The sequence below is a fragment of the Siniperca chuatsi genome, linkage group LG13 (assembly GCF_020085105.1).
Source record: "Siniperca chuatsi isolate FFG_IHB_CAS linkage group LG13, ASM2008510v1, whole genome shotgun sequence".
Taxonomy (NCBI): domain Eukaryota; kingdom Metazoa; phylum Chordata; class Actinopteri; order Centrarchiformes; family Sinipercidae; genus Siniperca; species Siniperca chuatsi.
In genome coordinates, this window is record NC_058054.1 from 4,921,100 (window position 1) to 4,977,941 (window position 56,842).

Consider the following 56,842-nt stretch of genomic DNA (forward strand, 5'->3'; position numbering starts at 1 on the left):
TCAAACCTCCCCGATGTTGCAGATTGACATGCAGTGAGACGCGGGGACCAACATCGGCATGGCAATAGGGACACTACAGGTGGTCTTCTCAGTTTAATGCCCCCTGCGCTTTAGTCTTGTTATTAACTTTTGTCCTCTGTTAAACCCCTGATCCGGGCTTAATATTTCACGTTTTACTTGATCCTATTTTTCACGTTTAGAAGTCTGTTAACTCCACCTACTCTTTAAGTCTTCTTTTTTTCCTACAGGTGGGTCAGTGCTAGTCTAGGGAGATAATCTATCGTTTTTTCGGTGTTTATAAGCTTGTTACAAGAATTTTTAAAGAAACTTGTTAGTGAAGCAAAGAGGAAAGGGCCACCGGAAGCTACATTTTGTTCAAGAAAACCACTGAAACAAGTGGAAAAATTCATCTTACCACAGTGGTGGATTTTCCGCAACATTTTAGAGCAAATATCTGCTTCGTCATACATGGCAATAAGTGGACCGTACAGGTCACTCTTAATAAGGTGGATTCTTTCAAATGTAGAGATGCCTCAGGCTTATAATTAAGACGTCAGCGAACTGCAGGATGACACCCTCTGCGTAAATGTAATTACTGCCGCGCAGTGTGTGGTCCATTTAACGTGTGACACTCAATCTGTCAGTATCATCACTAAATTGGGGTTGAGGAAATGTTAAAAGTTTGTGCGTAATGGCTGCAAGTGGGGTCTATTCATGCCACTAACGTGAGAAAATACTGTATGTCTTCAAATGTTTTAAGACTGCATAGTATTTCTAAGTCATTCATAAACTCAAATGACATGACCGACGTGGGCACGCGCCAACGTGCATGCTGCCTGTTGCCGCTGCGTCTTACTTTGTCCAACTTTTAGCTTTCCTTTTTCTTCAAAACTTGAGTAAACTTTAGTGTAAGTGTAATTTAAACCACGCTCTTTAAAGAGTTTCCCCTCGTGGATCAATCAAGTATTTCTGATTTCTGATTCTGTTAACAAAACCTGATGTGCTCCAAACTCTGGGTGAAGAGAGACGGATGAAGTTGTATTATGCTGCCACCTTGTGGTCAAACGATTAAATACCGACAGCCACCAGTACGGCACTTTAAAACGTGAATTCAACACCTAAATATACATCTTTAAAGTATATTTAATGTAGCACTGAGTCTAAAAACTAAACTACTAAAACTAAAAATATTCAGTTTTACATTCAGAGTTACACATGATTGCATTTAAAAAATCCCCAAATTAAGTCTGAACCATTTGGAGCCAACTGGTGGGTAACTGGTGAGTTTAAGAGGTTAAAGACTTGATGCCAGTGAAGTTATCTACGTTTATCTTCCTGGCTTCAGCATTCAGACAATGAAACAACTGGACATTTCTGGACATTTCCAACACTAAGTGACTTGTTAAAATGGCCAATTTTTGGGTGTGCATACCCAATTTAATTGTGATGGAATACTATACAGAAGTAAACAAATCAGTTACTTCCTACAGAGGTCTAATTGTGCGAACTTTGACATATGTCAAATTTGTCTCCCTCAATAATTAGATTCATCAAATTAAGAGACAGCAGGTCCTGTTTGCTCTGTCTAATGAGAACAAATGGTTCTGCTACTGCTTGTTAACCATGTGACAAGTTAGCTTCCTCTTCCAGTGGTGCGTGTGCGTTTGTGTTGCGGCAGGGAGGTGGGCATGTTCCCTCAAGCCCAAAAGAAAAATATCAACAGAGGAAACTGAGAGGCCGTGACAGATCCATCTCCTTTTAACATAAACAAGGCGCTGACTTGCCGGTTCAGGAAGAGCTCATCACGAAGAGATCCTATTGGTGAAATTCAGATAACCCAACTCTTCTTCATCTGTTCCAATTAGGATGTTTATGAATGCCAGCTTTGTCTAATGATCTAATTAGTTGTCTGACTCTGACTGGTTCGGAATAAATCACGTTAAGATGTCTGAATGGCTTACATGGGCTGTTAAAGGTCACATAGCAGTGGGAGCTTATCATTTCAGAATGTATACAAAGCTGGCTGGACAACATTTTGCTTTCAATAACAGCTATTGTCATGTCATGGCTGATTTACAATGCAGTCTAAAACAAACATTTCTTCTAGGCCTAACAGTTAGGCCTAGAAGAAATGTTTGTTGTCAGTTAGGCCCTAACTGACATGCCTTGTGATGGACAGATGACCTCACTGCTTTCTGCCCCAAAGCATGCTGGGATCACCCACTATATGACTCTAAAAAGAAGCCAACGAAAATAATAATCACAGTAAGAGAAAATAGCGATTTGCTGTTTTCTTCAAGGCAGTGCTATAAGTGATTTTTTTGGCCATTTCAGGGCAGCGGAAATAAGCTGTACACACACAACACAGATATACTATCACTATCATATATCACTGATATGGCTAACATGTTAGCAAACAGTTATCTATTTACACTCCAGGCAAATATAAGTCCAAAATTCACTCTCATTTAGCTCTGGTTTTGGTCTCCACCAACTCCTGAGGAAAATATCTGGCTCTTTAGCTGCTAAATGCTCCACTATGTTTGCCAGCTAGTTGCTAACTTTGTCTGTCTGCTGTTTGCTGCTGGGCAGGAAGTGTACAGCGGGTTTATCAGAGCCTTTTTGCTGAAAGCAGCTGCCCGCTGTGGCTGAAAACAACGCAGATAAGCGCGGTGAGAGCGAACCTAAACAGTAATGTTGCAGGCCATAAAACTGAAACAAACAGTTAAAAGATTCATTGTCATCAAAAGAGGCTCCGTAGAGGGGAACTGCAGAGTCGGGGGTTCTCTGTGGGTTCATCGCTACAAGCGAAACACTTCACACACAAGTAGTCATGGGATCCATTGTTAATATAGAAATATTGATTGTAGCTGCTTTAATACAGGCTAAACATGAGCATAATAACATATGCATTTTTAAGAATGTTAGCTTACCAACATCCAACACAATCTTAACATGCATACAGTTAGCATGCTGATGGGCCGGCTATTAGTCTAGTTAAAGTTTTAGGTATCTTCTTGGGAACTGTTGGACATGTAGAAGTTTTGAGCTGATGAAAAGTCAGGAGATTGTCAAAGTCATTGAGATGTATGAGGTTTGTTCTGTATATATATTTCATATATTTTAAAAATTACAGACTCATTCACCACACATGCTTGTGTGAAAAGTCGTGCAGGGTGAAGGGTGTAGAGGTGAGAGGGAAAAGGTCATGTAAATATCTTCCCAGTTTTAACTTCTATTACATAACAGAAATCTTGCTCAAAATCTTGCTTTACATTTTTAACAGAAAGCCTGTGTTATGGACTGGGTGCATGGAGTTTGAAAAACTTGGGCATTTTCCAGGCAGGTAAGGTTTAAGGAAAAAATGCTATTGAGTTGCATTATGGGAAATGTAGCATCCAGTGTTTTTAGAGCTTCACTTATACTAGAGACTAAAAAGTGAGGATATCTCCACCTCTTCTGCTCCAATTTTGACCATTATATTTTAATCTGTCCTCCATCTTTATGAAAATGTCATACGAAGTCACTGAAGTACCCCTTTGATCGAATAGCTGAAACAGAGCTTTAATCTGCTCTGTGAGGTTTGATAATTGTACCAAGGTTATAAAATGTATTTAATTAGTGTTTAAAAATGGCACACACAAGACCTTTAGCTTTCTCCAAGGTACAGGCAAGGCAGATTTCAACCCAAGCAGCCTTTCAGTTTCAAATCATTTTTACGGCGGTTGGTATTTGCAGAAGTACATTCAAGAGCAGCATATTTTTTGTCAGCCACACTCCTTAAAGAACTAATCTGTGGACAAGAAGTCAAAGCAAAGACAAGACCTCGAAGCCTTTCAGCCTTCCTTTACACAAAACCAACACTCTTGGATCACTCTTTCTCTTTTCCCACCCCACAATCCCTCTATCATCAACATCAAAGGAAGACAGAATGGATTTTGTTTTCCAAGCCGTAGCCATCAGGGACAAACCCCACCCACCCATCCCCCCATTAATCTAAACTACAACCGCAGAGGTGAAGAGGATGCCGGGTAATCAATATTTTTGATGCCTCTGACATCTTCTCTGATGTGCTGTTGTGGTCAATGTTGAGTTTTCCCTCCTACTTCTCAATCTCCTCCATCTGTCACCCATGAGATCGGAGTGTGCTATTGCACCTGAGGCAGACGCAGGTTGACGCATTAACTTCAGTTGAGGAGGAGATCGATGGGGAGCAAGGGCGCCAACTCCTAATATTCTGCTCTGTATTGATGTCTGAACACAGCTGTACAACACAGAGCGCACATATGAGGCATTTTGTCTCTGAATGAGATATCTACCGGTTAAAGACATATTTTGAAGAAAACTCAAACACATGGCAGAACTTTTTAAATGTAAGCAATTTAAATTGTAAAATTCTAAACGTTTCTACAGACTGGATCCTTTCAGTTTTAAAAAACAGTAAATGATGAATTTCAGGTACTGCTCTGTCTTTTGGCAATACCTTAATAAAATTAACTTTCCATTTGTAAAATGATATACACTATTTCAAAAAACTGAATCATATAAACGACAGTTTATTCTCAAACATGTATATGAAATATTATATATTATCTTTTTAAAGCAGCACTGAAACTTGTTTCCAGAAATGTTTTTTCAACCAAGGATTTAAGGTGCTGTAGTTTTCCATTAGTATTATCAATTCTTATTTTTCAATTATTTTAAAAGCTATCAAAATGATTAACCTATTCCACCAGAATATTTGATGTGGTATGGAAAAAAAATGTTGATATTCTCACACTGCAAAGATTACTGTGACTTGGGTTATTTCTGTCCATATGTTGTTTGTCTACTGCAATAGTTACCTCTGCCCACTAATGGCAGTATATGCAACACTATCGTCAGGTTATATGATAAATGCAGGCAGATCTATCTATCTATCTATCTATCTATCTATATATATATATATATATATATATATATATATATATATATATATATATATATATATATATATATATATATATATATATATACAGCAACTGCCAAATACCTCCAACGAGTAAGGCAAGTCCTAAGAAGTCAGCTCAATGGCAAGAACAAGGCCCAGGCAATAAACAGCTCCGTCCTGCCAGTGATCAGATACCCTGCGGGAATAATAAGGTGGCCAAAGGAAGAGATACAGACCACAGACGTTAAGACAGGAAAGCTCCTCACCATGCATGGAGGGTTCCATCCCAAATCCAGCACCCTGAGACTGTACGCTAGCCGTAAGGAAGGCGGCCGTGGACTAGTGAGTGTGAGAGCCACTGTCCAGGATGAAACATCCAAGATCCACAAGTACATCAAAGATAAGGCCCCAACAGATGACGTGCTCAGTGAATGTCTCAGGCAATGGGGAACAGAGGAAGAGGTGCTGGAGGAGGGACCATCATGGGAGGACAAATCCCTACATGGGATGTGCCACCGGAACATAACTGAAGTGGCTGATATCAAGAAGTCCTACCAACGGCTAGAGCGGGCCGGACTGAAGGACAGCACAGAGGCATTCATCATGGCTGCACAGGAGCAGGCCCTGAGCACCAGAGCGATAGAGGCCCAGATCTACCACACCAGACAAGACCCAAGGTGTAGGCTGTGCAAAGAGGCCCCTGAGACAATCCAGCACATAACTGCAGGGTGTAAGATGCTGGCAGGGAAAGCATACATGGAGCGCCATAACCAAGTGGCTGGCATGTGCTGTACACTGTACACTGGCAAGTGGCAAGTGTACAGGAACATCTGCACGGAGTATGGACTGAAAACCCCAAGGTCAAAGTGGGAAACACCTCCAAAGGTGGTAGAGAATGACCGAGCCAAGATCCTGTGGGACTTCCAGATTCAGACTGACAGAATGGTAATGGCGAACCAGCCTGACATCGTGGTGGTGGACAAACAGCAGAGGAAAGCCGTTGTGGTGGACATGGCAATGCCAAGTGATGGCAACATCAGGAAAAAGGAACATGAGAAACTAAAGAAATACCAAGGGCTCAGAGAAGTGACCCCCAAACTGGAGGAGTGGCCACAGCAGATCCCTGGAAGAACACCAGACATCTCAGTCCAGAAAAGTGCAGTACTAGGAACAGCAAAGATACTGCGCAGAACCCTCAAGCTCCCAGGCCTCTGGTAGAGGACCCGAGACCACCCGCAGGGGGTGAAGGATGAAGTTCTTTTTTTTGTTTTTTTTTTATCTATATATACAGTATATATATATATACCTACTGTCCACATAATTTTGGCCATTTAGTGTCTCTTGATTCAGTTTTGGAAACTTTATTTTTTCAAACCTGTGAAAAAGTTCTATATAGAAACCTGTGTTTGGTGCAAGCAAAATGTTCCATATGATCTTATTATAGATCACACAGCAAAGTAGTGCCTTTAAAATGGTTGATATCATGGCTAGGATTTTGCCAAGGACACATAGCTAACAAAATTGTTTCTGTGTGTGTTTTGTGTGTGTGAGTGTTAGGTTGACAAGTTCAGCAACAACAGACACATACTGTCACTTTAGGGCCGCTGTTTTGTGTGGATATGGGTTGACGCATGTTTAGGGTCACCAGGTTTGCTTGTCCGACCTCTTGACCTCCACCAGCGACAGTACAATCCTTTCTCTGAGCACCCGACCGACCACCGGCCACCCTGCTAATGTTTCTGCATGTCTTAGCTGCCCCAAATACCACAGCAAAAGAAGAATGAGAAGGTTATGAGGCATGTGTTAGGGTCATGGCTACACTGGAATTAATGTGTCTCAAGGGTTGTGTTGTTGCATTCATTGTTATTATTTTGATCAGACAGGAGTGTCAGTTACTAACTGAAGTTAAAATTTGTATTCCAGTAACTATAACAATTACTTCAGCAGAGAGGTTTTTTGTACCTGGATGATGTTTTAGATGCTTAAAGAAGTAAAGAATAAAATAATAAACGCACATAGCTCACATTGATTGCAAAGTGGCCCTCATCAGTTCTGTTATGTTCTCTTGACTGAAACAAGTTCTTTCCTTTATAGTATGGCTCCTTTTCCTGTTCTGACTTTTTTAATCTTTGCACCCGAGACTCTTTTTGGAAAATATCCTGAATACAGGATTTTTTCAACTGTAAAGTCAAATGTGACTGTGGTCATAAATCACTTTCTGTATCATACCAAATGGTCAAATGGTAGGGACTTTGCTTGCATTCTGAGTTAAAGTTGTCATCCGAGCAGGCTTGGCTTAAGTCAGGTCATGGCTGGGTCGTCGAGCGGTCATGTGAGAGGTCAGAGGTCAGGTCAGTGTGTCTGTTATGGCTGCCAGCACTCAGTCATCCAGACAACAGCTGAGCGCTGCAACTACTGCTTCATCAAGGTCAGCCTGTGTGCTTCATTTCCTCATACAGAAACAGCGCAAGGTGTTAGACAAACATGCCTTGGATGGTACAAAATTAAAACAATGTGAATCAGTTGCATTTTACTGAACAATATATATCTGACCAATTCAGTCAATTTATTATTACAAAAAAATTGCATTCAGTAAGCACAGTCAGTTTTGTCACTTGAAAACAAGCATCCCCAAAAAAAAGTGAAGATTGAGACAAGTTAAATGATTTTTGATCCGTTGTTGAACGCGTGTAAAGTTTAGGACTGTCTTTTACTGTATGGGTGAACATTTTGCATTGTCACTTTCATGTTCAGTTACTTTCATGTCCTGTGAGCCCTTGAGCTGTTTGCATCATTTCAAAATTACAACATTGTGATAAACTAAACTACATTTTTTCAAAGCTACACTAATTTACTTTTTGGCCACTTTGGGACAGTGGAACACGCTGAAAATACTTAATTTGACTTACAATCCTCTCATAAGTTGCTATGGCGAATAGCAAACCATTGTCTATCTAGCAGACATGGTGCAACTTTATCATTCATTTGTCGTTTTTCTAGCCACCGGATGAATGTAGTCCAATATTCACTCTCCTCTTAGGTCTGTTTTGGTCTCCACTAACTCCTGAGAAAAAAATCTGTCTCTTTAGCTTGCTAATGCCAGATATTTGGCTTGCTAGCATACTATGTTGCTTAGCTTGCTAAAGCTATTAGCTTGCTAGCTTAGATGTTGCTGATTTTGTCTGTCTGCCATTTGGTGCTGGGCTGGTAGCAGCCAGCGGGTACAGTGGGTTTATGAGAGCTTAGTTTCTGAAAACAGCTGGATTGATGAGAGCAGAATTTTGTAAAACTAAAACAATGAGCTAAAAGTTTCTAAAAGGCTATATACATGTGGGTTTGTCACTATTAGCAACACTTTTCACATCATACATAGTCATTTTATTCATTGTTAATAAAAAAATTCATTAGTGCAGCATTTTCTAGCAAATCTTCCTTTATAATACAACAACTCTTTTTATGAATTCATGCTTAAAATAATAGTTAAAGCTAAATATCTGGGCCCTTTTTGTCCAATGACAGTAATAAATGGCCACCCAGTCAATTACACCCATGCCCTCTTGTCTTGAGATTCACTGCTATCAGACTGTTGGCCTGAGTTTGCCCCAGCTGGAGTGTACTGGCCTAGCTTTTTGACAGCCATGGGTGTTGGCAGCCTAGGGTTTGGTGGCGGTCCCCTGTCAGGGCAAGGGCACAGTGGAGGTTTCAAAGTGACAAAGTGAGTTGTTACTGGCGTGCTCATGGCAGTGGGTGACCGAGACATCTCCGCCTTAGCATCTTTGCTTTCTGGCCTCTTATCATTAGTGGATTTGACAGTTTTAATTATGGTTCCACCATTCATCTTTGTATGAAGAGGTTCACCATTTGGCACAACAGCAGCAGCATGTTTTTCATCTTTGAGACCATTCTTTGAGCTTCCACTCAGGCTGATTTTTCTGGTTAAAAGAACATCGCCGTCTTCAGTCATAGTTGTCGTTGTAAACATACTGCTTTGCTCTCCTTTACTCATCTCCTCCATAAAAATCTCCCTTTTCCTCCTCCATCTCACCATCGCCTTCATGGAGCTCACCAGGTCTACCAAACTCAGCAGAATGGACAAGGAGACAACACCCAGCATGAAGTTGAGCATTAAGGTCTTCTCAGTTGGTCTGGAGATGTAGCATTCCACCCCAGATGTGCAGGGAGCTTCGTAACAGAGGAAGCTCTTAGAGATGGACAAACCAAAGAGAAAAAACTGGCCTGCACCAAAAACCACTTCTATAAGGATCCGTAGAACTACCACCAGGAAGTAAGCGCAGTAGAAGCGTGGCACTTGCCATTCACGTGGGAGTTCATGAAGTGGAGCTTTATGCAAGGACAGTTCTCTTGAGGAGCTCGAGTTCTCAAGGGTGAAAGGTGACCCTCCTCGACTCCTGTAGCTGTAGAAACCTCCAGAAGAGGGATGTGACAAGACTTTATGCATGACGTAGGTTGCAAACAGCACATGGGGAAGACAGAGAAGAATAAGGTGGAAGAGCCAGAGACGGAAGACAGATACAGGAGCAAATACGTCAAAACACACATTAGAGCAGCCTGGCTGGATGGTGTTGCAGATAAATCTTTCCTGCTCGTCACTAAATAGGGTGAAGCCAGCCAGCAGGAGGACTAGCAGACGTAAAACCAGCATCAACATCCACCAGGTTTTGCCTGTAATGGAAAAGAGATCATCAAGTAATAATGACTGCTAGATTAAATTAAGATTAAACTTAAATGATCCCAGTTGGGTAATTATAGGTTATATCAAGGAAAAAAATAGGATTTAAATAAAATAATCAAATGTATCAAACATGACATAATGTTAATGATGAAACAGCATAAAAGCAAACAAGATGTACATAAAGAATGATTATTTACAAACACATCAAAATAAAATCTATTACAGACATAAAACATCAAGATCATTCTAAAATTACAAAGGCAAAAACACAAAATTCGAGACAGAGAGGGAGGAGAGAGACGAAATTCACTATACTACGATGTAGGAAGTATATAACTAAAGAAGAAAATCAGATCAAGGACAGAAATCCTACCTGCAGTCAAAATACATTGTTCTTAATGCGCTCTTTAATGCATCGACCTTAATCACTACTTGGATTAAGAATAGAACTTTTTTTTACTGATTTGTTTAATAAGTTCACAGCACTTCACATTTACTGTTTATTTGGCTTAACAGATGTGTAATTGCCATCATATACAAAATAAATACTGACATACTAACACAGCTTAATTGCTAATAGGCAATATTGTTACTGCAAAAGAAAAACGTACCCATAAAGGAGACATTGTGACTGATAGTGATGAAGAGTAGATCTGTTGCGCTCATCATCCTCGTTGTTCAGCACTAACCCTGATCCCGTAGAAAACAAACCTCTGAAGAAAAGCTTCTTTAAAACTGACAGATCCAAATCAGGGGGAAGTTCCTGAGCTGCTGTCCCCTTCAACACTGTTCCACGACCACAGTGCTGACCCTCACAGCTTGCCACTAAATACAGTCACCTCTATTGTTTTCTTACTGCTTCACACTCTCGTCTGCGGAGGCCAGGACCTGTGGGGAGAGCTATTCTTACCAGGCTGCCATCAAAGCATTGTTGGGATGTCGACGTACCAGTTAACGTTACCGGCAGCTGACAATCATATGTAGGAGAGCTTGTAATAGACAATCATAAACTTGGAATTGAGTCAATCTCTAAGTCACATTAAGGCAATAATCATATCACAAGACAATTGATGATTAATATTTTAGTAGACACTGGCATCAATGGCATCTGAATTTGAATGCCAGTGCTGTGAAACAAAATCCTCTTGTCACTGTGAAAAATGTAGAAAATCTGCAAATCACTTAAAAACACAGCATTATTATAGACAAGAGCATTTTCTTTTATTAAAAACATAAATCAACACATCCTTAAATAATTCACAATTAACCTGTCTGTTTTTTTTTTACTTTATACATTGTACAAAGTTAATTTGGAAAATAATTATATTTTAGTGATTTAGTTTTCAGACAAATGAGAAAAACACGTGAAAACCTGATCAGTTATTTGCCAGTAGCAATTAGACTGAAATCAAATGTATAATGGAAATACAAAAGAATGTATTTGTCAGCAGTTTCAACACTTCTAAAGACTTGGCTCAACAGTCAGCGTTTATCTTCATAAAATTAGCGTCATATTGAAAAGTTACAAGTGTGCTGAAATTATTTGAAAAAACATAATGAATGTGGGTTTCAAAGGCAATGAAAGTATACCTTTGTGGTGAATGAACACACCCTTAGTGGCTTATTACTATTCTTTTAATAATCTGGACCATTCTGAATTTTGGGACACACACCATGGCTTTTTTCCATGGACACCTTTTCTTAAGGACAGATCAACAGGACACATTGGTGTTGTTGGTGACACAAAAGAGATAGCAGATCACTGGAAAATCATACTTGTGACAATTGGGGTTACAGCTTTTTTATTTATGATTTTCCAAATGTACTGTAGATGTAATGTATTGTTATGTAGCTCTATAATACTGAATAAATAAAAACAAAGCAGTGCTGTGTGGCCTCCTTGTCAGACCAGTACACCCAACTGTTGGCTGTGATTATTGTTTTGGTTTGAGGCTGAAGTTTGTGTTTTACAGTAACAGTATATTTTGGTGCTAAATATACTGACCCATTGAATCACCACAACCTGAAATGAGTTTTCTGCTATGCTCAAATGTCCAGTAGATGTCAGCAGAGAGGTCTGCTTACTCTACTCAAAGCTTCAATGGGGCTTCTAAAAATTAAACTGCAAACACATCTTGACCAAGTCACGTTGAGATGTAACCAAAATCTGATGAATACTGAATCAGAACCTCGAGAAAACATGCTCTGGTCTATATTGCATGTTATACAGTCTAAAGAAATGTGGTAGTAATTGTTTGATTATGCCCATTATTATGTCCCCAAAACAGGAATGTATCCGTGATATCTGTGGGAATGTTGTCACAATTGTTTATAAATTCTAGCTCCTTCCATCTGCAATTTGTTTGTCACTTGTCATAATTAATGGGATAAGCAAATGAGGAGGATCACAATAAATCAAAAGATGAAATGGACTACCTGAGTATTGAGAGGTACGCTAGAAATACTGTAAACCTTGAATATAAAGATTTCCAAAGGAGAAAATTTGCTGACACTTTTATTATTCTAAGACCTGTCAAAGGAAATAAATAACCGGTAGAAATTCCAGTGCTACGCTACTGTTTTTGAAACTCTGCAGGTGCTATGGGTTCAGACAGCTGCAACTATTCACATAAGTTCACATAATCAAGTAAAATAAATAATATGCTTCATTGTGAAGTTGCAGGGCCATCTCAAAGGCAGGTTATGTCAAATCTTTCAATTTAGCCATACACAGAGTAGTCTGGACAAAACCGGAAAACTGAACAGAGTGCCGACATTAAGACAACTTCACAATGCCGTGTCCTAAGAAGTCTTCACGGTTGTCTTGTCCAGGACTTTTTGGGTTCGTCCAAAGCTAGATTTTTCTCCACAGATGATATAACAACCTGGAACTCCCTTCTCTCTTTCATGAACAGAATAGTTGAGGCACTGTGAAGGCATTAGGTTAAGTTAGAAACCCCCCTGGCATTCACCTCACCTCCAGAAACTACGGACGTGGCTTCACTTTCTTCCCTCCAGTTTGAAGGTGTGAGGTCCAGATGTTGATTTCAGGTTTCACTCTCTGTTCCATGTGTTGGTATTATCTGGGTATCCAAACTGAAGTTTTTGGACCATGCTGGTCTGTTTCCACTAATGTGTGTTTTTAGAGTTTTCTCATCCAGCCAGTGTCTGCAGCCTGATGCCAGTGTTCAGTACATGGCAGATTAATAGTGGTTAGGAGAGGATTGCAGGAACCCATCTGATCCCACACAGATTGTCCATGCTGGCCGAGCGCTTCCTTGCAGCTCTCCGTACGTCCTTGTACTTGTCATCACATAGCCTGGAAATAGCCTGAAGAGAGGACATGGAAAGGGTTTTCATGAAGGAACTGAAATTCTATTTTCAGTATCCACAGTATTTTTCTATGATGCGTAATTATTGAAAGAAGTCACACTCTTTAAAGAAATGTTTTCCCCTGACACCACTGAGCCCTTTTAAAGATATATAAATATCTTTAAAATGATTTTGGCGGCACATATTTGTGTTGGTAGAAACATTTAGCCCCTTTTTGACTAATAGTTTCAGAAAGGAAAGCACCACAGAACGGAAATTCAAGAACTAAATCAGGCACTGAGTCATTTGCATTTGCATTTTTTTTTTTGCATTTACATCACATCTGAAGATCGGCAAAGATTGCTAAACCATTAAAAAACATTTCAGATGAAATTTTCGCACCTAACGAAACAGCAACACAGAGTTATCATGTTTTCTTTGCAGTTTACTCTTGCACATCTGTGATGGTGAGATTGATGTTGCAAAGGGAGACTGAAAACCGTACAAGCACAGCATGCCTGTCTCCAAAGTAGCAATGATCTGCTCAGTGTTCTGTGGTTATTTGTTCTGCTTTAGACTGTAACCATATTGTATCAATTAAAAAATAATGCTTAAAGTTCTGTAGTAAGAAAGAGCAGCATGCATTGCTTTCTACTAGTGTCTTATTTGATACTACCACTGGGGGTGCAGCATACACATACTGGTTTTAAATTTTATTGGCAATTAACTGAATAAGAGGAAAAGGAAAGGAAAAGCAACATAAAGACATAAAGAGAGAGAAAAGGCTGTGTGAATGGACAGCTGAATGGAAGCGTCTCACCTCTAGTTTTTGGGCCTTTTCTCTGCTGAGCGGTTCCAGGGGGAAGCTGAGATTGTTGGACTCTGAAAGCGATCGCAGGTCAAAGTAATACTTGGCGTAGACACTGGACGGCACGTTGATGTTGAACTGCAGCAGCTCCAGAAACTGCCGCTCCAACTCATTCCTGTTAGAGAAGAATGAGCTGGAGGTTCATACATGAAAGATTTAACTGCTGGCTTTCTGGAATAATCATTCCAGAAATTAATTAATCAGTCTTTTTACATGTACAATAGGTAAAATATATACAGAATATCAATACAAGTCCATGCCTTTTATCCAGCTTTTTTCCCCCTGACGATGTGTCTTCATGACCAGTCCTGGTAACTGGAAGGTTTTAATGCAAAGTCAAAGTAATTAACTCACTACCTACCAAAAAATGGCAAAAAACAAAGAAAAGAAGAATGCTCACTCACTATATCAGTGAGTCCCTTTTTGAATCACATTCATGCAGCTGCATACTGCAAGCAGTCTGCTGTTGGCCACTCGAAGGGTCAACAATAGCTGGGCAGGGTGATTTGCATTTCCTTCACACATATTTTAACGTATCCAGGGATTAATACCAGTGACTTGCTGTTTAAAATCCAGTGTTTTTAGTCTTCTGTCCCTATGATGATGAAATTTTGAATGTAAAGCCAAATCTACCAGAAACCTATTTTGAGGGATTCGTCTTCCTCGTCCTTTTTGTCCCAGTTCTGAGCTAATCCCAAACCTAATCCTAATATGATTCTTAATTCTCAACCAAAGTCCTAAACATAAAAGCAATCCCTTTTCCGAACGTGAAATAAACTCACATGTCCTCCACAGTGATATCCTTGAGGATCTGGCAGTAGTCAATGTTCCAGACGGCCTGGTCATCCCAAACCTTGGAGGCCAGCAGGATAGCACCCAGAACGATCCTCTTCCAGTTACCTGGACAGATATCAATCTCTGCATAGGTCAGGAGCCTCTCCAGGTAGACCTGCACAACAACAGGGATAAAGGAGACATCACTGAAAACTGGGCATGAAAGTAAGGCAATGATTTAAAGTGTTGAAAAAAGACAAAAGCTGTGAACACAATAGTTACAAGCCTGGATCCTTTACCATCATGACCCAATAAGTTCTCAAAATGGTGGATGATCTAATCTAACTTACTCATGCTCCACTCAGTGGTGTCAGGAGGTATACATTCTGACATCCTACACTCATCACTGGTCTCTGAGACTCACCGACACACACAGACGACATGGTATTTTGGATGCACCGTCTCATCACCAATTTACACACATCCCTGGCTTGTCTAAACACATCAGGGTGCAATTTCCCCTGTGGCCTAAACAGAAACTGTGTGTGTTTGTGTGGGCACAGTTTAAGGCAGGTCGCACCTTACCTTCGTGGGAAAGCTTTCTGAAGAAACTTGGCAATACTCTGTTTTTCCATAAGACAAACCACCCAGGATGTACATTTGGGTATGAGTGTTTTATGTTATGGTCCACAAAAATATTAGGACGATGGAGGAGGTTAAAAAATCTTACCAGTGTGACGATGGCACACTCAGAAGTGAGCTGAGCGGCACTGAACAACATCCTGACAAACCGGTAGATCTGCTTCTGCTCTGGGTCATGTTGGTCATAGTCCAGCGGCACGTCGGATTTCTGAAAGGAGGGAGGGGAGGGAAGAAGGGATGGAAGAAAGAGGTGAAGAGAGGAGGGGAAGAAATGGGTGTAAAGAAGGAAGGAAAGAGGTAGGGTCAAGGAAAGGACATAAATGAGGAGATTTAAAAGAACAATGAATACACTGACACATAACAAAAAAAAACTAAATGAAAAAAACTAACAAGTTAAATGGAGGCAAATTTAACAGATGTGCAAAATAAAGATAATTGTGCAAAATATGAAAAAGCCAATGAAGTCTTACTGAAAGAGGATGAAGCTTCTCATCAAATATATCTAGCAGCATTCCTCCATTGGTGTCCCTGGCATGAGAAAAAAACAGTTACATGGTTGAGTCCACATCTATTGTTCTGTGCAAGCAATCCAAATTCTAGATTGCAGTCAGTAAAGTGTACAAAAAACAGAAAAAAACCCCAAAGAAAATCTATGCAGAATATCCCTCAGTACATCAGTGTCTGCATTTACGTTTGGGGATTTCCAGAGAATACTGTTTGCACTGTAAGTATTGAAAATGACTGCGAATCCCCACCTGTTTTTTATATGGTAGTATATCGCCAGTGCTACGCTGTAAAGGGAAGAAATAATACATGTGTTAATATGTTTAAATATAACAGATCTGTAGATAATAAATAATATATATCTTCCTATGGGATAGATTTATCATATTCTTACCATTTGATGGTGTATTTGAGGTTGGGCTGGCTGACTGTGTTATCGTCTAGGAAGATGGTGGAGCAGGAGCTGTATTTCCGCCTTGACGTTCCATGCTACAAACACACACACACACACACACACACACACAGCGCACAAACACACACACAGTGACTGTTATTAAGGTGAACATGTTTTTGTCTGACCCACATGAAGCATGCCAGGGTGTCACGCACAGAGGGAATGAGAATCACCAACATGCAACCAAAGAATGTGCCAGTTTTCAGCTTCCTTTGTATACAGCATTTAGTTCATTCAAAATAACACAAAGGCCAGCTGAGTTTGACTGAAGGCAATGAATCACTGGTAAATTTGAGGTGTCGTAGGCTATTTAAATAAGTAGTAACAAGATTGTGAAGTAACATAATTTAGATTTTTGGAGAGAAATAGAAACAGTTGCACACTTACATTACTGATGAAGAGGCTTTTTTGTTTTTCCCGCACTACAGAAAGAAAGACAGGTTTGTCGATAAATTTCATTTCTTGTGCACTGACAGCAGCAAAAAGACAAATACAGAACCCAGCAGTTATCAACCAGCAACACACACTTGTTATCACAAGAAGCAAAACACACCAAAGAGTTAACACACTTTACTATGTTAATTTTAACACAGGACAATAGCTGTTTGCAAGTTAGAAAGCAGAAAGATAGAGCTTCAATAAACAGAAGAAAAGGTGCTGTTATACCACTAGAGGGAGACAAAGTCACACTCAGGATAACTCACCATTCCTGTAGGGCATCTCTGAAAAAAGAGGAACCAAAAACCTTATTCTATTTGCAGCAGAGTCACAGATTCTCATAGTGACAACAGCAGAATACTTTTCAAATGTGCTGTATTTCAGCAGTAGTCATACATACAAAATTCAGATGCCTAAAATTCTAATCGAGAAAACATACAGTAAGCATTAGCATTGTCACCACCACTCTGATAACTGTTACATATTCAAATATGGTTGTATTTCTGTGTCTGCCCCCCTTGCTTGTGAAATGAAGTAAAGCAGCTGTTCTCAACCTGGAGGTCAGAGCCCCCCAAGTGATCACAAGATAATCAAGAGATGATACCAAGAGAGGAAAGAAGATAAAAACATCTCTGCTACACAAGACCAAAACAAACCCCCCAAAAAACACTTGCAAACTCTATTTACTCATATTTAGCACCCTTTTGTCAAGAAATGCAGCTGGAAGTGCTTTAATATGATGAGAAAACGTGTGTGTGTTGTTTTTGATCCACAATGGAGCTCAGTGGCACAAAGACATGTCAGGCTGTGACTACACAGACAATATTTGCTAGTAGGATTAATTTACTGCAGGATTGGTCTCTTCAGGGGATTTGTTGATAAAAATAAAAAGGCTAGAATAACGTCAGCGTTACCCTTTAAAGCCACGAGGAAGAGGGAGGCTGGATCACCAAAATGCGCCTTTTTTCCCCAAGACAAGACTAAATATTGCAAATGACAAGCAATGATGATCATTGCTTTTCATCTGATAGAACATGTAATGCTCATTCATTTATCCCTCACATGTCAGACATAAGTTTATTCCCTCTTTGCTTGTTTGCAGCTGGCCGAATATTCATCACATGGCACATACAAATTATCTGCATGAAGAAGTCCATAAGCCCATGCAGAAAAAAATCAATATTAAATATGATGCAGTATAGCATCTAATATCTGTGTGATGCTAAGGATTAAATTTAACAGGAAAGAGCATTTATCAGACGCAGCTTTTATCTACTTCAACATCCCAAAGCCTGTATTGTCTTGCTGTTTGTTCCCCAGGCATCTAAGAGAAACAATGATCTCATGCTGTGGTGTTTATGGCTCTAAGAAACATGTTAATATTTCCTCTCTCACAGTATGACTGAACCCCACACAGGATGCTGAAGCTCTCAGTTAGATGCCTCTGGGCAACGGCATAAATTAGCAGACATCGGCTAGCCACAAAGAAACTGCTCTGAGATCAGAACTCCTACATTCAGTATTTCTCCATGGAAAATCCCAGACTTTTGTTTTTCCAGAGCCTCGTTATCTTGATTGTATTTCATGATCATGTTAAATGTGTTCAGTGTAATACATGTATGTCAAACTAAGGGAAATGTGTCTTACTCAGATAGACTAACATGGTGACACTGATGAATTTAAATCTAGTTTGCACTAAGAGACCATTTTAAAAGTGATAGATCAGTCAAATCCTATGAAACAGAGTTACTCACCATCGTTCTGGGATTTGCTGAGGAATATGGTGCTGGCCCGCGGATGGTCCGATGGATTGTACTCCATATTCAACTCTGTCAAAACAGAAAGCATGTGTGTTACTTTGTGAAATGGCAACAATGATCAGAGACACACTACTGCAGTCATCTTTAATGTTCCTTCAATGCAAGTATAGCAACATACATTGTTTTCTGTATTAGAGGGCAGTAATGTACTTTTTACTGCCTCATCATTGCACCGAATGACCATGTTAAGTCTGGAGATGTTTGATAGGATTGTCGATCAATACCACTGACTCAGCAATTCCCTTACCTTCAAGATTTCAAAACATACCTTCTGGCTCGTAAATGATTTGCAACAAAACTGCTGCATCAGATACTTGCATAAAAGATGACGTGCTCTCAAACATTTTTTGCCACACTAGCCGCAGGACTCTGGGGGTGGCAATGTTGGCCGGTCAGTCAGTAAGTCGGTCCAACACTTTGCTCCAGGCTGGAATATTTCCACACAAATTGGATGGATTGCCACAAAATTTGGTACAGACAACAAAAATCCCCAGAACGTGACTCATGATTTATGACCAAATACCTGCAAAACTAATGACATTCCCATCAGCCTCAGCTTTGTGTTTAGTGCAAATTAGCACATGTTAGCATGCTAACACACTAAACTCACCTGCTGACATACCTGCTAAACATCAGCAGGTTAGCATTATTATTGTGATCATTTCAGCATGATGACATTACCATTTAGCTCAAAGCACAGCTTTGCCTAGGTACAGCTTCATAAATGATGCTTACTCTGTGTTTAAACTTTAAACAAGCTCTTAAAATGTTTTAGAATCACATGCTTTCTCTGTAAAGATGTGTTTCCCTTTGTAGGGCTGTATGCGTCTTTATTATTCCTCTGCACTCACAAACACATCCAGGCATGATTCATATTCCCATCCGAAGCTAATCTGGACTGCATCATAGCCTGAGGGCATGAGCCACTGACGCGTCTGTGTGTGCACATCTTATAAAACAGGGAAGCACTCAAAATATGTGCCCTCATCATACCATCTCAAAATGCTTTGTTGCCTTATCTATGTAGATAACAGCAGCTACTTTGACAGACTATGGTGGTTAATATCAACTGAAAAACTACTTTCTCTCCTCAGTGAGTGGCCTTTTTCACAGCCAGCACTCCTATAAAACAAAACATGCTAGTGTTCAAAAATTTTATGTACTCTAACTGTGTGAAGATCTTGCTGAAAAGCAGCATAATTATCAACGACAGGAGAGCAGCCTTAGTATTTTGCACTCATAGCCTGAACTTTTCGAAAATTAAATCCAGTAGTGCTCTCCATCGAGTGAGACACTTTCAAAGCGGTTGCTTTTGGTGAAATCCGCATTTAAAAATTCCCGGCATGCAGTCCGCACTGCCAAACAGACTCCTACGATGTGACTGTAACCCAGATTAAGGAGAGAGCAGCGCGGCCGATCATCTGCCTCAGTGACAGCAGCTGCTGTGGGACAACTGACTGTTGGGGAATTAAAAGAAGAACATCACTGCTGTTAGCTAACAGAAGTGTGCTAACAATCCTGTTCACATAAATGTACTGTCTTTCAAACAGGCTTCTCTTTCTAACCACCGGACCACTCTGCAGGCTCTATTCAGCTGAATCTTCCCATGTTGCATAGCAACAACATGTTCCATGACTTTTAGACCTCACAAACACAACACTCATTTTAGTCATGATTAGTCTTTTAACTTCCTGAGTGTGTCTGACAGAAACATAAAACATAAAACATGTTTCTGCTGTCAGACAGGTTATTAATGGACATATTGATCCAATACTGTGCTTACATGGCACAGTGGATAGAGTGATGGATGAATTCCTGCACAGGGGGCTGCGGGAATGTTGGATGTAATGGGTGTGAGTGTGTACACTGGTACATATTTGAAAATTGTCAACACTTGTTAAGAACGACTAGAATAATAGCTCACATTAATATATTTCTACATGTGTAAATGTGTATGCTTGTATGTGGATTGGAATTATAGGAGCTATAGAGACTTATATAGAGAGAATGTGTGTGTGCACTTGTTTAATATTAGGAAGTTGGCCCTATGAGACCATGAGTGAGACAACTCTGAAGACACCTGTCTTATCAGAGGCAACCCCTTGACAAACCTGCTGGTGATGAATTGATTGACGGTCATTGTTGGCAAAGGATTATAAAAGACTCAGTCCTCAATCTGAGGGACTGGTGCACATTGAAGAAGGCATAGCTGAAACATCTGTGCATTTTACTCCACTGAAAAATACTTTGTGTACTTGCTAAACTCATTTGAACCCAAATGCCACTTAGTCCCCCAGCTGGACCTGAACACACTTACCCCACATCTGATTAGTTCTGGCTCAAGGCCTCAGCAGCCCACCAGGCTGAATGGACTGAGCTTGGATTAGACTTGTGTCGGTTTAGCACCTTATGCAACAGTAGTTAGGAGTATTGCTGCGTCCAGCCGATTTCAACACGTTCGCATATTTGAGCTTAAACAGTAAATGAGCTGGTGTTCAGTGTGTGAGATTACTGGCCCTGTGGGGTTGTTATAGACATAAAGGATTTCAAATTGACTGACCAATAAAGCATTCTGGTCTAATATTTTAAATCATATATACTATTCATTCATACATGTTATCATGGAACTCCTTCACAAAATCTTAATGCAACTTAGAGATATTGATTACAGAAATCAGCAATCTCGTGGATTTGTTTTATACACTGTGGTCACATATTTTACAATTTATCTTTGCACTATACAGCTACAGATGTTTCTATGGTTACAAACATGCTGAATATACGTTTTAGTGTCTATACAGATTAAGTTTGTAAAAATAATATTGAGCCATTTCTTGTTTTTGATAGATTGTATTTGGTAAGTAAGCATGTGATAATGCAAAAAGAGTTGGCAAAAAATAAACCACTTCTTGTCAGAGTTTTCAATCAACAACCATTTTTGATAAACCCGATTGATAAAAGCATTTTGAATAAATCTGATAGGACCTGACCTAGGCCTACCTACAGGAAATCCCAGAGTGCACAGCAGCTGGTGTCGAGTGCTGATATGTGATATTCACCACCTCAAGTAAACTTTAACGAAGGCTCGCGGTCAGCATCTGCACAGTGAAAAAGGAGAAGCTCAGCTAACCTATCAGCTGGCAAGCCAACCTGTCTGCCTTACTGCTCTTACATAATGAATTAACAACAGGCGCACCCTGCTCTTAACGGCCCAATTCATAATTGCACTATAGTGTTGCTAATATTGTATTTATTTGTTTCTTTTTTTAAATGTCCTGTAACCCTTTTTAATATTCTTTGTACATAAACTGAATGATGATCAAATGGATCCTGAGCATTTTTTCCCCGCTGTACATTTGTATCCATGTTTTGCTTAAGTACACTATGGCAGGCAATACACAGGGCTGCTGATGGACAAGTGATAGATTTTACAGTATTGTATGTGGTTTGGATTCTGTGTCTGCTTCTTTCAAGCATCTTGCTGCGACAGTGTCTCTATCCATAAATGTGTCCGTCTCAGCGGCACGGTGCTGCTATCGGTTACCACAATCTGTTTTGTGTTGCGGATACATCAGTCCTATTTTCCCCCAATTCTGACCATCAAAATGTCTTTCAGGGTTTTGTTAGATTATGACATTTCTCAAGTTCCCTACACGAGTAAATCTGTCATCATAAACTTTAAACAATGCTTTGGATTTTTCTACTGAATCTGCCTCTTTTAGCTCATTCTTTTGGTCCAAACGCATATAGTCTATATGTAGACTATATAACATAGACCGTATGGTTTAGTCTCACAGCTTGGGGCTACCTAACCAAAATCACCAAAATGGCAGAGAGGCTAAGTAAATGGCTAGTTGGTGAAGAAAATGTGAATTAAAATTTAGTTATGCTTCTTTTTTGTATTGTAATTATTAGGCAATCATTACCAATATGAATGTGAACCCAGTGTTATTGTTGGTGTCTGTGATAGCATGAATCCTGATTTGCTCCCATGCAGTCACTGAACATGTTCACCATTCAGTTATGCATCTTTGATCCTGATAATGATAAACAACAGTATATAACAAGTGCATGATATTTCTTTTCTCATGTTGGTTGACTTCTGATACGTTATCCTGATTACAACATCATTAAAAGTCTGGTTAGATGGCATTGGTTGTTGTAGCTATACAGGATTCAGACAATTTATGTATTGAATATTGCAATTTGAATACATTTAGGGCAGTGAGAGATTAATAAATTAAATAATAATTAATTGTTCAGCCCTACTGCTAGTGTTGCACATTTGTTCCATCTTCATTATCATGTCACCCATCAAACAACAGGAGGATGTTATCCTAACCCCCCTTATACTGTTTCAACACACACACAACTACACACATGCGCGTGCACACAATGACCATAGGCCTTGAGTGGTAATGGACCCAGCTCAATCCCATATTCCTGGGAGAGAGGGGAGAGTTCCCTGAGAAAGCATTGATTACTTTTTCTTCTACTACATTGACCATTTCTGCCAATAGTTCTACTAATAATGAAAGTAATGTACAGTAACGATTAGGGGTGTAATATAGCATATATAATGATATATTGTATATATTACAATGCAGAAATGTGACAATATGCATTGTGGAGCTGATTATCAAAAATCTGCTTTATTTTAAATTTTATTTAAAGATTCTATTATTTGCATTTAGCACTAGCAGTTTTACGGCAACATGTCATGCCAATGCGAAAAATTTGGATTTTTGTATGGTCACAGTTTTTCATTCCAACTTTGTAAAACATAGTGTGAGCATAGCCACCTGCGAACCATGACTGTATGGGAACTAGGCATTACACACCTAGTAATGATAATGGTTTGATCACATTGCATCCCACTAGACCCTGAAGACTCCTTTCTAATCCTGAAGCAAACATAATCAATGGATTGATCAGCTACATTGTACCAAGTATTCTATCTCCCTGCTGGGAAAGTCTTCATTATACCAAGTGTACCACTGATCGATTATGTCTAATAGCAAAAGCAGGGTTGCTGAGAGATTCATCAAGGAAGTAGTATGCTCAGTGACAGCCTAATGCATGAAAATCAAGGACCAAATTGTTGCAAAGTGAAACTTTCTTCCCTATGATTACGTGTACTGAACTATTAGGCGTTCAGCCAGCATTTGACCCTGGTTGGGAGGATGGTCATAAGGCCAGGTCAGATGATGCTTATTCGGCTTTGTCAGTCTGAAAGTGGATTTGGTTTTGATGGTTTTTTGTAATCAGAACTGACAGTCTCCTGTAAGATCTAGTCCTTATTAATGTAAATCAGATTGTCTTTTAAGTATTTTCTGCCTCGACAGCTCAAAGCCAACGTGCCTTTCTGAAGTGCTGATTAGTGAGATGAGGTGGTCTTGGTGTGGACCGGGGAGTAAATTACTTTCTGATTACTAGTCAATAAATCAAACAAGGACCCTCTCCTGTGAATACCCTGACCCTGAAAGGAATAATTCATCACCATTCTGGTTTCTGGCCATCGATTCTGGGTGTTTTACACTATATTTCCAACTCTAACCTTTAATAGAGCAGTTTCCTCTTCGTCACCATGGTAAGATGAGCAAGTCATCTGCCCCTGGTGAAACACATGGCTGCTGCTGTAAAAATAGTAATGGGGCCTGATGTGGCTTCTACAGTGGAAAGAATTGGCTGTATTGTGCTACTTCAGCAAAACTGTGTTATATTACTTTATTCCCCCTGGACCAAACGTTCAAATTGATATCATGGCCAAGAAACCACACTGCTGGAACAGCAATGGGATTAGTTTTTTGTTTTTGTTTTTTTAAGTTAATTTGAGGCCAATTATTTCGGTAACACATATGTTTGTTTTTCACCTGACCCAATCACTTCTTATGGTTTCATCATATTCATCTTCATCTTTCTATAATTCCCCTGCACGCTAATTGCAATGCAGTACTAACTTCTCCAGTCATTTCAAACCATGCCATTCCTCACCTGCTCCACCGCCTGTGTGTTTTCCGCACTAACCCATCACCTGATCAGTCACCTGTCTACACACCTGCTCCCTATTAGACATCAGTGCAAGTACATATTCTCCCCCAGCCAACATTCACGCCTTTGCCTGATTGTCAATGTTGCCTATAGTTGCTGTAGTTTGCCAGTCTTTGGCTTGTCCAGTAGTTTAAACATCTGCCTGTGTTTGACCACTGCCTGCCTTCGCCACTTTTAATTTATTTGCAGATTCTGCCTAAAAACCTGTTGACTGAGTAAAGACTGTTATATTCTCTACTGCCTTGCCTGTTAAGTCTGCCTGTTTTCTGAAACCACTGTCTTTCCTGGGCCTCTGGACTACAGCAATTTCAAGGTTTTTAACAGCAATCTGTACGAACCTTACTACAATTACTGCAACAGAATAGATCCCAGACATTACAAGTCACAGCCAACACAGTACACGACCCTATGTGAATTGATTGATAGAGTTTGACAGTGGGTGAAAGGTAAAGGCAAGATAAGGTGCAATTATCTGAGATTTCAGCTACAGGGTGACTTTAGATTAGTATAATTTCAAACAGAGGCATTGTAAAAAGTATGAGCAACCAACAAAGGTTGTGAGAAAACAAAGTGAGAACACAGGGGTGGACAACTACGAATTATCGGTTTTACATTTCCAGTGTTTGCTGCACAGCCCTACCACTCTTGATCCATTATGCAAAGATCAAAGATAAGCTCTGTGACTGTAGATATCACACTATTACTTCTCAAGTGCACTCAACCCAATGAAGAGAGGAATAAACAAAGGCTTAAGCTAAAAAATAAGATATCCATTATTTGGAAATCACAGTACATGGTAAAACAATGTTAGAACAAATGTTGCAGCATTTTAAAGGACTTTAAATAACAACAGCCTATAGCTGACAAAATTATACCCCACTGAAAGCCTAGAACCTCAGCATTACAGTTTATTACATGATATATTTACTGATAAACTAAATGAGCTATTTAGGTCCAGCCAGCTGTATCAGCTTTCAGCACACACAGGTATTAACTCTAAAATAACATTTACGTTTGACATTTACCAACTCTCAATGCAGTCTACATTACCAAGTAACTATCACAACACAAGGTTCACCATACACTGCACCTAAATATAAGAGCATCAGCTGACGCATGATGCCTCATAGAAACAACAGTCATCTTAAGAGAGAAACACAGTGGGCTTTGTCAACGAAAGGCAGATCATATGATCTCTCTCTCGCTCGCTCTCTCTCTCTCTCTCTCTCTCTCTCTCTCTCTCTCTCCATCCGTCCATCCATCTATCTATGTTCCACATCAAGGGTGGGTAGTCAGTTGCGCTGATGTCCACAGCGTGCTGTGTATGTCAGCTTGTCGACACTTAAATTTACATTTCAGAGTTTCCAACAGCTCTACCTCAGTTTTACCGTCTGTGTTCACCCACAGGAAAACATAGTGGAAATGTGCAATTATCCTGGACCAGTTCGTCATAGTATAATAATTATGACATACTGTATTTTTGAAACAACAACAAGGACTCATTTATGCAATTACAGCGCAATTAGTAATTCTTTGACCATATAAATGAAAGTCAAGACAACCAGTAAAACAATACTATATACAGTACATTGCTGTGTTTCTTATACTTCTAAAATAAGAAATAACATATTCTTCATGTTCCAAAATAAAAGAAAATTTCTAAACAATAAAACCCACCCTTGCTCAAACCTCAGGGGTTTTGCTGCTACAGCCGTACGGTCTGGTATGACTACTAGCTTTTGTTGGCTACTGTTTGCAAATGTGAATGAACTTTCCCACTCAATATTAGCAAACTTTAGATAGCTATTGCGGTGTAACTGACATGACTGAGTCAGTTCCCTGGCTTGAAAATTCTTCTATAGTTTTCTACTGTTACACACCATTTTCTGCACGTACCATTATTCTGTCAGCAGTGGCCACTGTTCAGCAGAAGTTACATTCACTCGCTTTAACTGAATATAATTAGTGACATTACTGATATAAACAAAATCTCTCAAGTTATTAATGTTTTGCTGATGTGATGCAGTAAAACATTAACAGCTTAAGTTTAGTTGCTGTCTGGTGTGAGTCCATGTACTAAAAGACTTATATCAGTTTCTAACCTTGAGTTTAGAATTGTGGTGGTGGTGTTTACATTTGGATCTCAGACTGTGTCTTTAAAATAAACTGATTGCAGAGGAAAACTGACTTTCTGAATTCATTTGAGTGCACTCCAATAGAGAGCACCTGCCCCTGCCCCAATATTTGTAAAACAGAATGCTATAAGATCTTCACCGAGGCACTTAACCCCCAATAGCGCCATATGATGATTATACATGCTGAAAATCTCTCTCCAAAATAACTGCACCTCTTAATGAAAATATGAGAGCCATGCAAATCAGCAAAAACCTTCATTCTCCCAAACTAAGCTCTTTTCTGAAACTCTATCCAGCGGTTTAGCTCTGGATAGGCTTCAAGGCCCCAGGTCGGTGAAATGATGGTGTTATGTAGGGAAGTGATTATCTGTTCTTAAAAACAGAGGGTGCTGGGAGGTCATTTTAGGACTCCAAGACTAAAATCCCCCAAGTGACATAATAGCCCACACTGAGAGAGACACAACTGTCTGCTGTCAAGGCACGACGGGAAAACATCTGTCAAGGTACAGTATGGTGATGTTTTAGTCAAACTGACTGAGGGCAATAACTAACTGACATAAAGGGTAATATTGCAGTTATAGTTTCCTTCCATAAATAACTAATTCCACTACCACACAACACTCAATTTACTCCCTGAGGTCATTGAAGGTTTATCTCAATTAATCAACTTCTTGGTTCAATCAGTTTTGGTTAATATGTCTGTTGGAATTATGAATTAGTTAAATCATCAATCATGTACCAAAACGTTTGGAATGCACCTTTCTGATGACATTTCCAGGCAAGAAAAACAACTATTTTGTGACAGCTTGTCCAAACAAGAAATAATAATTCCCTAATACTAATAATAATACTAATAATACTAAGCAGCTTGTAAGACTCTGATCAAACCCGAGGCAGTACTTTCAGTAGGCTACCGTACTTTACTAGCACTACAGCAAGGATACGCTATCTCGGTTCCAGACCACTTAAATCATCTCCCTCTCCATTGTTTTGTTTTTTGTTTGTTTGTTTTTTCAGCAACTCAAATAAATTTGGTTACGTGCTATTAATGTATTTTTGTTTTGTCCGGGAAAAACAGCCAATCAAAGCTTTTAAGAAGGGGGACATCATCTTCCTGGGCTAGAGCCAGAGAAATAGAACCAGAAAAATGTCCAAAGAAACTGCGAGGTTGGATGAGATCAACACAGTTGTACAGGTTGTTTGTAAGTCAACTTAGAGAAATAACAACTCAACAATTCACTTCAACTGCCCCAACTGCCCAACGTTCTCATCTCTCACCATCCTCTGGAGGTAGGTTTTAATCTTTAACTAAGGAAAATGCTAGGTTAGATCATAGCTGCATTGTTCTCTTGGCAAATGAGTTAATTAATGGTGGTTAGCAAGCAAACAATAGGCTAGTTTACTCAGTAAAAATAAAAACCTATGTAAGTAGACCAGAATTTTCAAGTTCTCTAGCAATTTCCTGGTAGGTAGCTAATGTTAGCTTAGCAATACTACTGGCGAATGTGAGACATTAATATGTCCAGAATTACTTGGGTTTTTTTGGGGGGGTTTAATAGCAAACATTTGAACCAGTGCCATTATCTTGCTGTCTTTACAGTTTGTTTAATGTTGTAAATGGTTAGCTAAGTTAGCTATTATAATGCGGTTGTATTTGCTACTAAAAAGTGCCAGCCAAACATATGTTTGCTAGGTTAGCTTGCTTTTTGAAATGTCGACTTCGGTTGTGCTCAAACTAGTAAAATGATATATGTCAATTTTTATACTTTATACTGATATTATATTTAAACATTATATACATTTAAATTGATCCTGCTATCATTTACTTTTTGGAAATGTTTATGAGTTAGCTAATTTCATTTTTTATAAAATAAAGCAAAGGTTTTCTTGAACTTCATTTACATGTAGTGAACAATATCATGTTGTACAAATGTTGTATAAATTAAGAAAATGTCATGAAAAGGTCTGGTTTCTGTTAGTTAATTAGTTTAACATTGTTTCAATACTGTACATCAAAATAAACTAACATTCCATCCTTGGCATCCTTTGAGATAATGGGTGAATCAGTGTTGATTCATTGTCATGATTGAAAATGTGACATTTATTCAACATTAAACATATCGAGTGCTTTCAGTTTGGTTTCAATGTCAGGCATCAATGTAGTTTTAATACTTTTGCCTGACAATACTTCACTGTTGATTCAAACATATTTTGTCATCTGGGTTGTCATGTAATCAATTTGATCAACAGAAAATTAATGAACAGCAGTTTTCATAATCAATTAATCGTTTCAGTCATTAATCAAGCAAACATGCCAAACATTTGCTGGTTCCAGCTTTGCAAATGTGAGTATTTGCTGCTTTGCTCTGTTTTATGTCATTGTAAACTCAATGTGTTTGTTTTTGGACTGTTGTTCAGAAAGAACACACAATCTGAAGAGGTCGCCTAGGGCTCTGGGAAAGTGTTTGCATTTGTCACGATTTAATGATATTTTAAAAACTTAACACAGTAAACAAATTGAAAAATAACCCCCTGTGTGTTCGCGTAGGGACCTACTCGTGCCATGCTTTGGCCATAGCAGTGGTCGAACTCTCTGTGGACAAAATTGGCACTAAATGGGTTGAATGCAGAGCACCCATTCCAGGTATGTGCAAAATTGGGGCTAAAGTGGGCTAAAAATCTAATTGTACTGCATCACAGTGCACTCCAGCATACGTTTTACTAACGTTTTAATGCACAATAGCCAGCCCATTAAATTAGGAACAGATGATGTCTTAGAAAGCAGCACGTCACGCTCTAAATTGAGGCGTTATTTCTTGGCAATCATCTGTCCCTGGTGGCTTCTCCTATCTGCTCTGACACAGGCTCACAGCTGCCTCTCTGGGCTTTTCTTTGGGGGGTGAAGAGTTTTACTGATGGTGCGGATCGTAATGAAGCCCACTAATCTCCATCGTACTGTCTGTGAACTCATAATAGAGCCAACACATTAGACACGCTCCGGTTTCAATCACCGCACCACTGAGACAGCCGGCGTCTCAGCACGAGTCGTCTTTATCCCCTTCAAAAAGTGCTGGTCGACTGTCAGTCATCTGTCTTTGAATCTTCTTCACGTCACCTTTTCTACTCTGTTAGGAGAGCATCTGGCTCCACACTCCAACGATCCAAAACACTTATTAGAAAAACATTTCCACTTTGCTATGCTATGTTGCCAATGATGACACCAGCCCCGCCAGGGATACTGGAGCCTTAAGAACAATATAACCGCCCACTGTAATACAAAGCACTCCAGTTAATAGCAATCACAAATGGCATACACTCCTCAAGTTTACAAGAGGAAATGACATCACTTATCAATAAAAAGTAGGTCTTCCACCATGCTGACAGTGCAATTAAAAGGCATCCACTCAGTTTGGCAATAGATAGTGAAGAGGCTATGACAGCAAACTTTTCTCGCTGCCTTCAATTGTGGACATTCGGAACAGGTACAAACACTTTTGCTTTTAGATGTAGTCAAACAAAACGTTGTACGACCTAGTTCGTGTCAAGCACACTGAACCCTTAAAAGAATAAAAATCTAATATGCTCGGTTTGAACGTGGAATGGTGCAGAATAGTAGACTAGTTGATCATTAGCTGACTATCTGACTAAGGGGACTTTTCTGGGGGGGGTTTGTTCATTTTTTAATCTATGCCATCATGCTGTCACATAAAACATGCACTAATACTGGGATTTCTTTACAGTAACTACAGCAGAGCAAATAGATCAGAAGATGTTTTACATTTCTCTTTACCCAAGAGAAGTATTTATAAGTCTGTCCACAGTGCAGCTTTATTTATATACCAGCGCTTCTTAAGACAGACTAGTGACCTGATTGGCAGACCTTAAAGAAAATGAATACTTACACTGCATAACTGGTGTGATACCATCCAACTCCTTAATGCCAGGAACAACCATATATTTCAGGCTACTATAGATGTTATCTAGTGTTATTAGCAGCCTAAACCCTCAGGACCTAAGCCCTAAGACAAAATGAGTGGATATATTGATACGGTTACAAAACACAGTTTGTGTCCAATAATTATTGGCCTGATATATAGGCAGACTTTCTGATTGTGTATTATGCAAAATAAAATTTCAAATCATGCTGTCCTGTGAAAGAGTCTGTACAATTTCTGGGGGAAAAAAGGGTCTTATACAGTTTCTGAGAAAATCCATTTATATGTAATGGTTGGCTGCTGGCTGAAAATAGGCAACCCATTTAGTAGACACTTTCCAGTGTGAATGGGTCAATTGTAATGCATATTAGCATGTGTCAGTGGAGGGGGCTGCGTTCCATAGTTGCAGTTTCTTTCATGCACAGGCTGAAAACAAAGACCAGCACAAAGGAGTCTGCCCTCATGAACAGGATGTTGTCTGCAGCTCCATATCTCTCTGCAAGGACCCATGGGAGTGAAAATGCACACATGACTCTTCCGTGTGCCTGACTGTACTGATGGCTGATATAATGTATTTCTGCCAGTCACTCAACATTACAGGGAGGTGAGATCACAGAAGAGGTCAAGAGTGATCATCCAAGATTAAAAAATGACTGTAATGTCTTATTTTGAAGGCTATAGTAGCCCTATTAGGAATTATATTTTCTGCCCCTAGTATATAGTGTCAGCAGGCTACAATATGCTGACTAGATATGTTTAATATCCCATATCCCAACAGTGTATCTGGTATTTAATATTGAGTTTAAGTTTACTTTTTTTAGTTTTACTTTTTTAGTTTGTGTTTTTGTTTTATTTTATGCTGCTCTTATGATAGTGCTGGAATTATTTGTCCTCTGGATTTTAAAAGCTTCAGTGCTCATTTCATGTTTAGATTAGTTAAAGACAATTTCCGCAATTGTGTTGTAGGCTATTTCATTCTATTATTATTTACACTATATGTTATTTATAAATCATACAGCATCACTAGCAATCCCTATAGCATTTCTGTGGTGTTTCCTTTTGTCTGCTACAAATTTTGACTCTCTGTGGCTCAATTATGTTATAGTTATTGCGTTTTATGATATTGTATAGTTTTCATCTCCTATAGAAAAAGTAGATTCCTCCTGTAAGCACTGCACGCCATTCCAAAATCAGTTTCAGGATTACATAACTTTATCACTGGGTTTGCTTTTCTTATTGTCAAATGTCATGGAAGCCTAAACACTGAGCATTGTTACCGTCGACGTTCTCCCGGTCGCTGATGTGCTGCAGGTTGCATCCCGTCTCCTCCCTGCTCAGCTCCGACTCCTGGTGGTACGACTCCAGCCTGGAGTGGGCATTTCTGCGGAGCTTGGGGCTGGCAGACACGCAGCAAGAGGTCGTGCTCCCCATCTTTTCCCTTTATCGACCCTGGGGTAGGGGGTGTTAACAATCCTTTCCGCTGAAACAAGAGCTTGAAACGATGGGTCACCAACCCCACCGAGGCGAGCCGGTCACCATAGATCACCAGAACGCATAGGGTGAATCCGTATAGCGGCGCTCATGGATCCTGTCAACCGTCGGTGTCCACGGAGAGGCTGTCAAAGAGGACAGACAGGCCTATGTCACTTCCACCGGTAGTAGCCGATGTATGTAACGGGCCGACCTGCCATCGCTATCCCAGGCATCGTAAAACAGGACGCGTCCCGCTCCGGGCAGAGATGAGAGGCGACGGGCGCACGGCGGTGTGCGGGTCGGTGTTGTGGCTGGCTGGCAGGGCGATAGACCGATAGGGAGGGCTGCAAATCCCGGGGAAAGGTTCCGGTTCAAGTGGGTGGTTACAAACGAGAGAGCAGAAAACACAGAGGAGGGGTGTCAGAGCTGATTTAATGATTTATTGCTGATAAGGATCTATTTTTGTTTTTTAATGCTGATAATACAGTCAAGATAATATAGACTATTCGTCCACGTCTATCTATTCTGTCACCTGATGGGTTAACGGTTTGGCAACTTAGGCCTACATTTTTCCCCATGTCAACTAGGCCTAAGTGAATAAACTTGTGTAGTGCATTGCAATCGAATTTAAATCTGTATTTGCTGAAAAACGATGGTGTGTGTGTGTGTGTGTGTACTTGTACTTGCTACACCTTTTTTACCTGCAGAGTGAGGACATTTTGGCCGGTCCTCACAACTTCAAAGGGCTGTTTGAAGGTTAAGATTTGGTTTTAAGGGTTAGGGTAAGGGGCTAGGGAATGCATTATGTCAATGACGGTCCTCACAAAGATGTACAAAAGTACAAGGATGTGTGTGTGTGTGTATGTGTTCCTTTTAAGAATCAAATGGCCTCACAGGGACAGAAAGATAATAAGCAGTCCAACAATATTAAAGGGTAGCTTACTTCTATCCCTAGGGCCCCTATATTATACTCAGGATTGGTTGTCAGGGTTTTATAGAGTTAATAAATTATGTATTGGGGAAGGTTGTCAAAAAGGTGTGATAACATTTTTTAAAAAGTGCCTCAAAAGATGCTGTAGGTGGGAAATAAATGTTATTGGTCAACTTTCAGTGGGTGGGGTCTCAGAGGACATCAAGTTGGCAAAGTTGCATAACTTACATAACGTACTTATTTTAACCCAAACCATGATCTTTTCCTAAGCCTAAGTATGTTTTTTTTTTTTTTTTTGCCTAAACCTAACCAAACGTTGTGACAGTTTCACAACGTTAACCACGTGTTTAACGTAACGTATGCTTGCAGCCCGTCCTCACCTTACAACCCGTCCTTTGGTAGGGGCGCAAATTTAGGAAACGCTCCTGTGGGTCGTATTAGAGGGGAGGAACAAACGACTTATGTGGTCTTATGGGTTGGAGGACTTGTTGCACCTAGCTCACTTAGACAGTTGTATTATTGTGGCCCAAAGCTGCAAAACACAAAAACATCTTAGGAGGTAGTAAGAGGTCAAACTTCTGGGGTCTAAGCGTCCACACAAAATAATCCCAAAATGAACTGTATTTGAGTTAAAGCCCAACAAATTCGTATTGTTTCTTCTAGTTTGCTTACTTTATATTATTATTTCCATGGCATAGCTTTCTGAAGCACTGGGTCACACTGAATCATCTGTGCTGAAAACAACACAATGAGAAAAATGTTTCAAAGTGTTTGATACCGTTAAAATAGTGGCATCTGCTGGCCAACCCAGTAATGCATGTGTATGGATTTATTAAATGCAAGACCCTGTGATGGAAGAGAGTCAAAATACAGTATAAATGTCATGTCTTGATATTGTGTTGAGTAAAAGTTATATTATAAAAACTGTCCACTGAAACTGATTTTATGTCTCTCATTTTAAATATTGTAGCATATTGTCAAGCAAGTCAAAATCAGTGTGACATGTCCCCAAGACATGTGTGATATAAGCCAAGCCTCATAATACAATTTCTTTTTACCAACACGTCCACAAAGACATGAATCTGCAACACATTCTTTGCACCTGTATAGTATATCCACCAGGGGGCAGATCAGATCAGGGCCAAAACATCCATGGCTAACAGTGTAGTATCTTGTTTGAAAAGTTCCAATTTTGCAAAACATAAATATAACTAAACATGGTGACATCTGAGAATGTTACAATAGTGTTAATCTTAAGATCACAGCAGAAAAATCAGCAGCTGTGACAAGCTCTATTAGTTTTGCTTCAAAACTTTCCTCCATTGTTGTTGCCATTCGTTCGGAGTCTGCAGCTAACCTTACTTCTCATCCTGAAATACTGCCCCCACCATTCAGGTGCTTCCTGTGGACTCAGTGCTTATTTCTGAGGATGCACACACTTGAACACTTCAAAGGAATGCGGGACACGTGGGGTAGCTGTTATGCACATGCAAATGCACACTTATGAGCAAGTACATCAGCACTCTAAAGTGGTTAAGTATGCTTCAAATAAATTAGGTTGTGTGACGTAGTTCAACATGCAATGCGCCATCTTATCACGTCCATATGCAAAAGTGCGTATACTTATTCCAAATGGCCTCAATTGTCAAAGCCTCCTCCTGGCTGCATGTCACCGCCTTCCTGAATTCTGTGACTGTCTGTGTAGTCTGAGGCAATGAATCATGCAAATAAGGATCACGACAAACTCTTGGACAGCCTCTCTTCGGAGGCAATTATGGTGTTGTACAGAGTGACAACAGAGAAAAGTTCAAACCCTGCCTTACTTTTACACCTCCACACACCTGGCCAAGCAAAAGTAGGTGTGATTGTCAAGTTATACAGTATGTTGTTGTTGTTGTTGTTGCCCCCAGATTCCGCCAGTGGAAAGGGGGTTCCAGGCACACTTCATTTGAAGCACAATGAGGCCTTATTCATGGTGGTCATGTGATTGCTAGCATGTTGAAGTGAGACATCAATACATCTTTTAGCAATAGGCTACTTCTGCTTCGAAAGTAGTCTGCTTGAAGTGTTAGTGGAATGTTTATGCTGTGCATGAAGAACAACTAAAACGGCTGCTACTGAGATAACAAATGAAAAAGTTTTTTGTCAACATGAACAAAACAGTTGCCTGAACATGTCCTAAGATTACCATATTTACACACAGTCAATGAGAGTAAATCATTTTTTTTATTAAAGCTGAACATTCAGTAGGAGTTCTCTAAGGCAGTAAGGAAAGTTATATTTTTTAAGCTAAAACAACTAACCATTTTAAAGTGTATAAGTTATTGTTTTGTTTCTTTACAGAATTTGAGCTTTCTGTTGCAGTAGTGTGTGTTGAACAGCAGAGGTCCTCCTTGACTGCCACAGTAAAGCGCTGTTTATATTGTCAAGGTAGTAGGCTTCATGTTACTGCTTACAGGCGGTTAGTCTCTAGGTGGAAATTTCCACTCCAGCCACACAGGACCAAAGGCCATGAAGATGTTTGAAAGGCAACAAAATGAAATATTAAAGAGCCTCCCACTCTGCAATTTGTCAGTTCTAGTTTGTTTTTAACATAAGCAGAGGGGAAATATAGTAAATGCAGTGGATTTAGAGGTTGAATAAATACTTTTGAAAATGAAATTGTGCAGTTTTGAACAGCAATTGACTAATCCAAAAAATAAATCTTATTATTATGTATTTGGAATGTCAATGATCCCAGTAAAGTTAAAAGAGCCCAGCTGACTGATACTTGACTCATACAAATTGAACTGTGGACAAAATATTTAATCAAATCATTTCAAATGTCAGCTGAAACTAAGAATTTATGTAACATTTGAATGTTGAAGAGGTAAGACTGATGCTTCAGTGTTGGGGAATGGCAAGGTTTTCTGTTCATAGCAGCTTCAAGGTTTCCCTCAGAGGCATTTTTCTCCCTTTCAACAACCTATTCACCACGGTGTGTGTGTTTGTTTGTGTGTGTGTGTGTGTGTGTGTGGACATGTATTACTCGTGTTGTGGGGACATAAATCTGTTTACACAGTCACATTATGAGGACATCGCCTTCCTTTTGGGTCCCCATAACGTATATCATTCAATCTTAGGGTGAAGACTTGGTTTAAGGTAATGGTAATGTTAGATTTGGGGACATTTCACCCCAAAATAAAGAATACATATGTTTCCTCTTGCCTGTAGCGCTATTTATCCATCTAGATTGTTTTGGTTTGAGTTGCCGAGTTTTGGAGATATCAGCCGTAGAGATGTCTGCATTTTTTGAATATAATGGAACTATATGGCACTCGGCTTGTGGTGCTCAAAGAGGCAAAAAGATACACTGGAAAAACTCAACAGCAACGTCTCTTTCTACCTTGTTGTGAGCAGTTTCATGTAGGAACTATCGGGAGAAAGAAAATAGTTCCTACATGAAACTGCTCACAACAAATCTGTGTGATGGAGGTATCACCTGTGCAATTAAATTACAGTGAGCTCCAATGAGGGAATATGGCAAAGAAGTTACAAAAGACACTTCAACATGCTTCCAGAATATTAGATTCAGTTGTGATTACTGAGTATCCAGGGCAGACATACTGCACTGCTGCCTCAGGCAACACATGACTGCACAGCTAGATAGGAACAGATAAAGGTATGCAGTAGCAACATTGTAGACTTTAGCGTTGACATTAGTGTTTGTATATTGTGGCTGTGGCCTTATTTCTATGAGGTCATCCACCTTTTTGTTTCACAAAAGCTTTGATATAAGAAGCACTGTGTGAGAGAGTGGCAGAATGAATAAAGTGATAACAAAGTGAAACAAGAAGTCAGATATCTACATACTATGTTCCTGTACAGACTGCTGCAATAATGTTATGGCTGTCTTGACTGATAACGTTTCTCTGTGAAGGTGTTGTCAAAGACTAATTTCCACCTCGGTGTATTCTATTGTCATTTTTTTAATCACCCTAAATCACTTACTGAGGCTTCAATACAGGAGAACATTCGATCCTATCAAAATAAAATAGTTGATTTATTCAAAAGAAGAGTGAAAGACAAATCTAAACAGAACCTTCCAACATACAAAACACACTGTGTCCTCTTTTTTTCATTTTCATTTCCTTTGATACGACACGTTGAAGTTATTTGAGTTACAGTATTTAAGTACCTCTTGCTACCAGAGTCAGCACTGTGCAAATGTGTTGTGTGCACCCTTAACTGCACGTACATGAAAAGCTGGCTTGAATCCTGAAGAGAAGGTAGTTGTGTGAGTATTGGGGGAGCAATAAGCCACGATCCATATCACATTTAAATATTTTATTAGATAAACAAAAATAGTTTTGGTTTTACAATTCAAACAGGGAAGTACACTGAGAAGAGAAAACCTGGTAAAAGATGCAGCCATTTGAAACGGCAAAAAACATGCAGAGAAATTCATCTCAGTTGATATCGAAGAAAACCTGAATTTTATTATCACCTGCCTTTTTTGTAGAATTGAACAGAATGGGCATTCCTCTGTGAATACAAACCATGATGGGTCATTGGGTTGGTAAACAACATGACTGCCACAGGATGAATCATAATGTTGTCATTGAACTAAACGGTAATTAAATACCTAACTGTTACTTAAAGAGCTTTGGCAGCCATGGTCATGGTCTGTTACATTAAGAAGTGCTCTTTCTATCATTTTCTCCTAACAATAAAATCTATTCAGTGGAACAGACTCAACAACTACAGAAACAGAAACAGAAGCAAGCAAGCAGTATTCAAAATCACCAGAAACATTAACACAAGATGACATATCATCATTAAAATAAAATGTCTTTACATTAAAAAAAAAGAGAAAAGAAATTGGCATCACCCTTTAAACAGAGCATTTTAATATCTAGCCATAATCAAATACAGTTTTATACCACAATGGATATCCATCATTTGAAAAACAAAACTGAGCTTGCATGACAGTAAAGCACAACAGTTATTCTTTGAGCTATGAGTCATCTTAAGATGAAATTTGGGTTTTTCAGGATAGAGTAAACAATTACATTTTTAACATGTTTAACAACTAGTTAATAGATTACATTTGCTTTGTAGAATATATAAACTTGTGGAGTGAAATTATTCAAATACATGTAATAGAATATAAATTCTGATAATATCAACACTGACACTTTGGTACTTTCTGTGCTTTGACTAAAGAGCAGTTGTGCTCTGTCATTTCAAATACAATCAGTTCACTTTAGTTATGAAAAATAAATTCTTTTGGACTTGGATAATGCCCCTCTACATTGGCTTGAACTATATTTTCAAGTTCTGTGCATAAACTGACAAACATAAGAAGATTTTCACCTTGAATTCTTCGAGTTCACTCGTGTTTCTTGAAAAACCTTTTTGACCAAATCAAGAACTTCTATTCAAACTGAAAACAAGTTGCTGAAATCCAGGAAATCACTTCAATGACAAAATTCAGGAAGGTAGTTCTCCCTAATTGTGTTTTCACATGAAAGAATGCAAGAACGGCAGCGTAAATGACACAGATGACATTATCGGGTAAACACGGTTGAGTTTCCTCGTTGCAGCTGGTGGTGGATCTGCGTAGCTTTGTGTGGACCTCGTCCGACCTCCGAGAAACTTGCTGGTAGCGAGACCTGGCTGACCCGCCAAGGTTTTTTCGTCATCTCTGTACTTGAGCGGTACATTTTCAGGAAGCACCTGTATTTCCTCTTCCTGTTCCTCTTCTTCAGCTGTCTCTCATTGGCTGGCTTCGCCTGTGCACAAAAGCAACAGCAAGCATAGTGTGTACGACACTTGAGTCTTCACATGCAAAGAGCACAAGATAAGAACAAGAGCAAAACCGGCAAGCTCAAGCTGTTCGAATTCCCCGGGACACTTCTGAATTCAGCGTACACCAGGCCTGAGTGAGCAGAGAAACAAAGATGGTCAAAGCAGTTTTTGTTCCGAGTTTTTTCTGTTTCTGTTTTGCTGTAGCAGTTTGTAAACGGCACTGTCTACAGCCCGTGACCACAAGCAGCCGCTACTACTCGGCTTTGTGGCAGTAAATGTCTTTTAGTGCTTTCAGCTCTTCAATCAGGGTCTTGTTTTGGTTTTCCAACACAGCCACGCGGTTTTCCAGACATTTGACGTACTCTTTCTTTTTCCTGCGGCACTCACGAGCTGCCTCCCTGCAGAGGAAAGAGGGGGAAAATGTGTTTGAGTTGCTTGATGAAAATATAATTTAGGTTCCAGACAAAATGCAAGCCATGCACAGTCCAAGAGAGCAGATGTTTTTAAGGCTGTCGAGCTCAGGTTTCATTAGTAACTGCTTCCACATGTATGTCCATATTTACCTGCTGCAGCATTTCCCTATCCATTATGAACAATCAAGAAGCACATTTGCAGGCATATAAAAGCAGTACGCTGCAGCTTTGACCTTTGCACTACTAGTGACTTGTCGCTTTGGCAACCAAAAAAGTGTGAAAGTTTCCAATTCCCACGTTGAGTTTTTTCATGTCCGGGCATGAATTCGGAAAAAGATTTAAAACATGGTTGGAAATGATAACTTGTTGTTTTATAATATCTTTTAAACCTATTTAGCAATAGCACAACCATTTTTCATCTGAAAATGAGATTTATCATTTGGAGAAATATGCTCATACTACAGGACTGCAGGATAGAAAATAAGACTCAAACATGTAAGGCCACATTACATATACATATTCACTTTCTCTATGATCCCTTTAAGAATGAACCAGGGTTATATTGTTTACATCTTGTTTAAGAACATATAGAGTCAGTAGTGGCAGATATCTCAACATCGATGTCCAGAAACCTAAAGACCCTACAGCTCCATCACCATCTCTTGCTACTGGCACCAGCTCCTACCTGTTTTTCATCAGTCGGACCTCCCTTTTGCGGGTGATCTCTTCAGAGTGCTGTGATGAGGGGCTCTGCATGGTGCCTGGGGATGCAGCCATCACGATGCTCTGAGCCAGGGCCGAGTTGGGCGAACGCAGCTGGTAGGCTGGTATGTCTCCTGTGGCAGCTGTGGGGGAAGACGGACAAAAGCATTAGGACTCCAAGTCCTGTAATGTTTTTGTTGTTAATTTTCTTGCCTTTATTTGTCTTTTATAACAAAAATGTGATCCATGAAAGGAAGATCTATTCAATCACACAGACTGTTTCTTCACTTTTACCCCTTAAAAGTACAGTAAACATGTACATATTTCAGCAGAGGATCATAAACAGCAACTTCAGCCAAAAGCACTTATCCGCTCTCCTTCCTTCCTTAAAAGATGAATTTCCTCTGACCATGACTGTCCTAAATGACCTGCTGCACATACTGCACTGCTGCCTCAGGCAACACATGACTGCACAGCTAGATAGGAACAGATAAAGGTATGCAGTAGCAACATTGTAGACTTTAGCGTTGACATTAGTGTTTGTATATTGTGGCTGTGGCCTTATTTCTATGAGGTCATCCACCTTTTTGTTTCACAAAAGCTTTGATATAAGAAGCACTGTGTGAGAGAGTGGCAGAATGAATAAAGTGATAACAAAGTGAAACAAGAAGTCAGATATCTACATACTATGTTCCTGTACAGACTGCTGCAATAATGATATGGCTGTCTTGACTGATAATGTTGTTTCTCTGTGAAGGTGTTGTCAAAGACTAATTTCCACCTCGGTGTATTCTATTATAATTTTTTTAATCACCCTAAATCACTTACTTAGCATTAGGACTCCAAGTCCTGTAATGTTTTTGTTGTTAATTTTCTTGCCTTTATTTGTCTTTTATAACAAAAATGTGATCCATGAAAGGAAGATCTATTCAATCACACAGACTGTTTCTTCACATTTACCCCTTAAAAGTACAGTAAACATGTACATATTTCAGCAGAGGATCATAAACAGCAACTTCAGCCAAAAGCACTTATCCGCTCTCCTTCCTTCCTTAAAAGATGAATTTCCTTGTTGAAAACAAATGTAATGTTTTATTGTCTTTTTTGTTCTATTTGTGTCTCTGCCAGTGATGATTATTATGCAGGTGCACAACACAAAGGAGCAGAGTAGTTGATTATTTTGTACCTTATCCAGCTTGTTACAGGACAGCAATAAAGAGCTTTGTAAAAATGTTTGTAATTCAGAAGTCATTTAGATGCTGGCTCAAAAACAAAATGAAACAAATAAAACAAAAAACCCAGAGACTCCAAACTTCTCTTTTAAAATACAAGGTCATTTTCCCCCTAAAACAGTGCAAAATGAGTTATCAGACCAAGCTAATCTAAATGCAGTTTTGTTATGATTTCGGATGGTGAAGCATGGACATACTCTGAACTTGATAAGCAAAATTGTGTTATCTTTGACATCCCTTAAACATATGAAAACTGATGTTGTGTTTACAACAATGTGAACCACTGTGTGCTACTGATAACTGGTAGTTTATTGTACTTTTCAGTAAAGGTAATAATGATTCTGGAAAAAGCAGCAACAAGCAGCTTACTGGATGTGGTTCATGTGCTGTTTGTGTTGAGTCATCAATTAGATGACTCAACTGTTAACTGCTCTGCCTGCTGTCTCTCACCATTTCAGTTTCTCTTTTTCACTTTGTTCCTGAGAAGTTACTATCTTCACCCCCTCTCTCCTGTCCACACACATGCGCATGCACACACACACACACACACACACGCGCATTCAAAAAGGCACACAGCAGGTGTACACACATACACAAAACACACACACACTGAGCATCTCTCTTTCTCTCTCATTGTGATAACAGAGTGATTCGGGCTGTGCTGACGTCAGTGTGTGCGTCTCACTCGCCTGTTTTGCATTCTCTCTTCCCTGCCTGGCCTCTGTTCCAGGAAACTGGAGTGACGTCAAACCAACGACGATCTTATCCCCCACCCCCCACCCCACCCCCACCCCCCTGCCACCCGCCTCTTTACGTCTTACCATACCCTGCCTTTCTGCCTGACAACCACTGGAGTGGTTCAGAGAGCAGGCTTTGTGTATGTGTGTGTGTTTATGTGTGTGTGTGTGTGTGTGTGTGTAACAGCAGGCTACACACTGACAGGAACAGAGTTGAGCAAACTAACCAAACGCTTGTTGACCTGTTAGGGCTGTTTTCTCCCTTCTTTTTTTTTCACAACACAACCTTGAACTGTCATAGTGCTTTTCCTGTTTTGAAATGGGAGGGTCCAACCTGTGGCACAGTTCCTCCTCAATTTCACAATACATGAAGTAATAATAATTTCAAAGTAATTCAAATTTCATAAATATTTCTTTGTGAGAAAAATATTTGTTCTTACAGATGGATGAGAGAGGCTTGCTCTTGCAGGTGGAAAAATGATCCCCAAACACCACAAAAAACATGTTCTTTTCACTTTGCAGGTGTAACTTCAGATATATTTAAAACCCCCTATTGAAAAACATAGTTGACAACATATAAAATACATGCATAAATACCACACTAAAAGGCAGCAAGAGTAAGAGACAAGATGCAGACTTCACATAACACGTAAAAATAACATTAAAAATATGTATAAGAGAAACTCTACCTGACTCAGTCTCATCCCCAGTCACAGCCATCTCTTGGTTCCAATAATCCAGCACCACGGTAGCAAAACACCTCAGCACAAAATCACTCTTCTACGCTTATTCCTTCTTGCTTTACTAGAACCTCTCTTTCTCCTTCTCCCTTATCCCTCTCAGCTCGCTCTGAATCGGAGCGGTCACTCGTCAACTTTGCAGCCCTATTACAATTACAGGCATTGACATCACAATGACATCACTCCTGCCCGCTGAAGTCAGTAAAACACCCTGGATTACAGTTCCTCCCATCCTCCCTCCCCCCCACGGATCAGACGCTGAAGTAGAGACACACAATGTGAGCTGGGCAGGCAGGCAGGGAGGAAGGGAGGGAGGGAGGGAAGGAGGGGGAGCTGGGGGTAGTGGTGTTGTATTTTTAGCACTAGTGACGCAACTAGAGAGACGCTCAACAAACAAGAGGATATTGTGTCCCAAGTGGCTGCCGTGCAAACTGTTGAGCACCCTGATTGGAGTTATTATGTGTGTGTTTGTGTCTTAAAAGACGGGAGGTGGGATGACAGAGAGAATAAAGATAATTGAGGTTTTACATTATTAGTTTAAAAGTAATCACAACATGTCCACTACTCATGTTGCTGAAATCCACAGCATAACAGCCTGTGAAAAAGATATACAAGATATATTTGCTGTTTTAAACACATAGTTGCCTGAAAATCCTCTGCCACACAGGAAGTGATGCTTTTTACATTTCCGCTAACAGCAAGAGCGGTTTCTTCGGAATAAGTAGGCAAATAACTCGGTAGTTAGTGTGGTGAGTGAGATCTGCCATAAAATAATTCCACCTACAGAAACCCTAACATAAGAGCTAATGTGGTAAAGGTCATTAAGAGTTTTTTGGATGTGCATGCTTTTTTTTTCTCTATTGGCTATCAATAAAACTCAGGTGACTCCCCAGGGAAAATTCCAGGTTTTTACTATATTCACTTTAGACTGAAGAATACTGAAGATTGCTATCAGCAGTCTTCCGTCCATGTTTTAATGCATGTTTCCTGCATTCCAAGCAACCAGTACTTTTCATACATCTTGTTACCATGCAAAAGAAAGAAAACTTGCATAGTACTGAAACTTGCTTGAGTAGTGCAATCATAGCGCACATGTTTGCATGTACATATGCATTGATTGTGATTTGGCAGTATGCTACAGGAAAACTCCATTCATAAGCTGTTTTGATGGAAACTCAGACCCGTAAGAGAAACAAGCAAACAGAGAAAAAGATGATGGGGATTTGGCCGCTTCTCCTTAACCAACGTGGAAAGTTAAAACTGTAACTGTTTTATATATCTAATTAGCTTCAGTGTTGGCATAGTACTGTGTTCATAATGTAAACAGATGCTGAGCACATACTGCTTCTTTAAAATTGCTCTTACTATAATTAAAGCTTCACTGCCTAGTCTTTCTGGTCTCTCAGATAGACCAACTTCCATTCTGCTCAAACATTTCTTTGTTCCCACCCATTTCTGAGATCTGCCAGTTAAAGGATGGGCGTATACAACATGAGAGCAAGAGCAGACAAGCCCATTCGCAGATGATCACAAAATATCAGAAGAAAAAAAAAACAGAGGGCTTTTTATTTTGTTGAGTGAAAGCAAACTGACATTCACTTTCATGTACAAATGGCAGAGCAAGGAATTCTTTTGGACCCAGAAATGCTTTGCGGTTTAATCTGTCTGGACCTACCGAAGGATCCAGTGACTATTCCTTGTGGGCACAGCTACTGAATGAGCTGTATTTAAAAGCCTCTGGGATGAAGAGGCTGAAAACAGATGAAAACAAAGGCCCGTCCTGGTGAAAAACACCATATCTGCTGATTTAGTTGAGGAGCTGAAGAAGACTGGACTCCAAGCTGATCACTCCTATGCTGGACCGGAAGATATGGCCGGTGATGTCTGCGCTGGGAGAAAGCTGAAAGCTCTTAAGTCCTGTCTGATGTGTAAGGCTTCTTACTGTGAGCAACATCTCCAGCCTCACTATGAATCCCCTACATTTGGAAAACACAAGCTTGTCAACCTTACCAAGAAGAGAGAACATTTGCTCTTGTCATGACAAGGTGAAGAGGGTTTTCTCTGCTGATAAAGCAGTAGATGACAGTGAGAAGATCTTTACTGCGCTAATTAGTATGATTGAGAAACAATGTTATGATGTGCAGAAGCAGATCACATCTGAGCAGAAAACTGAAGTGAGTTGGGCCACAGAGCTTCAGAAAAAACACACTGGATCCAAACACAGTACACACACATTTGTTGTTATCAGAGGGGAACAGGAAGGCAACACTGGTGAAAAAAACCTCAACTTTATCAGTGGCACCCAGACACATTTCTAGAAAGGTGGCAGGTCTTTAGCAATGAGGGTCTGACTGGACATTGTTACTGGTAGGTGGAGAGAAGTGGGGTGGAAGTTTTAATAGCAGTCGCATATAAGGATATTAGCATAACAGGGACTTTTGATGCATGTGCATTTGTAAACAACTGCAAGTCTTGGGGATTAGCTTCTTACACAAACGGTTATCATTCAAACACAGCAACATCAAAACTCCCGTCTCAGGCCCTCGATCCTCCAAAGTCAGAGTGTACCTGGATTACAGGGCAGGTATTCTGTCCTTCTACTGCATCTCCAAAACCATGACTCTCCTCCACAGAGTCCAGACCACATTCACACAGCCTCTCTATGCCAGATTTAGGCTTCCAAATACTAAAAGAGATACAGTTAAGTTGTGCTCAATTAGGACGTGGTTATAAAAGAGCACAATTCTTCAAAACTATTAATACCTTATTGTGCAACAATGAGGAAGTGTGAGTAGAAAGACCAACCCAAGTTTACATTTGATTTCATCTCTACATTCTTTTGAAATAATGTGACAAGTGGGAAATTTCTTTTCCTTTTCAACGCATTTGTTTTTGTTGTTTTTCTAGACAAAGAGTGCAGGGGGAAAATGTAATACAATACAAAAAGAGACAAGGCAAACTGTCAGCTGCTCAGGGTTTACTTCTGGATTTACGTCATTGATATTGTACATTTATTTGTTCACATTTTATGTGTATATTGTAATTCCAGTATTTTATTATATTTTGGTTCTGCTATTTCAGAATTCAGCGAGTGCAAATTATATTTCATTTCAAAAAGGTGTTTGTGTTTATGTTGTGCATTTTATACTTTTTGGGATTAAGGTGACACTTATCCAGACTCAGTTCAGAGGCTATATGTCACTATAAACCAAGAAAGTCTCAGCAAGAAGGCTTAATTGTTAGAGAAATCATTGCAAAACCAAAAACGCACAGATTGAAACCCTATCTGTTCCTCTACACAGTGGTCTGTGGCTAAATGGAAATTATGTAAACTGGCTACTGAAGTGAATTTTTTTTTTCTTTTTGAGCTTCATACTAGCCATATTGCCCTTGAAATGCTGCCCTGTAATCATATAGTCTAATAGGCGGCCCACTAGTCCATAACTGTTTCGCAGTCCTCACATGCACTCTGATGGTGCTGATGGTAATAAATGAGCACATGTATGAGTCATTGGTATGTAAGCCCTGCCTCCATTTTTTTCTGTTGTGTGTACAGAATAGATTCACAACAGAAAATAGTGTGTAATAGGGGGTCCTTGTTAGCACTTTTTAGAGTGAAGTATTTCTAAATATTGAAATAATGTGTCATGTTCATTTTTAAGATTTTCACACATTTAAGTACTTTGTCATATTAAAATCACTAATCATACTGACACTTATTTGCAGCTGAGAGTGAATTTCAAATGTTTTTCAGCCCTGCTGGTAATGTACTGGGCCCCAGGACAAACTGCGTGCTAGGGCTCTTAACAACCAGGGTTGTGGGTGTACCCTGTACATTTTCTTTCGCAGTTTTTTCTAGATCTTAATCTCATGATTTCAATTGGGGATTATCATGTTAAATATGATTTACACAGATTGTCATTTTAGCCTCAGTTTATGTCACTGTGGAGATGAATGTTATTCTTAATGCTGCCAGATGGATAATGCCAATACCTGAGGAGTTTGTCTATGCATTTCAGCAGTGTATATAGCAGCGCTTCCACGCATTTTTCTGCAATTTCTAAACCTAAGAGGACCTGGAAATTACCATCTTCTTTTGCCACACCATTCCAAATTTTCTAGACACATACACATTATATTTCACCAAAATCAGTTGAACCCTACCTTGGATGAGCACCTGTCCTCCCTGAATGTAGAATTGCTGTGGGGATTCTTCGGGTTGCGCTGCACACTGCACGAATGTGGCTCCAGGCTGCAGGGTGGGAGAGCTGGCCACTGTCAGAGTCTGGGCCCCCTGAAGGGCTTCAGCTCCAGGGCTGGTCAACTGGATGGCTCTTCCCTGAGTGATCGCAACTGTGTGGGGTTAAAGCTCAGTTATAACTAGGCTGCAGTCTAAATGAAATGGATTATCAAAATGGGAGTTTTGTTATGTCAGGTATCTAAAAGTTTCATTCATGTTTCTCATAGAAAATGTGAGGTGACTGGTAGTTGGAGCACTTGTAAGTCTTAAACAGAAATGAAACCCTCATGGTTGAATCTTTAGTGAAAACAATGAGAAACTGTGTTGGAAAAAAAAATCTAGTATATTTATAAAAAGTCAGCATTATAAGTTGTTTATATTATGAGAGAAGTCAACCACAACTCCCAAGGAGCATTGCGGCAAGTGGGCACTGTTGTATTTTAAGCCATGTATCACACTTAACTGATAGAAAACGTGATTTATCTGAAAAAAGTTGAATATTCATAACAAACGGGTTTATAGTATTGTTAGATTATCCAGGAGTCTCCTGTCTATTGAACATTTAATGTGAAAAAATGTAAATTTACAAGGGGGGAAAATACGTCCAAAACCCACAGGTCCCTCCACTTTGCTACGCTATACAGGAAATAAAATATTTACGTCGACACAATGAACTGACGTTGAGGCTGGTTCAAGTTCAGCTAATATCCCTGTTCATGTGTGTACTGACTATATTGTCCTGAGCTGGTCTGGTAGATGGAGGTGGGCACTGATGCTGAGGCTGGACTGGAGACCGGCACCTCCTCCTCTGTCTTCTCTTCGTCGATTTTAGGAACTGCCGGCGAATCCGATGAAAGCTCATTGAGTATTTTTCTACGGGAGAAAAGAATTCCACAAAGTGATTCCACACAGAGTTCAACATTATCAGACTTTACACTTTACACACCATATGCTGTTTATCATGCTCTTGTCCTCTCACCGATAAGATGGACGCCTGGAGAGAATCTCCCGTCTTTTCCGGGTGTCTGTGGCTGACTCGTCATCCTCCAGCTCTGCTACAGTGGCAATCTGTAGAAAACAAACCGTATTTAAAAGTGGTGAGTAATCAGCCATATTGTTTTTATTTTATTTTGCCAACATCTTTGGTGTTAAATGTTATTACTGAGGGGCTGTTGCTTTCTATACACAGAATTTTGTAAGTAAACTGGGATGTGTTTGATACAACTAATGAAGGAGAAAGAGAAGGATGACATCGAAGAAGGACTTTGAGCGGCGTTTTATTTTGAGCCTTAATCTTTTCAACCCATCACAGGTCTCAACAGAATCTTTACCGAGTTCTATATACTGGGTAATTATTTGTGAATGTGTGAGTTAATGCCCTCCTTTCTCCAAGCATAATTTCATTGTAGCATGAACAAACAGGTTCACATTTTGTCACCCAAATCATACTGTTGGAATAATAATAAACATAGATTTGACCTGGTTATGTGTCATCAATCAGTAAGCTATTATGACTCACACTGGTGCGTAATGGTTGTGTGATACCAGCTCAAAGGCTGCTTTGGCACTGTGAGGATAATGTCTGCACCACACAAAGGACAAGTCTGACTAATGCCAGGTTAAACAGAGGTGTGTCCATGTCCATTTATTGATAATTACGGGAGTGAAAGTTAGGCCCGCACTTTTTAGGTTTATGCTTTCAAAGCAGAGGTTTATAAAAGTAGCACAATGGACTACATTTGTCATATTTCTGCTGCTGTGCACACAGTTTTTAGTCTTCAATCTACACAGTGCGTCAAGTATCTGGCTCCAGATGTTTAAAGAAGCAAATATAAAACTTTAATTAAACTGGCTCAATCAGAATTGTGCTTTCAGAAACAGTGACACAGGATATTAATTTCTATGTCAATGTAATTATTTCTATGAAAGTTCAGCCAATACAGTCGAACTTGTTATTGATGAAACTCACTGATAGTACAGAGTACTTTGAAATCAGTTACTGTGGTTAACATCTGCTGTTTCACTGTGCAGTCACAGATTTGATCTCTTTCCTGACCAATTTCCTTGTAAAGATAATTTTCATAAAATTACAAAGTAACCTGTGCTTTGCAAATCAAGCTGCACGTGTTAGAAAATCTGCTGCCAGATGTTAACTGATAAAATCTGAGGGGAGTATTATTTCATTTCCCATCCACAAACGGTTTTGTTCGAGTGCTGAAAATACTTAAACATATGCAGGTCTAAACTACATCCTTCAGTGAAACAATCACATTATGACTTTGGGCCAGCGTCACACAGCTTCACCCCACAGGTCAGTGACTGATGTGTCTACAGTTTGTGGAGCTGTCCTCCTGCCCAGACACAACAACATCTCCTGAATGTGAAGGTTAGACTGATGAGCTTAAACCTCAGCTCCTGCCGCTCACATCAATCCTATTAACAGATGCACTGCATTAGACCACAAGCACTCCAGAGTACCTCCTACACATGGCACCTAAATCCTCATTCACTAATACACTAACATCACAACCTGTAAATTATTCTACAACACATACTGTGGACAGTTTTTCCTGCTCCATTTTTGTTTTCTATTATTATTATAATGGTGATACCAGAGCTATAGACTTGGGACTTATATTTGACTTAAGTCAGCAAAATGAGGACTCGACATTTCACGTGTACTTTTGCTTTTTGCTTTTTGAGACTTGCTCTGACAGACTTGAGACTTAACTTGGATCTGTCTTGAATGACTTGAGACTTGTCTTGAATGACTTGAGACTTGTCTTGAATGACTTGAGACTTCACTTGAGACTTGTTTGACAGACTTGAGACTTCACTTGGAGTTGTCTTGTATGACTTGAGACTTCACTTGGACTTGATTTCAATTACTTGAGACTTGACTGGAAACTTGCACAGATAGATTTGACTTCAAGTCATCTTGAATGACTTGAGACTTGACTTGAGGATTGTCTTGAATGACTTGAGACTTGACTTGAGGATTGTCTTGAATGACTTGAGACTGGACTTGAGGATTGTCTTGAATGACTTGAGACTTGTCTTGAATGACTTGAGACTTGACTTGAGACTTGCCCCGGCACAATAAAGACTTGCCTTGAAGTTGTCTTGAATGACTTGAGACTTCACTTGAGACTTGTTTGACAGACTTGAGACTTCACTTGGAGTTGTCTTATATGACTTGAGACTTGACTTGGACTTGATTTTTAATGACTTGAGACTTGACTGGAAACTTGCACAGATAGATTTGACTTCAAGTCATCTTGATTGACTTGAGACTGGACTTGAGGATTGTCTTGAATGACTTGAGACTTGACTTGAGACTTGCCCCGGCACAATAAAGACTTGCCTTGGAGTTGTCTTGAATGACTTGAGACTTCACTTGAGACTTGTTTGACAGACTTGAGACTTCACTTGGAGTTGTCTTATATGACTTGAGACTTGACTTGGACTTGATTTTTAATGACTTGAGACTTGACTGGAAACTTGCACAGATAGATTTGACTTCAAGTCATCTTGATTGACATGAGACTGGACTTGAGGATTGTCTTGAATGACTTGAGGCTTGACTTGAGACTTGCCCTGGCACAATAAAGACTTGCCTTGGAGTTGTCTTGAATGACTTGAGACTCGCTCAGACTGGAGACTTGGCTTAGACTTGAATCAAAAGACTTGATACTCAACTCAGACAGATCTGACTTGAATTGATTTGGAAGACTTGAGAAATGACCTGGACTTGTCTTCAATGACTTGAGACTTGACTTGATGCTTGCTCTGACAGATTTGACCTGGTCTTGAATGATTTGAAACTTAACCTGGACTTGTCTTGTATGACTTGAGACTTGCTCTGACAGACTGGGGATTTGGCACTGACTTGACTTGAGACTTGACTTAAAACTTGCTCTGACATAATTGAGATTTGATTTGGATTTGACTTGAATGACATGAGAACTGACTTGGACTTGTCTCGAATGACTTGAGAATTGACTTGGACACCAAAGGACTTAAAAACAGATCTTGCTGATACAGATATATTTATACAGCCTGTAGTCGAAATGTGGTGCTAATATTCAGTATCTTACAGACAAACCTGTTCTCCATTTTAGAAAAAGAAGCTGAAGCTTAATAAGACTACAAATCATGGCAGAGGCCATCACATGCTCTCACCTGGACAGTCTGGACTTGTGGTGACTGTATAACAGAGGTCTGTGGGGCCTGGATGACCCCTTGGACTTGCACCGTTTGACCATCAGACAGCTGGACAACAGTCACACCAGGAGAGTCTGCTGCCACCAACACCTGCGGGTACAAATAAAGACATTCCACAAAATCCACAGATGTAAAAAGGACTTGTAAGTAAAAACATTGCGTGTGGTGTAATAGAACAGAAAGTAATCTTCAGTCAACATCTTGACTGGAATGTCTAAACATCGGCTAAACAAACATCTCATGCTGAACAAGTGGAACACTTGCCCATGAACAAGTGTTAACACTGATGCCCTGCTGTACCTGTCTGTCAGTTTAAATCGCTGAACACTTTAGAACAAGGTGTGTGTGTGTGTGTGTGTGTGTGTGTGTGTGTGTGTGTGTGTGTGTGTGTGTACCTGAGAAGGGGCTGCATGAGATGGACTGGCTTCACTGTGGTTCTCCTCTCCATCTGTCACTGAGTCGTTTAAACTGCTGTCCAGCTGAGGCGAGACTGAGGTATCCATAGTCAGTCACCTAGACAGACAGACAGACAGGCAGACAGACAGGCAGACAGACAGGCAGACAGGCAGACAGACAATTAATACTACTACTACAGAGGCTGACAAAGGCCTTGCTTATATTTTCTTCTCCAGTACCATTATCAGAGATCACAAACAAATAATTGTCTTTTCATGTGATACCAAACTTCCCAGGACTAGTTAAACACAGTATTTGCCTTTTGTTAAACAGGATATTGCTTCATGGAACTCGCCCACCTTTGATTACGAGGATTTTCCAGACCATAGCTACATGATAAACCTTTAAATACCTACAATAAACTTGGATTTTCTCTATTTCTGAGCTGCTAAACCTCAGAGTATCTATTGATGTCTTTTTTTAATGGAGAGATTGTCACATTGAAGGTTTAAATGCTGCTTCCAACACGCCAAGAATGAAACTCCGGCGAAACACGTGTGAATCACTTTTTTAAACTCTTCTTTAAACTGAGCCTGAAACATTATTTAAAAAGACAAAACTAATGCAGGTAAATGAAAAGCTCTCCATGAAAATGTTTTTAGACTGACACGTTTATGCCAGTCCAAACAGCCAAACACAATGAACACACTTCAAATTCAGTATCCTTTTATTTGTACCGTAGACTCCATGTTTTGATTTATCTGCCGGTTTTCTTGTGAGTCAAAATGATCTGTCTGAAGATCTCTGTTGGCAGTGACTGTTTATCCTGCCTATGTTTTTCATAATATCCATTTCTCATACTCCCTATGTGTGGCAGCCATCAGGTAGAGCTGATCAGATAAACTCCAGGCACATTTCTCAGCCAGTGTCACAGTTACCAGCCAGAAGGTAGATTGTAGTTCTAACATTTACAACATTTTCACATCAGGGACCCTCACGTACAACCACAGGGCCCCTGTTTGATAAAGATGCGCTCCGAGCAATATCTCAAGTTAATGTTGTCTACTATCTGCTATTGAAAGAGTGAAACATCTGTTTAGAAAGTGTTCTCATAATGCAAATATGAATTCAAAGAGATTACAATTAAATTAAAGCATGATTCAAGAACTGTAATTAGGCCCCAATTTGTAGAAGAATTTCTGCAAAGGTGTCAAAGGTGCACTCATTCTCAACTTCTCAAAATGTAAAACCCCAACTTGTAAACGCAATTCCCGCTTCTTTTTTTTTTAGTGGTGTCTTTCAAATAACAAAGTACTAGTGCACTTTCAATTATCAAGTTCAACAAATGACTCAAAGAATTTCATGAAGGCAAATGTGACTTCCCTTTTTAGTAATACAAAGTGAAAATTAGGCTGTACTGTAACTTCCCCAATATGTTTCATGTTTACACTTTTATTTTGAAGGGTATATCCTTATATTAACACAACTTAGAAATAAAGAACATACATATCGAAGAGGAATTTGGCACAAAAATGGAAGCATTGATATTTTTCAGATATTTTACATTTTTGGTATATTTTATTTTGAACAGACACCTTTCGCTCAACTTCCGACATCCATCTAACTCCGTCAAACTTGACGTACCTCTGTAAACTTAAGCAGAAATGAACTGCTGCCAGCAATGCCGACTGAGAACATTTTTTTTTTCACTCCATGTTGATCGGCTCATCAGCGTGGTCGTAAAGCAAAGTTTTAATGAAAAGTTTCGCACCGCAGACGTGTTTGCACATTGTGCCTCGACTCAGCCCGTCTGGCGCACAGCAAAAATGTGACAGCTTTGCAGCGACTTACCGAAGTTTTACGTAGTCTGACTCGTCACTAATTACAGTATGGGTGGACGGCCTGTGCCTTCGCTCACGTAGTTTCACGTCAGCGCTGATGATGCTGTGCCGAAAATGTCGACCGACGAGTCACTTTAACGTCGAAGAGTGTCTAGGTGGAGCGAGAGGATTCACTCACTCCTACCTACTTCCGCGTTCGCTGTGGACGACCAGAGGCCAACATCTTCTTCTGAGGAATTTTAGACGGTCTATAAATAATAGGTTTACTGCTCCACAGCACAAAAGATTGCAGTATATGGAAATTGTATTGAAATGTAGGCCTTTTCTGCCCTGGTAGCTACTCTGTTTTGGACCAAACCGCATTGATTATATAGTCAATGAATAGACCTAAATAAAGTTCAACTCAACTGCAAAATGTGTGCTTATCAGTAAAAACGACGGATATTTCAGTTTGCTGTAGGAGGAGAAAATATTAAATATAGTATAATATAGTAATGTTATTATATTAATGTATTATATAGGCCTATATACACTTGTGTATTTTATAGCTAATACAGGTATTAAAATGTATTAATTTCATGATTCAAGATTGTGTTAATATACATAAGATGATAGATTAAACTAGCAATTTTCATATACATTTTGGACATGTTTCCGTGTTTTACTGTGATCAGCCATATCTACACAGACCAGAGTAATGTTGCCATCTACTGGCTGGAAAAAGCAAAAACACTTATATGGCAGACGTGCAACAGGATCAATTCATCCTAACGTTCAGGCCAATATTACATTTTATTTTAAGCATTTTTTTAAACAGGAACAATGATAAGTGTGTAAAAGTAGAACAAGCCTAAATATCTGTCTCACTCACACTGGCAGCAGTAAGCATTAAAGAGTGCGAAGTTCATAACTAACACCAGACCCCAATCGGAAAATACAGTACTTTCCAATTCCACAAGCATATTTATGTGCCATAAACAATGAAAGAGTCCTGGATCTTTGCTCCTGGAGAATGCTTGATATCCCTGAACACTACACGGCAGCGTGATTTTTATCCTTAAGAAGACAATACAAGAAAAAAAAAATATAATTAGAACGTTTCTATATTAAAAGAGCTTGCAAAAGTAGAATTGGTGAGGGAGGTTTAAAGCTTCCAAAAGCATAAATTAACCACATAGTTTAAGGACTGAAAAACAAAGAATATAACAAAATTTCAAAATAGATCCAAGGTGACTATGTTATGATGACAAAAAAAAACCTTAATTGACTGAACTACATTACAAACTTCTATGTATTCCAAATGTTTTTCTAATGTCTAATGTCTAAAGCTTTCTATGTATTTCACTCTGATATAAAGGTGTGTACAGTACTGTGGGAGTACTGTAGAATCTGTTCTGTACTCTCTGAATTCCTTTATTTAGATCTGACTCTGGCTGACCCCAGAGCCACCATCTGTCCTCTTGCGTGCCAGGAGATGTCGTACTGTTCAAACACTACGCCTGCTGTTATCAAAGAGCCCTGCGCTGCATGGCCAAGTACCTCCCTTAATCTCTAACAGTGTGACGAAAAAGCACCTAATTCAGCGATAACCAGAACTTAATGAGGTGTTTTCGAGTGCTGTGTTTGTGGATAGTGCAAGAGTGTAATATGCGTAGGTTGCAGTAGGGATATTTTGTAAATTATGAATGGATCAAATTTAAATCCCCACACTGCCTCCTATTTTGGAGGCAAAAATGTTCCTCCAAGTGTACATTCTTTAAAAAAAGAAAGCTCATCCAACAACGTAATAAAGAAAAAACTAGTAATGTATAACTTTTCATGTTGTTTCCCATTTCTCCTTGTATTCTCATTCTCATGTCCTGCAGTATCTTACGCATCATTTACTTTCAGAATGCTGAACATTCTTGTTGCATATTCTCATACAACCTTTTCTTGTTGCATTTTTTTTGTACTCTTTGGTACATTTTTGCCATTCATCATTTTGTACAACTCTGTGTCGCATTCCTCTAAATAATGGAGCTATACTGTATCAGTTATTCTGGCCCATGTCCCCTTTGCACCACTGCTTACCCTCCTCCCTGCTCCATCCTCTCTCCTCCCTCCTCCCTCCTCCCTCCTCCCTCCTCCCTGCTCCATCCTCCATCCTCCCTCCTCCCTCCTCCCTGCTCCATCCTCCATCCTCCATCCTCTCTCCTCCCTCCTCCCTCCTCCCTCCTCCTTCATCTCCTTGGCCTGCCCTGCGGTCGGAGGATGGAGGCTCCAGATGGTCGAGTACCAGCAGCAGAAGGGGGATCCTCGGGGGGGCACAAAGGCCTGACAGCAGGGAGTCAAATGTGACCGGGGCCAGACAGCTCTTTAGCACAAAATTAGCCTGGGATGAACGCATAACACAGTTACATGCTGATAATACCATCAAAGAGGTATTTGGGTGTCCGTTGTGGCCGTTGCAGCTTAACTGGCCTAATTTGTAAAATTTCACAGTCCTTTCAGGCAAGTTAAGGTTAAACATTTCTCAGAGGTCAAGCTGCTATAACATTTTTTCTATACTCATTACCAACATAAAATCATAGAAGCATGAGTTAATACTAATGTTATGGGTCAGCTAAAGATAATTCCACACAAAACAGCTGATCTGACTGCTGCATTTCTTGCAGTATGACTGAAGTAGATTTCTAGGTGGACTCTTATTTGGGGAAAATTAAAAAAAAAAGCTAATACATAATAGGTATTATTACATACACACACCATAATTAAACTGTTTATGATTCAACTGACCAAAACACAGTTATAAATTAAATATTGTCTACTCTTTGAGAGAAGGTCATGCAAAAAGAGGTTTGAAAATACTGCCCACGAGGTTGGAATGAGTGAAAGTGTCCACTGTGCACCACAAGAGGTCACTACTGATTCAAATACGACACTTTGTCAAACACAAATGTCATATCTGACAGGTGGATATTTTTTATTTACATGTTAGTTGTTTAGCTGGTGCCCTAAATTAATCCAGAGTGAGTGTTTAGGACTTATGAAACCAGTGCTGCGAGATTACTGACAGTTCTCTCTGTGCTCAGGGAGCTCAGCAGATTTGTTCAAATATAACATTGCCTGCAACTCCATTTGGACTTTGTGCTACTCACATGTTCATCTTCTTTCTAGTTTTTTTTGTTGTTGTTGCTTTTGTATGGGTAAAATGGGGGTTTATTATATTTTCCAAAGTGGTTTCCTGATCACTATGAGGAGTCATTCATCGGATCTCTTATAACAGAAACACAGGAAGCAAAAGTGATGATTACACAAATACTATAATAATGTAAGACAAGATGTAAGTGCCTATTCGTGGGTTTATTCAGGACTGCACACACTCTGTGATGATATGTAAGACATTTACTGTGAGTAAGAGTTATGAATTTTTATGGGGATTCTGTTGTGTTGAAACATATTTGCACTTTTCATTTGCACATTTCAGTTTTACTGATTGCAATCAGCTGGCAAAGCTGGAATTTATTAGCTGTTGTTTCCTGACACCTGTCTGCTCCTGATGATGGTTTCAAAGTAAACCCGACAGTT

At 39.6% G+C, this 56,842-nt stretch overlaps 3 protein-coding genes across 10 annotated transcripts; all 3 read right to left on the reverse strand.

The window, feature by feature from the left end:
- Positions 1–7,523: 7,523 nt before the first annotated feature.
- Positions 7,524–10,693, reverse strand: LOC122886333 (gap junction delta-4 protein-like). The gene is made up of 2 exons (XM_044218355.1): positions 10,235–10,693; positions 7,524–9,613 (listed from the first exon to the last, which is right to left on the reverse strand). The coding sequence occupies exons 1-2, from the start codon at positions 10,290–10,292 to the stop codon at positions 8,472–8,474; spliced, it is 1,200 nt and encodes a 399-aa protein (XP_044074290.1). The 5' UTR covers positions 10,293–10,693; the 3' UTR covers positions 7,524–8,471.
- Positions 10,694–10,822: 129 nt separating this feature from the next.
- On the reverse strand, positions 10,823–32,451 carry LOC122886334 (cyclin-Y-like). 4 transcript variants are annotated; one of them, XM_044218356.1, is made up of 11 exons: positions 31,834–32,440; positions 18,370–18,444; positions 16,882–16,899; positions 16,565–16,599; positions 16,118–16,212; positions 15,975–16,010; positions 15,690–15,747; positions 15,308–15,427; positions 14,586–14,752; positions 13,756–13,918; positions 10,823–12,953 (listed from the first exon to the last, which is right to left on the reverse strand). In XM_044218356.1, the coding sequence occupies exons 1-11, from the start codon at positions 31,985–31,987 to the stop codon at positions 12,837–12,839; spliced, it is 1,038 nt and encodes a 345-aa protein (XP_044074291.1). In that variant the 5' UTR covers positions 31,988–32,440; the 3' UTR covers positions 10,823–12,836. The 4 variants fall into 4 exon arrangements, with proteins under 4 accessions (XP_044074291.1, XP_044074294.1, XP_044074292.1 ...); XM_044218359.1 differs by lacking the exon at positions 31,834–32,440 and adding an exon at positions 24,430–24,491; XM_044218357.1 differs by lacking the exon at positions 16,882–16,899 and having other exon boundaries at positions 31,834–32,442.
- A 4,820-nt stretch (positions 32,452–37,271) lies between these two features.
- crema (cAMP responsive element modulator a) lies at positions 37,272–53,757 on the reverse strand. Of its 5 annotated transcripts, none has more exons than XM_044218361.1 (8): positions 53,286–53,757; positions 51,434–51,551; positions 50,997–51,128; positions 47,794–47,882; positions 47,545–47,687; positions 46,739–46,927; positions 39,849–40,008; positions 37,272–39,148 (listed from the first exon to the last, which is right to left on the reverse strand). In XM_044218361.1, the coding sequence occupies exons 2-8, from the start codon at positions 51,539–51,541 to the stop codon at positions 39,004–39,006; spliced, it is 966 nt and encodes a 321-aa protein (XP_044074296.1). In that variant the 5' UTR covers positions 51,542–51,551; positions 53,286–53,757; the 3' UTR covers positions 37,272–39,003. The 5 variants fall into 5 exon arrangements, with proteins under 5 accessions (XP_044074296.1, XP_044074297.1, XP_044074298.1 ...); XM_044218362.1 differs by lacking the exon at positions 53,286–53,757 and adding an exon at positions 53,079–53,259; XM_044218363.1 differs by lacking the exon at positions 53,286–53,757 and adding an exon at positions 53,206–53,246.
- Positions 53,758–56,842: the final 3,085 nt, after the last annotated feature.

Bases quoted from the DNA above. Each gene is read 5' to 3' on its own strand.
- LOC122886333 (XM_044218355.1), bottom strand. From the start codon at position 10,292: ATGATGAGCGCAACAGATCTACTCTTCATCACTATCAGTCACAATGTC. The intron at 9,614-10,234 runs GTACGTTTTTCT...TTTCCATTACAG, and splicing joins TCACAATGTCTCCTTTATGG to GCAAAACCTGGTGGATGTTG.
- LOC122886334 (XM_044218356.1), bottom strand. From the start codon at position 31,987: ATGGGGAGCACGACCTCTTGCTGCGTGTCTGCCAGCCCCAAGCTCCGC. The intron at 18,445-31,833 runs GTAACAATGCTC...CTGTTTTGACAG, and splicing joins CGACCGGGAGAACGTCGACG to AGTTGAATATGGAGTACAAT. The intron at 16,011-16,117 runs GTAAGAATATGA...TTCCCTTTACAG, and splicing joins CTCAAATACACCATCAAATG to CGTAGCACTGGCGATATACT.
- crema (XM_044218361.1), bottom strand. From the start codon at position 51,541: ATGGATACCTCAGTCTCGCCTCAGCTGGACAGCAGTTTAAACGACTCA. The intron at 40,009-46,738 runs GTAGGGTTCAAC...CTTCCCCCACAG, and splicing joins AGGACAGGTGCTCATCCAAG to CTGCCACAGGAGACATACCA. The intron at 39,149-39,848 runs GTAGGAGCTGGT...TTTCCTCTGCAG, and splicing joins GTCCGACTGATGAAAAACAG to GGAGGCAGCTCGTGAGTGCC.